General features: G+C 49.4%; 2 protein-coding genes and 2 pseudogenes across 3 annotated transcripts; 3 read left to right on the top strand and 1 right to left on the bottom strand.

Annotated features, from left to right (window-relative positions):
• Window positions 1–24,907: 24,907 nt before the first annotated feature.
• Window positions 24,908–32,164, top strand: LOC136404311 (uncharacterized; annotated as a pseudogene).
• On the top strand, window positions 32,097–32,616 carry LOC136404310 (probable N-acetyltransferase 16; annotated as a pseudogene).
• Window positions 32,617–34,576: 1,960 nt separating this feature from the next.
• Window positions 34,577–42,152, top strand: VGF (VGF nerve growth factor inducible). The gene is made up of 3 exons (XM_066382315.1): window positions 34,577–34,591; window positions 39,056–39,357; window positions 39,858–42,152. Exons 2-3 carry the CDS (start codon window positions 39,345–39,347, stop codon window positions 41,726–41,728), a joined length of 1,884 nt encoding a protein of 627 aa, XP_066238412.1. The 5' UTR covers window positions 34,577–34,591; window positions 39,056–39,344; the 3' UTR covers window positions 41,729–42,152.
• Window positions 42,153–43,280: 1,128 nt separating this feature from the next.
• Window positions 43,281–49,634, bottom strand: AP1S1 (adaptor related protein complex 1 subunit sigma 1). 2 transcript variants are annotated; one of them, XM_066382312.1, is made up of 5 exons: window positions 49,543–49,634; window positions 47,543–47,721; window positions 46,629–46,737; window positions 45,469–45,606; window positions 43,281–44,182 (listed from the first exon to the last, which is right to left on the bottom strand). In XM_066382312.1, the coding sequence occupies exons 1-5, from the start codon at window positions 49,543–49,545 to the stop codon at window positions 44,135–44,137; spliced, it is 477 nt and encodes a 158-aa protein (XP_066238409.1). In that variant the 5' UTR covers window positions 49,546–49,634; the 3' UTR covers window positions 43,281–44,134. The 2 variants fall into 2 exon arrangements, with proteins under 2 accessions (XP_066238409.1, XP_066238410.1); XM_066382313.1 differs by lacking the exon at window positions 49,543–49,634 and adding an exon at window positions 48,626–48,763.
• Between the last annotated feature and the right edge of the window lie 4,901 nt (window positions 49,635–54,535).

The following is a 54,535-nucleotide window of genomic DNA, read 5'->3' as shown; positions in this document are numbered from 1 at the left end:
ATTTCCAGTGGCACATTCCCCAAAACCCTGGGACATACCAAGTTCTTTGTGTCTTTTTTTTATTTTTTTTTTGAGAGAGAGAAAGAGAGGAGGTGGCAGACAAGAAGGGAGAGAGATAAACATTTTTTGTTGTGACACCTTAATTGTTCATCAATTGCTTTCTCATATGTGCCTTGACGTGGGCGGGGGGGGGCTCCAGCCAAGCCAGTGACCCCTTGCTAAAGCCAATGACCTTGGGCTCAAGCCAGCAACCATGGGGTCAAGTCTGTGATCCCATGCTCAAGCCAGAGACCCCACGCTCAATCTGGTGAGTCTGCGTTCAAGCCAGTAACCTTGAGGTTTTGAACCTGGGTCCTCTCCATACCAGGCCCACGCTCTATCCACTGTGCCACCACCTGGTCAGGCAATCTCTTTGTGTCTTGAAGCTTTTTGTCACTGATTCTGTTGAAGTAAACCTTGCCCTCTGGGGGCAGGGTTTGCAGCAATCTAAAAGTCCTCCCCAATACCCTTCTCCATTTCCCAACTGATTTTTTGTCATGGGTGCGGGGCTCAAGAGTCACTTCTCAACTATTTGCTTGAAAAATGTGGTATACGGTCTGGTCTGGCCCCTTTGGAATGGAGATCCTATTTATTATATCTTCATGCTTCAGCCCAAACTTCAGTGTTAGTTAGCATCATGTATGTTTTTCTCTGGGTTCTTCCCCTGAGGGGCAAAGGTATCAACTGGCCACCAAGAGCTGGGAGAGTGGGGATTAGCTCACTCTGAGCCTTCGCCAAGAATCCCCCTGCGCGTCTGCTTTCCTGTGAGCAGTGGGAGCCTCTCTCTAGGGTGGTGGGCTTGGGCTGAGCGGTAGATGAAGAATGGGACCTTTGTGTGAGACTTAGGGGCAGAATAGAAGAGACTTTTTTTTTCCCACAAGACCCCTGTCTGAAATCCAAGACCAGTGAAATCTTGGGGGGAACAGATTGGCCTGAGGCTGGAGAGGAAAAGGAGCAGCCAAGAGGCCCAGTTAAGAAATGGGGTTCGCGCAAGAGCCAGAGATACGATCAAAAGGGCAAAGTGCTCCCAGTACCTGTGAATCCAGTAGGGCAAGGTTCTCAGAAAAAGTGCCAGATCTGATCCTGGAGCGAAGAAGCATTGGGAGGAGACATTATTCTCCACGTGGAAACATCTGTGTTCAGGGAGAGACCATAATATGAACCAGGAAGGTACAGGAAGATCAAGATCGCATTTCTGTCGCTGGGAGTGAAACTGAGCAATCAGATGTGAGTGTTGGGATGGACTGTGGCAAGTAGAATGTGCTGTTACTGCTGAGGAAAGATAGAGCAGAAGGGGGTGGAAATGACACCCTGGACAATGACAAGTGTGCCCCTCCATTAATATCCCTCCAAGGTCCATTGGGTGAGATAAGTGCATCTCCCTGGTCATCGTGCCAGCTTTGCATCCTTCCTGTTCACTCTGACAGGCCACAGGAGCCTTCTTCCACCACCATCTTCCTTCTTCTGAGTGTGCAGCCCAGACTGGAGGGAGCCTTGGCCTCAGAAGTCCCTGCCGTGACTCTCACCCTTCCTTGAGCCTCCCCAGGTGACCTCTGCTGTCATGCTCTCACCCTAGCCTATTGAGGCAAAGGCCCTCTGATTCCCATTTTGTCCCTGTCTTCTGGATTTCTAGCCTACCCTCATCAAGCACCCTCTTGTGTAGGACTTGGTCTAAGAGGCTAGAGTCTCATATGGAGAAGAGTAGAGAGTCCTAGTGTCGGGTTCATGTCCCACAACTCAGACCCCAGATCACAATGTCCAGGCAATCGGTGCAGCCTGCTAGACCGGGATACCAGGTGAGACACCCAGAATGACCCTTTTTACATCAACTATTCCCCAGCAGCTGCTGTCATATGGGTTCCAACTAAATCGCGTATTGGAACTAAGTCCCCCAAACTTAACTGCCATCTTGCCCTTGGGCTGAGCTTGGCTGATGGAGGTCAGGCCCAAACCCTGACCAACCCTGGAGTCCCTAGTAGGAATCAAGACTCAAAACATCATGAGCTCGAGCCCAGGCTCCAAGAGCAGGGGGGCCTGTCCTTTCAGTTGCTGCCTCCAGGTAATAGGTCCTGACTGAGAAATGTGCCACAGGGTTGCCCTAGTGCTGTGATAATAACCATTTATTGGGAATAGAAATAGGACAAGGTTGGAAGGCACATATATATATATATCAAGGGGAAACTTGATACAAAACCTGGGTTTGAGGAGCCAAAGTGGCCCATGGCCATCCTGGCACCTCAGAGGAGCGGCATGGAGAAGGGTCCACTGAGCTGTCAGAAAAGGAAGGGCACCCACCCATCTCTGAGACCCACAGTCCTGGCTTTGAATCTCAGCTACTGACCTTGACCTTGGCCAAGTCATTTAACCTTTTCAAACTTCACTTTCCCCTGGTAACGGGGCTACGTACTTCAGAGTTGTGGGTTTTCTCTTCTAACTTTTAAAAAAGATTTTATTTATTGACTTTTAGAGAGAAGAGAGAGAGAGAGAATGGGGTTGGGAACAGGAAGTATCAACTTGTAGTAGTTGCTTCTCATATGTGCCTTGACTGGGCAAGCCTGGGGTTTTGAACCAGCAACCTCAGTATTCCAGGTTGACTCTTTTATCTAGTGTGTCACCACAGGTCAGGCTTTTAAAAATTTTTACTGAAATACAACACAGACATGTGCACCAATCCTAAAACACAGCCCAAATTTTCACCAACTGAACAAACAGGGTTATTCTGAAAAGTGAGTAAGATATACACAAGTTCATTGGACAGCTGCACAGATGTCTTTGTGTTTAAGTCAGCGGTTCTCAACCTGTGGGTCGCGACCCCAGCGGGGTCGCCTAAAGCCATCGGAAAATACATAATGCATATCAGGTATTTACATTCCAAATCATAACTGTAGCAAAATTACAGTTATGAAGTAGCCACCAAAATTATTTTTTGGTTTGGGGTCACCGCAACATGAGGAACTGTATTGCGGGGTCATGGCACTAGAAAGGTTGAGAACCACTGGCTTAAGTTGAGGAAAACTGTCATCCACTGGCTTCCCACCATCTCTACACTGAATTTCTCTGTGGCTGCTTCTGCTGGGCTTATGTGCTCACAGAAGGACCAAACTGCATGCCAAGGCCATCTTTTACCCGCACTGGGCCAGCGGCAGATCAGCAAAAGACCCAAGGCACCGTGAAATCCACCTCCATCTGCTTCCATCTACAGGCTGCTTGTTAAGCTTGGCCAATGAAAAAGCCTCTGATAAAGTCAAGGGTTTGGGGCTAGCGGATCTCCCTTGTGGGGGAAGTGCCTGTCAGGCTTCAGGAAAGGTAGTGGGTATGGCCCCTACCCCAGTGCCACTGGTTGCCGTCTGTCCTGGATTTCCCCTCTGACATTAGGGTAGACCCACTAGGAATTGGGTGGGCTAGGCATCCAAGCCCAGAGACCTGCCAACAGCCAGTACAGTGGTTCCACTGATCTCCTGTGAAAGGGAGCACTAGTTTGATTCTCAGGAAAGTGGGAGGAACAGCTCCTGCCTCAAAGCCAGACAACTGCCTGACCAGGCGGTGGCGTAGTGGATAGAGCGTCGGACTGGGATGCAGAAGACCCAGGTTCGAGACCCCGAGGTCACCAGCTTGAGCGCGGGCTCATCTGGTTTGAGCAAAAGCCCACCAGCTTGAACCCAGGGTCACTGGCTCCAGCAAGGGGCTACTCGGTCTGCTGAAGGCTCGCGGTCAAGGCACATATGAGAAAGCAGTCAATGAACAACTAAGGTGTTGCAACGCGCAATGAAAAACTAATGATTGATGCTTCTCATCTATCTCTGTTCCTGTCTGTCTGTCCTCGTCTATCCCTCTCTCTGACTCACTCTCTGTCTCTGTAAAAAATTAAAAAAAAAAGCCAGACAACTGAGTCACTGTCACCCCCCTGAGTCTGTCCAGCCAAGGCTGCTGACTCCTCAGCAGGGCCTAATCTCCACGGGGTGGGACAAGAGAGATTCCTGAGGGTGGATTAGTTGTTATTCCCCAGGCTGATGCCACCTGGAGGGGAGTGCTCCTCCCAAGAAAGATAGCAACTGTGGTGTTGGAGACTAGCTTAGCACAAGGGTCCTGGTGGCTGTTCCCCACTGTGTTTCTCCCCAGAACCACTGACCTCAGATTCTCCTCATGCACCTCTAGTCTGCTTGCCCCCTCTCCACCAGAGCCCAGGGTAAGTGGCTGTGAACAACATTTGTGCTTTCCCTGACTATGGTGGCGCAGTGGATAGAGCATTGACCAGGGATGCTGAGGTCTCAGGTTTGAAATCCCGAGGTTGCCTGCTTGAGTGTAGGCTCATTCACCTTGAGCACAGGGGTCACTGGCTTGAGTGTGGGATCATTGAAATAACCCTATGGTCACTGGCTTGAGCCCAAGGTCGCTGGCTTGAGCAAGAAGTCACTGGCTCGGCTTGTGCCCCCCTCCCCCAGTCAAGGCACATAGGAGAAAGCAATCAATGAACAACTAAAGTGATGCAACTACGAGTTGATGCTTCTCATCTCTCCCTTCCTGTCTCTCTCTCTCTCTCTCTCTCTCTCTCATGCACTAAAAACAAACAAACATGATAATAGCGATAATAAAAAAAAGATTTTGTGCATTGCCCTTTACGAGGGTACCCGTGTCTCTGCAGACTCCTGTCTCTTTCCGGCAGATATAAACCTTTTCACTTTTCACAGCCAAATGCTATGTGGATGTCTCTTCTCAGCTCTGGTGCTCTAGGCCAGGGATCCCAGTTCAGGTTTAGGTCTCACACTTCTTGGGGTTACTCCTCACACACACACCCTCACAAGCCACCCAGATATATCCCTCCAGAACCTCAGATGCCACCGGTAGGAGCAGGGACAGCCATTTTTGTGTTTCTGTCTTTCCTACCAGTCTCGATGTGGCTTCTTCTGTGAATCTTTGGTTATGAGATTCCTCTTCTTTTAGTCTTGAGTTGGCTTTTCAGGATGATTGTTCTTAAATTTAGTTATAACTCCAGTTTGGTCTTGGGAAGAGGTGAGTATAACATGCCCCTGGTCCATTGCCATCTTGGATTGCCTCAAATAGGTTTTCAATCCTTGCTCTTTCTTCTCTCTTTCAGGGGCCCCTGTAATGCAAAGTTGTTATGCTTGATGTTACTCAGAGGTTCCTTAAACTATCCGCATTTTTTTTTTTACAGAGACAGAGAGAGGGATAGATAGGGACAGACAGACAGGAATGGAGAGAGATGAGAAGCATCAATCATCAGTTTTTCATTGCGATACCTTAGTTGTTCATTGATTGCCTTTTCATATGTACCTTGACCGCGGGCCTTCAGCAGACCGAGGAACCCCTTGCTCAAGCCAGCGACCTTGGGTCCAAGCTGGTGAGCTTTGCTCAGACCAGATGAGCCCATGCTCAAGCTGGTGACCTCGGAGTCTCGAACCTGGGTCCTCCGCATCCCAGTCCGACGATCTATCCACTGCACCACTGCCTGGTCAGGCAAACTATCTGCATTTTTTAATTGATTTTTTTTTTTTTTTTTTTTTTTTTTTTAGAGATAGAAAGGAAGGGAGAGAGAGAAACATTGATTTGTTGTTCCACTTATTTATGTATTCATTGTTTGATTCTTGTATGTGCCTGGATGGGGGATTGAACCTGCAACCTTGGTATATTGGGATAATGCTCTGACCAACTGAGCTACCCAGCCAGAGTATCGTTTTAATTTTTTATTCTCAGGTTAGGTGTTTTCTGCTACTTGTCTTCTAAATTGCTGATTCAGTCCTCTGCTTCATCTAATCTGCTATTGATTCCTTCTAGTGTTCCCCCATTTTCAGTTTTTGTATTCTTCATTTCTGATTGGTTCTTTTTCATGGTTCCTATGTCCTTTTTCTTGCTTATTATTTCTTTGTTGAAGCATAAGTTCTTTGAGCATCTTTATAACCAGCATTTTGAGCTGTGTACTTGATAAGTATCTTGCCTCCATTTTGTTGTTCTTTTTAAAAATTATTTTATTTTATTTATTTATTTATTTTCAGAGACAGAGAGAAAGTCAGAGAGAGGGACAGATAGGGACAGACAGGCAGGAATGGAGAGAGATGAGAAGCATCAATCATCAGTTTTTCATTGCGACACCTTAGTTGTTCAGTGATTGCTTTCTCATATGTGCCTTGACCGTGGGCCTTCAGCAGACCGAGTAACCCCTTGCTCAAGCCAGCGACCTTAGGTCCAAGCTGGTAAGCTTTGCTCAAACCAGATGAGCCTGCACTCAAACTGGCAACCTCGGGGTCTCAAACCTGGGTCCTCCGCATCCCAGTCTGACGCTCTATCCACTGTGCCACCGCCTGGTCAGGCTCGTTCTTTTTGTGTAGATTCCTCCTGTTCTTTCATTTGGGACATGTTTCCTTGTCTCCCCATTTTTGCTGCCTCTCTGTATTTGTTTCTATATATTGTGTATAACTGCTTTGTCTAGGTAGGGTGGCCTTATGTAGTAAGTGTGTCCTGTGGGGCCTAGTGGTACAGTCTCCTTGGTCACCTGAGCAGGGTGCTCCAGGAATGACCTTCGTGTGAGTTTTGTGTGCCTCCTGTTGTAGTTGAGCCTTGTTTGCTGTTGGCACATCAACAGGTAGGATTGACCTTCAGGCTGATTGGTTGTGAGATCTGGCCATGACCACAACATATGAGCTGCTGTATGGGCTGACCCAGCAGAGTGAGATTTAGCTCAGCAGGGGCTGGTGCCTGCCAAGACTACTCTTTGGGTGTGCCACTTCTGGAGCTAATCTAGTGGTGCTTCTGTTGTGGTCTGCAGCTGGCCACTAGGTATATTTGTTCTTCAGCCTTTTGGGAGGGGTTCCAGGGCAGACCAATGTCAGACCCTCCCTGTCACTGGCCCCAGGGCTACCTGTGAGGGGCTTCAAAGTGATCTGAGGTTGGTGACTGCTTGTGCTGGGCCTGGATGTGCTTGGTTCCACACTGTGAACCAAAGCTTGCTACCACCAGTACCAAGCCAGAAGCAGGTTAGTAAAAGGCACAAGGCACCTCAAGATCTGCCACCACTTGCCAGCTGCCTGTAAGGCTCAGCACTGAAAGAGCCTCAGGCAATACATGAGTTTGGTAAGGCAAGATCTCAGGGAGTCACCGAGGTGGGACAAGTGGTGTTCACCAGGTTAATGCAGATTCAGATTTGGTGCCAGTAATAAGCTTGAGGCCGCTCAGCAATAGTCTCAGAGTATACCAAGGCCTGCCACCACCCACCTGGGGCCTGCAGACTTTTGTGGTGGGGTGGGGTCTCAGGGGGTGATCAGATGGAGCATGTGGAGTTCACCAAGCTAATGCAGATTCAGATAGAGTCTTGAGGTAGGAGGGCTCAACATAAGAAAGACGGCATGTGTCAGCTGTGGGGGGGGGGGGTGGCTCCACACAGAGACCATGGTGGCTGTCCCTCCAGCCCTCATTCCGAGGCCACACAACTCAGTTTTTCCTTGAAGGTCTCTGGCACCACCCACACCTACCCCATCCTGATACTGGTTGCAAATAAGAGTTTTTGTGCAGGCTCGATTGGGGACACCTGAGTTTCCAGCAGCTTTTGTCTCACCTGGAAGACAATTCCCCACTAATGTTCACAGCCAGGTGTTATGTGGGCTCTTCTGCCTGGCACTGGTGTTCGGGCTGGGAGGCTGGTGTGGAGCTGAGACTCCTTGCTCATCAGCAGGAACCTCTGCAGCTGAAATATCCCTCTGAATTCTCAACCACCATGCGTGGGCGTGAGGCCATTCTGTTTTGCATTTCCACCACTCTTACCAGTCTCGATGTGGCTTCTTCTTTGTATCCTTAGTTATAGGTCTTCTGTTTTATTCGTCTTCAGATAGTTATCCAGGTTGATTGTTCTATAGTTTAGTTGTAATATTTGAAGTGGTCGTGGGAGAAGGTGCGTACAGTGTCCTACTCCACCATCTTGACCAGAACCCCGCTAGCCCCAATTGAGTGACCTTTTTCTTTCCAAGTGAAAAGAGGATAGAAATAGAGAGACTCCTACATGCACCCCAACCTGTATCTACCCAGCAACCCCTGCCTGGGGCTGATGCTCTGACCATCTGGGGCCATGCTCGCAACTGAGCTATTTTTAGCACCTGAAGCAGAGGCTCCGCAGAGCCATCCTCAGTACCCCAGGCCAATGTGCTCAAACCAATCGAGCAAGTGGTGGGATTCAGCCAGTTTGCACGGGTTCAGGAGAACCGATACCTAATTTTTTGTTGAGTTTGGCGAACCGGTTGTTAAAATGACACTTGTAATCAAGGTTTTTTCTAAGGTAGGCGCCTGGGCAGCTGTTCAATGTGGAAATCACAAATTTACATTCCTTACTCTTTTAACATTCATCTGCGCAACAGCGTATTCTAAGCACCTATGGATGGAGTAATGTTCACTCCATCCATAGGTGAAAAAAATTGCAAGTGAGGATGCTAACCAGGAAGCAATATGGAAATATCTTAAATAACAGTTTTATTGGGGTTTTTTTGTCAGATATTATTTAATATTTTTTCATTAATATTTTAAAACTCTTTCTTATAACATCATCTAGTTTTGCGTATCTCTTTTATTGTTCTTATTTAAGTATTAAATGCATGAAATAATAAACTACCTTTCGGTATATCTTTTTTTATACTTAAAACAGTCATTAGGGCAGAGAACGGGTTGTTAAATTGTTTGAATCCCACCACTGCCTGTAAGTCATGGTATTCTTTTCAGAATATTGATAGATTTATTTTTAAATTTTTAATCTATTGATTCTAGCAAGAGAGGAAGGGAGAGAGACGGAGAGAAGAACATTGATCTGATGCTGTATGTGCCCTGACCAGGGATCAAATTGGCAACCTCTGCACTTTGGAACAATGCCCTAACCAACAGAACTATCCTGCCAGGAATGATAGAGTTTTAATATTGTGTGAACTGAGAAGTTTTTCATAAAGACAAAAGGACTATATATCTACAATATAAAATCACTACCATGATGAGTACACACATCCTCAAAGCTGAAATAATCATTAGTTTCCAAATATTCTGAACGTAATACTATTTACTACTTGTTCATATGTATTTTTCATCTGCTAGTCCAAATAACTGTAAAATTAGAAAAAGATTTAAGAATTGTGAATAAAGAATCTTAAATTGAGAAAAAATATATCCAGTAATTTCCTTTCTGAGAATTGGGGAAAGCCAGGCCATTATCCCACTTGAGTCCAAAAACTACAGTCACAGGAAAAGGGCCCATTTTCCATAGGATCTGAGTTTGAAAACCATCAGACCAAACCCCTTAATATACAAATAAGAAAACTGGCCTAGAGACATTGTAATGTGCCAAAGGTCATTTAAATAATTGGTGATGAATTTGGGACTAGAATTCTTATCTCAACTCCTAAACCTGTGCTTTTTCCCAATTAGCCAGAATCTAATTTAACCACCCACAGGGATCAGGTAGTTTCTTTAAAGCAGGTGCTGGAAGAGAACTAAGAAGAAGGGTATATGGAATACCTGGGCAGGCTCTGCTAGTAGTGCACCCACCCTCAAACTTAAAACACTCTTCAGATTGCAGAGAAATCTGGTATATTGAGCATAGATGTTAAATTGCACTCAACCAGCCTGACCAGGCGGTGGCACAGTGGATGGAGCTTCGGACTGGGATGTGGAGGACCCGGGTTCGAGACCCCGAGGTCACCAGCTTGAGTGAGGGCTCATCTGGTTTGAGCAAAAGCCCACCAGCTTGGGCCCAAGGTCGCTGGCTCCAGCAAGGGGTTACTCGATCTGCTGAAGGCCCATGGTCAGGGCTATTTATTTTTTACAGAGACAGAGAGTGAGTCAGAGAGAGGGTTAGACAGGGACAGACAGACAGGAACGGAGAGAGATGAGAAGCATCAATCACCAGTTTTTCATTGCACGTTGCAACACCTTAGTTGTTCATTGATTGCTTTCTCATATGTGCCCTGACCATGGGCCTTCAGCAGATCGAGTAACCCCTTGCTGGAGCCAGCGACCTTGGGCCCAAGCTGGTGGGCTTTTGCTCAAACCAGATGAGCCCTCACTCAAGCTGGTGACCTCGGGGTCTCGAACCCGGGTCCTCCGCATCCCAGTCCGATGCTCCATCCACTGCGCCACTGCCTGGTCAGGCTAAAAAGTTGCTTTTAAATTGCATTCAACCCTTTCCACACCTTCAGAGTTACATTGAAGTCACTGAAGGAATATGAAAATGTGAAACTATCCAGAGGAAGTATGCTGTCTACATGATAGAAACACGGTTAGTGTCTGTAAGAAACAGGATATATCAGCTTGAGGGAAGAGTCGATTCATAATACACGAAGAAGTAGAGACACCTAAATACAACCCTATTAGCACCCACGATCTTGCCCCTCACAGAAAACGTTTGCCAACTCCTGTCAAATAAATTGAAGTGTTATTTCCAGCAGAAAAGCAAGTGAGTTTTATCACATGCTTTTTTTGTGTATGTGACAGAGACTGAGAGAGGGACAGATAGGGACAGACAGACAGGAAGGGTGAGAGATGAGAAGCATCAATTCTTCGTTGAGGCACTTTAGTTGTTCATCGATTGCTTTCTCATATGTGCCTTGAGCGATGGACTGCAGCCAGACCAGTGACCCCTTGCTCAAGCCAGTGACCTTGGGCTCAAGCCAGTGACCTAGGGCTTAAAGCCAGCGACCATGGGATCATGTCTATGATCCCACATTCAAGCCGGCAACCCTGCACTCAGCTGGTGAGGCCACTTTCAAGCCAGATCAGCCTGTGCTCAAGCTGGCAACCTCGGGGTTTCAAACCTGGGTCCTCAGCATCCCAGACCGACACTCTATCCACTGTGCCACTGCCTGGTCAAGCGCAGATCACATTTTCTTAAGTCTACTGCCTACACACTTCCTAAAAATTTTTGTAGCTATTGTCACCAGATGACTATCATGTATATATTTCCATACTTGTGACCTGTTCATGTATCTTGGTTGCACATGATTATTAATGCAAGTAATTATGCTCCAACTTTATTTACTAATGATTCTAATGGTTATACAACTTTGCTTAAGTTATTGAACTTTCTAAGCCTAAATCCTTATCTGTGAAATGGGCACAATTATAAAGTCTGCTTCATAGGATTTTTTGAAGTATTAAATAAGTTAATCCAAATAAAGCAGTGGTTGTAGAACTGGCCATAATAAGTGTACTATAATTGTTAACCATTAATATTATTAATAAATAATTTACTGAAGATCACCTTCTTGTAAGTGATAGAACTGGAATTTGAATCAAGCATTTAATTTTTTTTTTTTATTCATTTTAGAGAAGAGAGAGGGAGAGAGAGAAAGAGAGAGAGAGAAGGGGGGAGGAGCAGGAAGCGTCAACTCCCATATGTGTCTTGACCAGGCAAGCCCAGGTTTTTGAACTGCGACCTCAGCGTTCCAGGTCAACGCTTGATCCACTGCGCCAACACAGGCCAGGCGAATCAAGCATTTAACAGAGTGATCACTGGGTAGTGAAAGTGAAGCTAGTTTCTAAATTTTTCTTCTTTGTGCTGTATAGTAGACATGTAGTAGTTCTGTAATCAGAAAATAATAAATTTTACAAAAGCAATGTAAAAAATTAAAGAATTAAAAAATTTAAATGTTGAAATTGTCACATGTGAGTGCCTTCCTGCCCTTCTGACGCCCTTTAGATTCTGTGTATCTTCTGACTTCTCTCTGACATCTCAAAAGTTTACTTATCACCTCATTATCCTTCTGCCTAATAATAACTAACCTTTCTATACTTATTTAAAATGGCCTGACCTGTGGTGGTGCAGTGGATAAAGCGTCGACCTGGAATGCTGAGGTCGCCGGTTCAAAACCCTGGGCTTGCCCGGTCAAGGCACATATGGGAGTTGATGCTTCCTGCTCTTCTCCCCCTTTATCTCTCTCTCTCTCCTCTAAAATGAATAAATAAATAAAAATAAAAATTTAAAATGTACGGAGTACTGCCAAAAATATTATCTGATTCAATCCTCAAAGCAATACTTGGAGCTTATATCATTATTGCCATTATGCCCATTTTAGAGATAAGACAAATTAAGCTTACAGAAGTCCAAGGTCACTTTGCTCCTCCACCACCACCCTCCAAGTATATTCTAATTTCTGCTTAACCAACGATTATGTATCCCTGCATCACCTGTATGTGCTAATGGTCTGTCTGATCCACCACTTTCTAGTATATCCTCACCATGTAGCCATTTAGGCAAGGGAAGTAGTTATATAGGCAGGCACTTCGTGTGCTGGTGCAACTTTTATAGAAGAAAAATTCTTAATATATATTCAATGCTATGAAAAAGCATTAATATTCTGACCCAGCAGTTCCACTCTTAGGAATTATATTATACCCTTAATATAAATCAGATAAAGATTTATGGGAAAGGATATTTGTCACTGTTATTTATAACAGCTAAAAATTACAAGCAACTTATATGCAAAACAAAATGTTATTAAGAAAAATATGGCACATTCATATGATGGAATACTGTGCAGCCATTAAAGTCACATTACAGGAGACATTTAATAATATGGAAATTTTTCATCATTTATTATTCAATGAAAAACCTTACAAAACAATATTGGAAATGTGTTCTCAATTTTATTTTGTTTCTATGGGTATAGAAAATAAAATGAAGCCTGACCTGTGGCGGCACAGTGGATAAAGTGTTGACCTGGAACACTGAGGTCGCTGATTCGAAATCCTGGGCTTGCCCAGTCAAGGTACATATGGGAATTGATGCTTCCTGCTCCTCCCCCTTCTCTCTTCTTTCTAAAATGAGTAAATAAAAATCTTAAAAAATAAGAAAGAAAGAAAATAGAATGAAAGAATAAAGACTAAAAGGATAACTCTGGTGGCCCTAAATGGTGATATTATGAGTAATTTAAATTACTTATTTGTGCCTTTTTTATTTTATCATTTTTACAATAAATATTACTTTGTAATCAGAAAAAGATATGCATGAAAAAAAAAATAAAGATGAAAAAAAGGCTATCCATTTCATTTATAGTCTAAGACTTTTCAAATAAAACAACTTTCCTTAAAGCATGTCTAGAAATAATTCCTCTTGTACATGTTCAGAGAGAAAATTTATTTTCACAATAGCCCATAACTTTAGAAAAGTTTCATTGGTTGTGTACAGTTAGTTATCTAAAATGTGAGAAGAAAAGTAAGAATCATACTTCTCAATATTTTATTTTATTTTTCAATTTAGAGTGCAGAGTTATGATATAAAATGATGCCTTTTACAAGACTTTTTCAAGTCATTAAAATAATTAATCAGCCTGGCTGTGCCAGGTTATTTTTGTCCCCTGTTACTCTATATACCTCACTAATTGTTACTAATGTTCCGCAATACATAGATTGTAAGACTCCCATGGACTGTGTGGAAGAAAACTATTGTTACACTGTTTTGGAAAAATAACCTTTTTGTAATGTATTAACCTTAGTTATCTCTCTTTTTATTTATTTATTTATTTATTTATTTATTTATTTATTTATTTATTTATTTATTTATTTATTTTAGAGAGAAAGAGACAGAGAGATGAGAAGCATCAATTGGTAGTTGCAGCACTTTAGTTGTTCACTTTTGCTTTTCTCATACATGCCTTGACTGGAGGGGCTTGAGCAAAGGTTCACTAAGCCAATGACCCCTTGTTCAAGCCAGCAACCTTGGGCTCAAGCCTGCGACCATAGGATCATGTCTATGATCCCACACTCAAGCTGGCAACCCCACACTCAAACTGATGAGTCTGCACTCAAACTGGCAACCTTGGGATTTGAACCTGGGACCTCAGCATGCCAGGTTGACACTCTATCCACTGTACCACCACTGGTCAGGCTAACTTTAGTTTTCTTGTGTCTTTGTGTAAAATAAGTTTAATATAATGCCTATCCACATCCTATACCTCTTTTATCCTTGCAGCATTTCAGATGTTTCTCTCTAGCCATTGAATATTGGTGTTTTTTATTAACTAGCCATGAACATAATAATCTTTCAAATATAACTTAAATTTATCCTCATCCATCCATTTGTATTATTCTTCTAATCTTTCTTATGTATCATCTGCTAAATTCCTCTTCTAGCTCATTAATATTTTGTAAAACAAGACTGGCTTTTTTTTTAAGACTAGCTTTTATACCAACCAAATATTTAGACAATTTCCTATATTTAATACATTTTCATTTATCATTGCTGACATTTATATTCCTGGAGCCAATTTTTAATACCTGTGACAGTAGTTTTATTCCAGACAACTTGGATTAGTTTCATAAGTAATTCTATCAGACAGCATATAAAAGTTTATAGTAGTACAATTTTATACAATTCCAACTGTATTGCATTTTGCATTGACTTTGTCATTTTTCCCAGCATGGTTCACTTTACTATATTTCCCCATATATAAGATGCACCCATGTATAAGACACACCTTAATTTTGGGGACCAAAATTTGAAAATAAATGTCTTACATAAAGTTATTGAACTCAAGTTTTTTTGTTTGTTTGTTTGTTTTTTGTATTTTTCCAAAGCTGGAAACGGGGAGGCAGTCAGACAGACTCCCGCATGTGCCCGACCAGGATCCACCCGGCATGCCCATCAGGGGGCGATGCTCTGCCCATTTTGGAGTGTTGCTCTGCCACAATCAGAGCCATTCTAGTGCCTGAGGCAGAGGCCACAGAGCCATCCTCAGTGCCCAGGCCAACTTTGCTCCAGTGGAGCCTTGGCTGTGGGAGGGAAAGAGAGAGACAGAGAGGAAGTAGAGGGGGAGGGGTGGAGAAGCAGATGGCAGTTCTCCTGTGTGCCCTGGCCGGGAATCGAACCCAGGACTCCTGCACGCCAGGCCGACGCTCTACCCCTGAGCCAACCAGCCAGGGCCTCAAGTTTTATGCATCATAAAATTTATACAACTTCTGGCCCTGGCCGGTTGGCTCAGCGGTAGAGCATTGGCCTGGCGTGCAGGGGACCCGGGTTCAATTCCCGGCCAGGGCACATAGGAGAAGTGCCCATTTGCTTCTCCACCCCCTGCCTCCTTCCTCTCTGTCTCTCTCTTCCCCTCCCGCAGCCGAGGCTCCATTGGAGCAAAGATGGCCCCAGGCGCTGGGGATGGCTCTGTGGCCTCTGCCTCAGGCGCTAGAGTGGCTCTCGTGGCAACATAGTGACGCCCCGGATGGGCAGAGCATCATCCCCTGGTGGGCAGAGCGTCGCCCCCTGGTGGGCAGAGCGTCGCCCCCTGGTGGGCGTGCCGGGTGGATCCCAGTTGGGCGCATGCGGGAGTCTGTCTGACTGTCTCTCCCTGTTTCCAGCTTCAGAAAAATACAAAAAAAGAAAAAAAAGAAAGAAAAAAAAATTTATACAACTTCTCATTACTGTCAAAACTTCCATTCATTAGTTTGTCCTCATCTGTGTCTGATGACAAATCACTGTCTTCATATATTGCCTCATTCTCAATTCTATCTATAGCATTTGAAATGCCACAACTACTGTATAAGACCAGGAGTAGTCAACCTTTTTATACCTACCGCCCACTTTTGTATCGCTGTTAGTAGTAAAATTTTCTAACCGCCCACTGGTTCCACAGTAATGGTGATTTATAAAGTAGGGAAGTAAATTTACTTTATAAAATTTATAATGCAGAGTTACAGCAAGTTAAAGCATATAATAATAATTACTTACCTGCCGGGGTCCAGCCCCGGGGGGGATCCAGGGGTCCCACAGGAAGAGACGGCGTCGGCGAAATCGAGTGAGAGAGCCGAATTCTTTTCTTTCTCTTTATTCTCTAGTTAGCATTTACTGCCAGGCATCTCTGCTCAATGCTAGTATAGCTCCCTTTTTATACACACACACTGAGTTACAATTACATGGTGTTAATCATTGCTTCTGTTTCACTATGTTTACATGTTTCTGGATAACAGTTAATTTATATCTATAAATTACAAACCAGGTAGCAAATCATTCAAAGTACAAAATAACTTGAATAGTGATAACAACATTGGTAAAAGCTTTTAAAGTATTAGTACTAATAGTTAACTAACTTTACTGCTGTTGTGAGTTAAGGGGCAGAGAGAGAGTAGCAGATGAAATCATTAAGGACTAACAATGGACCACCGCTTGCTTAGGTAAATGGCTTTGAGTTTAAGCAGTGTCCTACTTTTTTTTTTTTTTCACAAGATTCTAAAAGGCTTGCCTATAAAGAAATTGACAGAACATTAAGAATAGCTTTCACCCAAAGATATACAGAGTGTACTTGCAAGATAGCCTAGTAGCAACATAAGACATTAATTGTTATTACTTCTATGGATTTCCCTACATTTCTCTCATTATTAAAGAATTTTGGAAAGTATGTAAATCTTATGAGAACATCTCATTGAGAAAGCCTAGCAATTGCCTTTAGTCAAAAGACAATTCTCTTAGTAAAACATTCTTTTCTTGCCGACTGCGCTCTCATCCTAGGCCACACAATGGGCCATTCTACTATACCTTACCTAAGATACTATTGTCTAGTCAAATATTACTTATTTATTATATTTAAACACTAGTTAAGTTCTACCTCTATTCTTCTCAGAGTGTATCACTATCTGCAGATCAAATAAGCAAGAAGAAAGGAATGTTTCTTTACTCTATTACATGAAAAGGCTAGGAGGAAAAATGTTGAATTAAGTGAAGGCCGAGAGGTGCTCTGTGCACAGCCACTGCCTCCTATCTAGTCACAAGTCACAATCTATTCTTTCTAACATGATTAAGAAGGAGTTCTCCTACAAACTTAACCCTTTATGAGGGATATCATAGCCAGCCTCTTATGTCTATGAGCCCAGTTCAAGGGGCTTACAGGCTTTTCTGTGGAACTTACACCTTCTGTCTCATTTCCAAAGAAATTACTACAAATCTACAGGGAAAGTACGGTACTATTATCCCTGTGCCACAAATAATAGCACACACCCAGAAAAAGGGGGGATATAAGGCCAGATTAATTTAAAAAGTTAAAGGGGGAAGTATCGTGCCTTTCCTTGCGGTGACTTTGTCAACCCGCAGCTGTTGGTCTTTACTGCGGTGACTCTATCTTCTTTTGCTGTGACTTTGTCAACCAGCAGTTGTGGATCTTCTTCTGCTGTGACCTAGTTAGCCAGCATTAGTGGATCGGCTCCCGACACTTACCAAGTACTTTATGTTGGATTTTTGCTAAGTTTGGCAGAATAAATCTTTATAAAACAACTACTATAGTTAAATCTATCTTTTTATTTATACTTTGGTTGCTCCGCTACCGCCCACCATGAAAGCTGGAACGCCCACTAGTGGGCAGTAGGGACCAGGTTGACTACCACTGGTATAAGACATACCCAGTTTTAAGACCACAAATTTTGCCCTGGCCGGTTGGCTCAGCGGTAGAGCGTCGGCCTGGCATGCAGAAGTCTCGGGTTCGATTCCCGGCCAGGGCACACAGGAGAAGCGCCCATCTGCTTCTCCACCCCTCCCCCTCTCCTTCCTCTCTGTCTCTCTCTTCCCCTCCCGCAGCAGAGGCTCCACTGGAGCAAAGATGGCCCGGGCGCTGGGGATGGCTCCTCGGCCTCTGCCCCAGGCGCTAGAGTGGCTCTGGTCGCAACAGAGCGACCCCCCGGAGGGACAGAGCATCGCCCCCTGGTGGGCAGAGCGTCCCCCACCCGGGGGCGTGCCGGGTGTATCCGGATCGGGCACATGCGGAGTCTGTCTGACTGTCTCTCCCCGTTTCCGGCTTCAGAAAAATACAGGAAAAGCCTGACCTGTGGTGGCACAGTGGATAAAGCATCGACCTGGAAATGCTGAGGTCGCTGGTTCAAAACCCTGGGCTTGCCTGGTCAAGGTACATATGGGAGTTGATGCTTCCAGCTCCTCCCCCCTTCTCTCTGTCTCTTCTCTCTCTGTCTCTCCCTCTCCTCTCTAAAAATAAATAAATAAATAAATAAATATTAAAAAAAATACAGGAAAAAAAAAAGACCACAAATTTTTTTGAAAAATGGTGCATCTTATACATGGGGAAATATGATAAATGAACCCTGACATTGGCATGTCTAAAGCCAAATGCATTATCTTTCTTCCTAAACTTCTGAGCCCAGGCCTGACCTGTGGTGGCGCAGTGGATAAAGCATCCACCTGAAACGCTGAGGTTTCAGGATTGAAACCCTGGGCTTGCCTGGTCAAGGCACATATGGGAGTTTATGGTTCCTGCTCCTCCCCCCTTCTCTCTCTCTCTAAGATGAATAAAGTCTTTAAACAAAGTAATTTTAAAAATTAAAAAATAAACCTCTGAACCCATTTATTCTGAGTTCCTTTTTTGTCATCACCAGTCACTTGATTCTGTAAGAACTTAGCTTTGTTGTTCTCTATTTTCACTCCCATCTTATCAACCACCAAGCCTGTCACTAACCCATACTGTGAATTTGTTAATGTCTGCTTCTCCACAATGCCCTTCCTCCCTTCCCTCACCAGCAACATCCAAATTATTTTTCAAAGTTCCTTACTTATTTACTCTGTGAAAACTTCCATAATCACCCACATTGTTGTTCTGCTGTTCCACACCTATCCCCAACCCCTGCAGAATTAATCACTTCTTCTGTGTGATTAATACAGAAGCTCCAGATATTAAGCCATGGCTGCAGAAGGGGAAGAGAAAGAAAGAGAGGAGAGAGAGAGGAGAGAGAGAGAGAGAGAGAGAGAGAGAGAGAGAGAGAAGGGAGAGGGAGAGAAGAGAGGAGAGGAGAGGAGAGGAGAGGAGAAGCAGATGGTCGCCTGTCTTGTGTGCCCTGACCAGGAATTGAACCCGGGACTTCAACATGCCGGTCAACTCTCTATGGCTGAAACAACCAGCCCGAGCAAGTTGAGTGACCTTTTGATAAATAACCAGTCTAGTCTCATTCTCCCCAACTGAAGAAATAGATTGAAATCATTCATTCATTATTTGTAACATACTTATTAGGTATCTACTATGTGCCGAGACCTGAACTAAGTACCAGACACATAAAGATATCGGTGATGTCAACCCTATTCTAAAAGAGTTTATGGTCAAGCTCAATGGTTTTCTTTCTTTTGTTCCCTGATTTATGAAGTTCCTAGAGTTTGACTGTCTTGGAAGAATAATAAACAAAAGAGGCTCCAGTTATGTCTGAATTACAAACTATAATATGCCTCATTTGAGAATTGCTTCTCCAGTTGACTAGGTCGTAATACCTACCATTAATTGAATTTCTATGTTATGCCAGTCATTTTAGTAAGGTTTTTTTTTAAAATTTTATTTATTCATTTTAGAGAGGAGAGAGGAAGGGAGAGAGAGAGACTGAGAAGGTGGGGAGGAGCTGGAAGCATCAACTCCCATATGTGCCTTGACCAGGCAAACCTAGGTTTCGAACCGGCGACCTCAGCATTTCCAGGTCGACGCCCTATCCACTGCGCCACCACAGGTCAGGCTATGCCAGTCATTTTACAAACATTATCTAATTCAATCCTTCCTGGAAGTTAGGTACTATGTATGCTCTCTTTACAGATGAGGAAACCCTGAGTCACCAGTGATCGTGTGAGATCTGTGATACCAGACGATTTTTCAGTGCTATGATTCTGAGTAAAACTTTCAGGCATTCATTGGCTCTGTAACTGTGGATCAATTACTTAACCCTTTAATCTTTGCTCTCCTTCCTATCTGCAAAATGAGTTTGTCATGGAGGTTGTATGACATAAAGTATCTGAGGTATCCAGCTTAGTTCCTGTAAAGCAGTGGTCCCCAACCTTTTTCGGGCCACGGACCGGTTTAATGTCAGAAAATATTTTCACGGACCGGCCTTTAGGGTGGGACTGATAAATGTATCACATGACCGAGACAAGCATCAAGAGTGAGTCTTTGACGAATATAACAGAGGGAATCTGGTCATTTTTAAAAAATAAAACATCGCCTGACCTGCGGTGGTGCAGTGGATAAAGCCTTGACCTGGAATGCTGAGGTCGCCGGTTTGAAACCTTGGGCTTGCCTGGTCAAGGCACATATGGGAGTTGATGCTTCCTGCTCTTCCCCACCTTCTCTCTCTCTCTCTCTCTCTCTCTCTCTCTCCTCTAAAATAAATAAATAAAAAATAAAATAAAAATAAATAAATAAAACATTGTTCAGACTTAAATATAAATAAAACGGAAATAATGTAAGTTATTTATTCTTTCTCTGAGGACCGGTACCAAATGGCCCATGGACTGGTACTGGTCCGTGGCCCTGGGGTTGGGGACCACTGCTGTAAAGCACTTTCGTGTCTTTTATTACATGGCTCCCATACAAGTGCAGATGTTCCATAGATAGCTGGAGACACCCTGGAAAGTTAAGCCTTGACTTGGAGGTTGGGGAATTGCTCACACTGAGGAGGGGTCACTTATGAGGGGGAGAGCAAGGGTCTCAGCCTTGGAAGGAAAGGGGTCAGAGAGAACACTCAAAACTCACAAATCTGGAGGAGTAAGCCCTAGTCTCCAGAATCCTGTGAGGCAGCAGTGTTCAGAAGACCTGGGAAGAAGAACCAAGGTCTGTTGTGTGGGAAAAGGTGGCAGAAAAAGAGGAGGGTGGGGAGGGCCCACCATAGAGAATAAGCCCAACTGAAATGACACAGAGTAAGGTAGCACTTCATTGACAGTATGACACACCTGGGCCAGAAGGAAGACAAATAATAAGCTCTCCCAAATAAAAGGCCCAAATAAACAAGCACAGCATGAGTGTCAAAGCCAATACTCAGGACCCCAAGGTACACAATACAGTGTTTACAAAATTCAGAGTGACTAATGGAAATCCCCAGCATTAATGGTACTGACATTTGTTTTGTGCTTTATAGTTTGCAAAGTGCTTTCATGCTTTCACAAAGGTACATTTGACTTCTGAGGGATGAGTGGTCAATAGGGTCTGAGTTTGCAGTCAGAGGACCGGGTGAGTGTGTCCCTTGCCAGCTATGAAACCTAGGCCAAGTCATGGAACTCCTCATGACCCACTTTCTTCATTTGTAAAGTGAGTAAACAATCCCAACCATTTCACACTGTTGTGAGGATTAAGCCACAATGCTTTGCAGATGTGCTAAGTGGTTTCTGTGGCTCACATATATCACTACCAGTGGTGGGTACAGGGCAGCCCTGAACCTGGGCCTGAGAAGCCTTTCATCTAGCAGATCACTCTTCTATCCCGCACTGGCCTTGATCTTGGCTGATTTCAAAACATGTAGCACAGGGTGGTGGCCCTCCTCCCTGTATCCTCAGAGCACTTAAGGATGCTGAGTGCTTCTGGTTCCCTCTTGCTGAGAGGGGAAGCCAGGGCTTTAGTCATTTTTCAACTTCTTACCACCACTGCTCCCTTTCCTCCAGGTCAGTCAGGAGGGAGAAGTCTGAACACAGTGCGTTTAGAACCAAATGGCTTTTGTCTGACCCAGTAAGCATGACATCTTGCTCTGAATAACCCGGATAAGAGGCCACTGGGAACTTTTAAGTCTGAGGGAACTGGAAGTAAATGAATGTTGGGCCAATTCAAGAGTTTCTGATGGCAGAGGTAAAGCTTCTGATGAAAGGGAAGGGATTAGAATGTGATTGCCTATCCCTTCTGCTACTGGTGACTACTTCTTTCAATAGCTTTAAGTTTTTGAGGTGCCTTCCCACAATTGAGCATATTCCACCTTAAGTGCAGCTTTGTGAGATGTGCACAATGTTAACAACTTCAAAAATTGAAATGGGTTGGGGAGCAGTGTTCTATTTAAAAAAAAAAAAAAGTTGAGTGATTTGCCAGTTACTTTATTGACTGACCTGGAGCTAGAATTCAAGAGATGACACTCACCCCTTTACCCACTTGGTGGGTGGGAGTCAAGGAAAATGACCTTCCATCTTATCACATTCAACCAATGAGATCAGTTCATTAGGTTATGGAGTCATCACCTTGGAAAGTTTAAAAATGAAATGAGATAGGTAAGGGATCAACTTGTATGGAAGCAGGAGTGTGGGACCTGGGCAGGCCCTGGAAGGAGGTCAAGGGAGGGGGTCTGTTGGGCAGATAAAATGTATTATGCTCACTTTGTTAAAGAGGCCGTTGCCCAGGTGATATTAATGTGTGTTGGGGTGGGCTAAAGGCAGGCAGAATCCTTGTAGCCTGGGGCTTGGTTTTGGGATTAAGCCTTTCCTACCCTTTTTGGTGTAAGGTGGTACAATCCTATCATGCCTCAGAGAAGTGACTTTGTATTAAGAGACTTCCCTATTATGTATATTGGATTAAGGGTTTGGATTTCTATACTATAAAATGGGAACGGAGCGGGAGTTTGGCTCTTGGTTCCTGAGGTTAGCATGAGAGAGCGGAGAGAGTAGAGCCAGCAGCTAAAGGAGGCCACGTGGAGGAGGCCAGGAGAAGCAGCCAAGATGGCGGAGTGCTGAGTGAGATGCCAGTTTGTGTAGAGTTTGTATCTGGGATAAGGAAGGAGATGGGGAACTGAGGAGAAGAAGGCTGGTGAGCTAGAAACCTTTGATTCTAGGAAACTCGGATAAGTCAGTGGCTTTGTGAGCACTGAGTGTGACTGGGTTTTGGAGCCCAGTGTATGTTTTTACTTGCCCGCCGGGTGCAAGGTAGGATTAAAGGCTATGGCCCATCAGTTTTTGGCTCCGCTGTTTCTTTACCGACTGTCCGAATCCAATGCGAACCTGCATGGGCCGGGCTGCTGTGATAGTGGCCCCGGCCCTGCCTGCTGGCTTTACATTTGGCGTAGTCTGTGGCAGGATTCGATACAGATCGGCAAGGAGCCTTTGAATGGTGGAGTAGAGGACTGGCTAGTGTTAGGGTTCCCCATGGCTGTCCTTTTGGGGATTGTAGGCTGGCTGACTTTTACAGCCATGTGTGAGGAAACCGAGAGCTCTGTGGAAGAGGCTGCCTGGGACCTGAAAACCGAGCAGCAGAAGGAGCCGGAGCAAACGCAGGAGAAACCGATGCTGACCCTGGAGCTGAAGGAAGTGCTGGAGGAGGAGGCCGACCAGGTGTTTGAGATTCGCCTGGAAATGGAGCAAACACTGGAGGAGGATTCAGAGGTTCGTGAGTTGCAGCTTGCCCTGGATGTTGCGGAGAGTCAGCAGTGGCAGGAGGCCGGGGCTGAGGCTGAGACCGGGGCTGAGGCTGAAGCGGAGGCTGGGTCCGGAGCTGCAAGGTCTGCGGAGCAGAAGGCGGCAGCGGACGGAGGTTCAAGCCCGGCAGCAGGAGCTGATGTTTCCAGTTCCTCTTTGGAGGATGAGGAGAATCGGGCTGGAGTTGCAATCCGCAGTCTCCATAAGATGAGAGCCCAGCTGGAAGGAGCACCTACTATGGCCCCGGTAGGTCTGCGATTTGGGGACATAGGGCTGGACATGCTTTCCAGAGCAGAGATGGAAATGCTAACTGCCATTGCCACGTGCCCCTCTTTGGGACAGTGTAAGACCTGCGAGGATGGCAGGGATGAGGGGGGTGGCTGACACCCCATGTACACGGACTGATTTCCTGGACTACGACCGGAGTGGGCATTGGCTCCTTTGTTGGATGGATTTACGGATTACGGATTTTGGACAATGTGTAATACCCTGATGGGGGTGGGGGGTGGCTTCGCTGGAAGCACTCCCCTACCCCGGGAAGCTTTTCCCGTGGCTAGAAAGAAGACCGAGGACATTTTGCGCTTTGGGCTAAGTGCTCAGAGACTGGTGAAATGTACCTTTGAAATTGTTGAAACTGTATGATTTTTGCTGTTGTAATCTGTGTAATGTTCTAATTTCCTTGCACAGGAATGCTGGTGATGTAAATTGTGGGTAGTAAAGTGAGCATAGGGGTGGATTGTTGGGCAGATAAAATGTATTATGCTCACTTTGTTAAAGAGGCCGTTGCCCAGGTGATATTAATGTGTGTTGGGGTGGGCTAAAGGCAGGCAGAATCCTTGTAGCCTGGGGCTTGGTTTTGGGATTAAGCCTTTCCTACCCTTTTTGGTGTAAGGTGGTACAATCCTATCATGCCTCAGAGAAGTGACTTTGTATTAAGAGACTTCCCTATTATGTATATTGGATTAAGGGTTTGGATTTCTATACTATAAAATGGGAACGGAGCGGGAGTTTGGCTCTTGGTTCCTGAGGTTAGCATGAGAGAGCGGAGAGAGTAGAGCCAGCAGCTAAAGGAGGCCACGTGGAGGAGGCCAGGAGAAGCAGCCAAGATGGCGGAGTGCTGAGTGAGATGCCAGTTTGTGTAGAGTTTGTATCTGGGATAAGGAAGGAGATGGGGAACTGAGGAGAAGAAGGCTGGTGAGCTAGAAACCTTTGATTCTAGGAAACTCGGATAAGTCAGTGGCTTTGTGAGCACTGAGTGTGACTGGGTTTTGGAGCCCAGTGTATGTTTTTACTTGCCCGCCGGGTGCAAGGTAGGATTAAAGGCTATGGCCCATCAGTTTTTGGCTCCGCTGTTTCTTTACCGACTGTCCGAATCCAATGCGAACCTGCATGGGCCGGGCTGCTGTGATAGTGGCCCCGGCCCTGCCTGCTGGCTTTACAGGGTCCCATCCTCAATAGACCTTAATACTCCTTGCAGCGCTTTTGGGTTACTAAAGGGCTTTCACATCCATCACTTTCCTGGCTCTTTACAGGATAGAACTGGAAGTGTATTTATCATACTTTATAGGGGTTGGGGGGAGCCTTCAGGAGTTAAGAGGCTGGGCCATCAGCTTATTAGAGTCAAGGATAGTGATGTACCCTTTCGGATTCTAGGTCCACACGTTGCTATTCCTCCCATCCTTCCTCTACCTATCCGGGTTCGCACCGGGTGCCGAGCTCGGTCTATTCAGATCCCCAGCGTGTGCGTGTACGCAGAGGTTTGTGTGTATGTGCTTGGGGAACACAGGTGTACCTGGAAGTGCCTCCTTCTGCGTGCTGGCCCGCGGGTGAGTGTGAGCTAAACCAACTTGGGCACCTGCGGAATGAGGCTGATCTGAGACCCCAGGGAATGGAGGCTCGTTTGACCCCTCTCGGCCTCGCTCCTTCTCTTTTAGCCTCTCTGCTTCTTCCGTCTCTTAGTGACTCTTCGCTTCCAGATCTTCACGGGTTTCCAATGACCGGTTTTCCTGGCCCGGTCCCTAGGACCGTCAACTCCGCGTCCTTTCCCAGCTTCTCTTACCTGTCGCCAGAAGTGGGAGAAAGGGGATTAAGTTCAGGGGGGTGCCCTGAAGGAGGGGCCTGCGAGGCAGTAGGGACTCCTGCACCGAGCAACCAGGTGCTGTGGGCAAGGAGCGATAACTAAGCCAGCATTACCCGCTCCACCAAAACCCAAGACACCACCCCCCATCCTCAGGGCTGCTCCCCCACCGGGACAAGGGGCGGAGTCTCGTCAGCGGGACTAGGCCACCACACTACGCCCGGCTCCTGGACCGCACCGCCGGAGGCAGCTCCTCCCCACCCTAGCCCGCCCGGCTCCTGGACCGCACCGCGGGAGGTAGCCCCTCCCCACCCTAGCCCGCCCGGCTCCTGGACCGCACCGCGGGAGGTAGCTCCTCCCCACTCTAGCCCGCCCGCCTCCTGGACCGCACCGCCGGCGGTAGCTCCTCCCCACCCTAGCCCGCCGGGCTCCTGGACCGCACCGCCGGAGGCAGCTCCTCCCCACCCTAGCCCGCCCGCCCGCCTCCTGGACCGCACCGCCGGCGGTAGCTCCTCCCCACCCTAGCCCGCCCGGCTCCTGGACCGCACCGCCGGAGGCAGCTCCTCCCCACCCTAGCCCGCCCGGCTCCTGGACCGCACCGCCGGAGGTAGCTCCTCCCCACCCTAGCCCGCCGGGCTCCTGGACCGCACCGCCGGCGGTAGCTCCTCCCCACCCTAGCCCGCCCGGCTCCTGGACCGCACCGCGGGAGGTAGCTCCTCCCCACCCTAGCCCGCCCGGCTCCTGGACCGCACCGCCGGCGGTAGCTCCTCCCCACCCTAGCCCGCCCGGCTCCTGGACCGCACCGCCGGAGGCAGCTCCTCCCCACCCTAGCCCGCCCGCCAGCCTCCTGGACCGCACCGCCGGCGGTAGCTCCTCCCCACCCTAGCCCGCCCGGCTCCTGGACCGCACCGCGGGCGGTAGCTCCTCCCCACCCTAGCCCGCCGGGCTCCTGCCAGCCCCCAGCCGACCGGAGTCCGCTCCGGATCCGTGCCGGGTTTCCTCCTTGTCTCTGGGGTCTCCGCCCCTACGAGTCTCACACCCGGACCGAGCCCAGCGAACCCCAAATCGCCAGGTGCCGGAGCCCGCGGGCTGCACGGAGCTGCGCGCAGACCCCACCACCGTATTCGGACTCCGAGTCTGGACCGGTGCGGTCCCCCTCGCGTCACCGGAATTTGACCCTTGGGGCTTCGAAGTGATCCCTTCTCGGCACCGTTCGCTGTCTGAGCGGCCGCCCGGCTCCGCTTCTCAGCATCCCGGCCCGGGCTCCGACTCCGGCGAGGTAGGGGGCCGTGGTACTTGATGGAGCTGGCTTGCTCCTCCGCCTCGGAATGGGAACAACAGAGGCCGCCGTTCCCCGGAGGAAGAAAGCCGCTGCGCCCCACTCGGCCAAAACCCTCTCAGCCCCATGACCTAGATAACTGAGACCGCGACTTCACGCCAGGTGCTCAGAATCACTCCCCCGTCATCCCTCCTCCACCCCGTCGCCATTTCGCTCCCACCTCCCCAGGATCTGGTGCCTAGGGGGGCCCCTGCTAAGTTAGACAGCCTCCTTGTAATATCTCTTCCGCTGAGGGTCGAGGGGAAGAGAGTACAGTGTCGCCCCCAGTACAGCCCCTGTCTTCCATGGCTGCGGCCCCGTGAGGTACCCCTTCCCTCCTTCATTGGTCCGTCCTCCTCATCCCGTGCCTCTGCCCCACTTCATCTTGTCTCCCCTGCCTCTTCTCTCCAGGTTTCTGCTCTCTTCCAGCTTCTTTTCTGGCTTTCTCCTTTCCTTGACCCTTTCTCCCACCACACACTCGGGAGAAGGGGGTGTGTCAACGCAGCTTTCTATTTATGGCCTCCCTGGGGAGGGGGTGCAGTACAAGGACTTTTTTGGCATCAGCTGAGCCCTGAGTCACGAGGTGTCATGACTGTGATTAAGTATACAGTACATGCCTCTTCCCACTCCCCTCTCCCATCCTCTCTCCCATCCCATCTCCCTGTCCGCCTTTGTCTCCTTTCTGCCTCCGTTCTTGTTCTTTTTGATCTTTGTGTAGCTGCCATCTCTTTGTCTCCGCTTTTCTGCTCTTTGCTCCATTTTCCAGTTCCCAAAAGCTGAGACTTCAAGAGCATCAGTATTTCAGGTGTGTGGGGTGCAGTGGAGGCAAGGTGGGGGGGATGGGCCCCCAACATGCCCAGGGATGATTTTCATCATGCCCCTCTCTGCAGAGTGATCATTCATATTTATAAAGTGGAAAGAACAGATACAAGGGTTTGGGGATATGGATGGCAAAGGAAATTCTGCCCCTCTTCCTGGAGCTTGGTCCAGGAGATGACTAAACTACATTTCCCACAGTGCTCTGGGGGCACAGGGCTGTCTCTGCCTACACACTTTTATGGGAGAGATAGTTCAGGAAGCCAGGTTGGAAGATATCATAATGGAAGGTGGGAAGTGATCAGGGTGTGGAGCAAGGGTTGTGGAGCTGCCTGGTAGCTTTGGCTTGGCCTAGAACACCTGACCTATTTTTTCCCTGGCACTCCCCTCCCCCAGAGTTTAAGGACCTTGCAACCTATGTGTCCCCCCAAAAGGGAATAAGAGTAAAGAAATGTCTTGTAAGAGAGGATGAGTGAAGGATTGGCAAGCCTTTCCTTTTTTCCTGTGACCCTGGGGATTTCTCCCTCCCCTTACAAACAACTTTATCTGACAATGTTGAAAATAGTCTCCCTATCTTGAAAGCAAGGGAGGGAAACAAAAGCCTAATGTCTTAGATCTGTTGAATGTGTTCCAGCTTACAAGGTACTCACATTCTTCCCCCTTTGGGAGCAGTGGGGAATTGATGAAGTTACCCCTGAGGTATCAGCTTGTATTTTCCAGGGACCATGAACAGCTATTGAGGTTGTCTGGAGATGCAAATGGGACCCACAAGTTAACTGCTCACCTCTAGGACCTATCATCACCAGAGCCTGGTGCAAGGAGTCTGATGCTTGAGCTTGTTGTTGGCCTAGAAATGACTGACGGTGGGGGGAAAGCAGTGGGTGTTCCTCCCACAACCCCATCTTTGGTGGTGGAGTCAGCTCAGCCCTTAGCACTTATTCCCCGACTCTTGCCAAGGACCCAGTAATTTCTATCTTTTCTCTTCAGGATGGGTTTGGAGGTACACAAAAAGTTATGTTTTCCTGGCTCACCTACTGGCCTGAAAGCCAGGAAAACTTACGGTCTTGGGCCTTGATTTCCTCATGGTGAAAGGAATGAGCTGAACTTGGTTGTCTCTAATGGCCTTAGCAAGGGCTCTAAGATCCTCTGAGCCTGTGCCTCTGATGATACTGGCCTGAGCTGTCTTACCTGAAACAACCTTAGGCATTGCCATCAGATTTAAAAAGAGAGGGAGATAATGCTCATGTTTTTAAGCTTGTTTGTGTAGCAAGCACTCTGTGTTTATATCAGCTCTGTTTATGATATGGAAGCTAAAATCATTCCTAAACCACTCCTTGGTTCCACTCCCAAGCCTAAGTCATGTTCTTGTTAAAAAAAAAAAAATCCAACTGAGCCAGTATCACCTTCCACAAAGTAGCTGGTATGTATGTCTTCTGAGATGTTGGTTAATGAGGCTTAAAGCAGGTTGTGTGTGGTGGGGAGAATAATAATTGGCTGAAAGAGAGAGGAGGGGGATTTGATTGGTTGATTTGGTTGGTCTGGAGGCAGGAGTTCTGGAAATATAGAGTCATCAGGACTTGGGGAGGAGGCTTTTTCTTTGACCCTGTCTCTGGGCAGGGAGGAGGCCAAATGGATGACAGACAGATCCACAATCGGTTGACCAAAATAAGGAGACTTTGAGGAATGGGAAGGGCAGGTAAAGTCCCATGTGGGAAATGGGGGACAGAGATTAAAGGAGCAAATTTTAAAAGGAAAAAGGAGGAATGGAGAGAGAAGAGAGACTCCATTTTTGGAGGGAAGAAAAATGAGGCGGGTACATAGGTGATCTTGGTGGACACTGTGTTTGCTGAAGCTCCAACAGAATGCTTTTCAAAATGACCACCTTGCCCTGGAGCGGAGCCAGGTCTCCCTAAGGAAGGAACAGACTCAAAAAGGAATGAAAGGTTGGTTTTGATTAGCTTGGGAGGAATGGCTTGAAATTTTCTAATGGAGTTGTTCATCTGTCAACTCCTTTGGTTTATGTTTGAATATATGTGTCAGGGGTGGAGGGCACTGGGGCAACAATATGAAGGAAATCTTGGGTCTACAGTCCCCTTCCTTTGCCCAGGAATGATGAGTGACAATGGCAGGAAAGGGAGGTGGGAGTTGAATCCTTCACTCTCCCCACAAATCCTCCTGGAGGGAGAGTAGAGATGATGGGAATTTATTTCCTGTTGCTCTCACAGAGAGATGGTAAGGTCCGTGAGGGGGTGTCCCTCCATTATTACACCTCCTCTGCCTTCCTACCTTTGAGGGTTTTTTTAAAATTTTTTTATTTATTTACTTTTTTTTAGATTTTATTTATTCATTTTTATTAGAGAGAGAGGGGAGAGAGAGAGAGGGAGAGATAAAGAGAGAACAGGGGGAGGAGCAGGAAGCATCAACTCCCATATGTGCCTTGACCAGGCAAGCCCAGGGTTTTTGAACCGGCGACCTCAGTATTCCAGGTCGACGCTTTATCCACTGCGCCACCACAGGTCAGGCCACCTCCCTTTGAGTTTTTGGGCTGACTGGGGATAAAGGGGGTCAGGGGCTCTGAGGAACTCACAGAGTCCTGAGTTTGTGAGTATTGAGGAGCAGAGTGGGATTAGGATTTCTTGGAGCTGGTGTGAGAGGAGAGCCCGAGGCCCTTTATTGCCAGTGTCTGTGTGGAGGGAAGAGAAGCAGTGTTTGTGTAGGAAGGTGTTGTGTGGACTGTTTGAGTGTAGAGGGCCAGATGTAGGAACAGCAGGCTCTGATCCTGATGCTGGGTTCTCTTTTTTCTGCAGGGTAACAAAGCTGGAAGCTGGCTGTGGCATAGCCACCTCAGAGGTCCCTAAGCTGGAAAAAGAGGCTGAGCCAGATGTGGAGCAATGCTCAGAAAGTCCACCCCAGGAGATTAGGGCCAAGTCCAAGTCTGGATCAGGGCTTGAGGCTGACACTGAGCCTCTGGGGGCTGAATCAGGGACTGAGGCCAAGGCCAAGTTCTTGGGGGCCAAGCCCAGGTCTGGATCTGGGTCTGAGACCAAGGCTGAGGAGTTGGACTTTGTGGTGGCTACAGAACGACAGAACAGGAGTTTGAGGAGGTGCTGGCCATCTCAGGGGCATCAACGGTGGCCTTGACTATCTTCCCAGCTGCTACCACATCTGGCTCTGGGATCCCAACCACACCTGTCGCTGGCCAAGCACAAAGGAGGAATGGTGAGAATTGGGGCAGGACCCAGGTGCGAAGGGGTGAAGCCACATTTGGGACCTGGGACTTAGGAAAGAGAGAAAGTGAGCCTCTCCCTCTGCCCTTGTCAGATTGCAGAGGATGTTGAGTAGGGCGTTCAGATCCAGGGGCCCAGCCAGAGGGGGTCAGGGTGGGGCGCGTGTAGGATTCAGAATAGAGGAACTGGACGGACTGGTGAAAGCTTCAGTATTTGAGGATTTGTTTCAGGATTTTCTGGAGGAAGGAGTTACACAAAGCGGGAGCAGGGAGGGTGAAGCCAGAATCCCTGAGTAAACTGATCTCTTGTACAAAGAAGGCTTAGTTTCAGGACCAGTTCAGAGATGAGCTCCTAGGCGGAACCAAGAGGCAGGGACTGTGGTAGGTAACTGGGGATGTGGCAAGCTCCTGGGGTGCAGCCAAGGAAAAGGGGGCGAGAGGTCAGGAACCTGTTGCCCTGGGAGCTACAGCATCTCCTCAAGAGGTGCAAGGGACACCGGCTAACGACCGTTCTGCCAGCGCTGGAATCCGAGATCCCAGTGCTGAGGAGAGCTCCCTGGACTGGCCCCAGATCTGGCCTGGTTCCCAGGGTGGTGACGAAGAAGAACTCAGCGTGCGGGAAGAGGCAAGCCCCGTGAACTGAAAGGGGCGGAGGCGGGGAAGGGAACCCTTAACTGCCTGGGTCCACAGATCGCGCTGGAGTCGGGGCACGTGACCGACGTCGGGAAGACTGTGCTGGTGGAGGGGCTGCTGGTGGCGCCTTGGGAGTGCGGCCAGGGCGTGGCCGGGCTGCTGCAGCGCCTCAGCACCCGGGGGGCAAGGTGGTACAGTTTACCCGGGACTACCAGCTGGGTCCCGGGGAGTTGAAGAAATACCGCCTAATCACCAAGCAGGTGAGAAAGACAAGAGGGCTCCGCAACCTCCCCCAGACCCAGCCAGTCACCAGCTTTCTTTCTCTGTCGGCCCTGCCAGTGGGAGCGCCCACGAGCCTTGTCCTGGGATTCCCAGTCGTTACCCAGGGCCTTTGCCAAGGGGAAGTCAAGTAGCTCCCGATTCCCAGCAGTCAAACCCTCAGTCCTTACTTCAGAAGGCTGAAGAGCCCAGGAGTCTAGACTTCCGTGACCCTGCCTCCCTTATATCGATCCTTTCTCCCTTCAGGGACCCAAACATCTGAGCCTTTATCCTTCTCTCTACACATCCCTCATCCTACCAACTTATCTGCTGTCTCACTTCCACTTCTCTAGGAGACTCGGGGTCCCACACCCCCAGGTCCCTGCGTACTGCACACTGACCCCGCCTCTCCTATTCCGAGGCTTTTCCGCTGGTTCGTCCATGCTGCTGTCGGGAGCCCAGGTTTTCACATATCCCACTTCATCCCGCACCACACGACCTATGCCCCTGTGGGGCCCCAGTGGGAGTCCGTGGGCGTGAAGATGCCAAGAGTCTCCGTGCTCACCAACCCTCCCGCTGCCTGCCCCTTGCTCACTCGTGCCCCCTGCATGGCATCCTTTTGATCTAATTCAACGCGTAGGCGCTGCTGGCAGGGCTGGGCACACGGCTGGCGGTGCTGCGAGCCTCTTGGCACCTCGCCGCTGCCCACCGAGGTCCTGTCAGAGACTGGCGGCGACGTGGCAAGCCTTCTACTGTCGTCCTCCGTGCATCGCGACGTGCTTCCGGGCGAGATCATCATCCAGGACCGGCAGCTCTACCAGCCGAGGGAGAGCAACCTGCCTGCTGGCGGCCAAAGGCCTGGAGGGGCGCGTGCGGCTGTCCACGCCTCTTCCCCTTCTCACAGGGCGGCGACAGCACGTGGTGCTACCTCAATATCGATGCTTTCGGCTGCGACTGTGCTCAGGTGCAGAGTCAGCTTCTGCGCACATACAGCGCCAGGCCCAGCGCCTCGCCGGCCTCAACATCATGGGCCAACTCTTCCTGGCGCCCCAGCTGTGGTCACAGCTGGCTTATTTCTGCCAGGCAGGACTGGGCTCGAGCTGGTCAAGGGTTACACTGAGCAGTACATGCTAGAGGCAGATATCTGAGGCCTCTACTATCTAAGAAGCACTTAGACACACCTCCTTCCCTAGAAGCCTCGCCCTCATTTGCTAGCTCCAACCTTTCTACCTTTCCCCCTTACTTCTGTCTACCATCTTGCCTTTAACACCCCCAAACGCTGTTGTCCACGACTTGACCTGAATCGCCCGGCTTGGGGGAACCCCTTGTACTACTATTGTCCACCCCTTCCCCTTCCTGGCCAAAGAACTGGTTCTTTCACGGGCTTCAGAATTTTTCCCTTTCCAACACCCTAGCCTAGGAGTGAACCCTGTCCCTCCTGGCTTCTCCCTCTGCCTCCCATGTGGGAGTGGGCAGAAGTATGTGCAACGCTCATCACCCCTCCGGAGCACAGCTGCCCAATATGTAGTTTCTTCCTCCTGCTCTTTCTCAAGTCCTTGGAGGCTGCCCCATGCTCCCCTCATCGCCCTACTAGCCTCCTGCATCTGTAGATTAGTGTCCTCACCCTCCTTCTCTCTGTATCCCTATCTTCCTCCTCCCTGGACCTCCCAGACACTTAGCTCCTCATTGCCGCTTTGCTCCCTTTCCCTATGGCCTCTTTATCACCCACCCTGAATACAATACGGAAAGAGACCGTGTAAATGAAGTAGATTTATAATGGTCCCCTACTTTGGCCCTCTGTTTATGCTCTGGTGATGCACCTTTCTGAACCTGCCCCCTCTGACTGGGATTTCCTCTAATTTTGCACAATGTTGCTACTTCACAGGCCCTCCCCAGATGCCCCCAACTAGTGGCAGAACCAGAGGTTGAGGCTGGAGAGTTTGGTGTAGTGGGCAGCAGGTCCCTCAGCCAGTGTAGGGCTGTCTCCTGATTCTTACCGGGCTGCCATCTGGTGAGACTGGAACCCCCACTTCAGGTATCTCTGGGTACTCTTCCCTTCCTCTAGTTCCTCTGTGCTTTTTAGACTTTGATGATCTTCTATTTAAATGCAAGTAGTAACAGCTGTATTTGCACAGCGCTGTCTTCTACACTGGATACTCACATTTACTGCAGAGGGAGTAAATAGAGGCCCAGAAAGATCAAAGGACTTCCCTATCTCTCACAATAACAGAGCTTTGCAGGGACCAGAACCAAGGTGTCCCAAGCCCAAAGCATATCTCAGAACCTCACTCTTTGACTGTTAGCCTGAACTTCTTGTTGGACAATAGACGGCTGTTAAGGATATGTTGACAGAGAGCACAGTATTGGCTGGGATGGAATCCAAGATGTGGGCAGAAGAGGGTGCCTGGAAGTGAAACGTGACCGAAGAGGACTGCTGCTGCTTCACCACTTTCTCAGCCTGGCTTTGCTGCTGTGCTCCTCTGCCTACTGTGCCTGACCCTGCTGCCAGCCTCCCTGTCACTTCAGCCAAGACTGTGTTGCAATAAAACGAACTCTTAGCCCACCCTCTGTGTTTGTTTTACTTCTTCTCAGTGGGGAGGCATGAGACAGTTTACCCTCCCCCTTCCTAGTAGCCTGTATTAGAGAGGATCTCTAAGCCCTGTGGCAATGGGGCTAATGACTTCCTGGAGGGGAGCTTGGAAAGGCTGCTTGCCCTTGCGCGCCCCCACCCCTACGCCAGCCAAGGGGCAGACAGAAGCGATTGCTCGGAACCTAGGCGGACAACAGCGCGGCGCCCTAACTAGACCCCGGCCTCGCTTTTCCCTGGGAGTAAGCTGCTGTCCAGATTCTGTGGGCTCTTCCTTCAAGTTTCCCTTGGCATCCAGGACCAGCCGCCCTCAGCCCTGCGATCCAGGCGTCTAACTCCCAGCTCTGGACTCACTCGTGGCGGGTGCCCTCGCCTTCATTATTCTTGGGTAGGCACGGACCAGGAGCAGGAGGATGTGGAGGTAGCCTGAGCGCCGCTTTCCCCCAGAGTCAAGCTCAAGTGGTGAAGACTGCGATCCCGAAAAGTAACACGCGGGGGCGCCAGGACGTGTGTGGACGCGGGCGAGGCAGCGCAAGGTGGTTTCCGTCCGTGTGAGTGTGTCCACGGGCGTCTTTGTGTGTCTGCATTTCTGTACATGTGTGTACGAGTAAGGGGGTGTCTATGTGAAATGGGTTCGGGACAACGTGGCTGGTGTACCCGAGAATCAGGTACTCAAAGTGTCTTTTTGATGAGGACGAGGCTTGATATGTTTTGTGTGGATGGGGAGGCAGGGAACTGTGTGTGTCGTCGTGTGTGCAAGGCGCAGCCTGAGTCCCCGATCCGCGTCTTGAATTTTTGAAGTCACATATATTCAGGGTCTTTATCCCCTTATCCTCCCGTGTAAGAAGAACGAAGGCTCCTTTATACCCTCCCGTGTAAGAAGAATGAAGGCTCTCACTGCAAATCTGCATTCTCCTGGTCACACCTTCCGCATGGATCTACGTGACCCTGCTAGGCTAGATGTGACATTGTGTTTGTGTAACTGGGTGTGTCCTAGAATATCAGTGTAACTTTGAGTGATAGTGGTGTGTGTGTGTGTGTGTGTGTGTGTGTGTGACAGGTGGGTGTTGGAGGAGGCTGATTCAGGATTATGGAAGTAAAAATTTTTCTTTTTCTTGTTAGTTTGTGTATATCACCTTTATGGCGTGTGTGTTTTCCTTCTAGGTCTCTCCAGTAGTTGTCTCTCTTTGTGTCTCTCTTCATCTCTGTCTCTTTCTCTCTCTCCCTTTCTTGGTGACTCATCTCTGCGGCTTTGCCCTCCCCCGGCTTCCTGGGTCTCCCCTCCCCCACTCAGGAGTGGGTGGGAGTATGAGGAAGGGTACTCGGTGATTGAAAATTAGGGTGAGCACCCCTTCTTATTATTTATAGTTCCTAGACATGTCAGTGGTCCCCAGCCCTCTCCCAGTCCCCTTCCCAGGACCCCTCACTATACTGAACTGGGCTGTTAGAAGATAGGGCAATAATGCATCCTAACGGGGCCATTTTCAGGGGAGGGTACCTCAGCACCTTCTTTCTGTTCGAAGTGGAGACCCCTGCCCTTATAAAGTGCCCCCGCCCTTCCTGTCCCTCACCCCCCATCGCTGACGCAATGAAAGGCTGCAGAGGTGAGTCACCGGTTAGGGGGGAAGGGAAGGAAGGGGAGACCGTGAGCTGCGCGGGGGTGGGAGGATGGGAGGGAGGGGACAAGCCCCTGCTCTCTTTCTCTCCAAACTTTCTTAGTGAAAAGACCCAGTGCTCTACCTCTTCCCCTGGTTTTCCAAATCTTTAGCCTGGATTACTACTCTGCTAGACCCTGTCATCTCCCACCCTACTGGAGAGTGGGAGATCCAGAAACAAAGACAAAGAGAGATGGATTTATACAAACAACTCAGAACAAACACCAGGCATCCTCTCCAGATCCTCATCTCAGCTTTGCCTTTTCCAGCTCTTTCCATTTTTTTTCTTCCTGCCATCTCCCTCTCTCCCTGATCCCAGGAACCTCTCCCTAATTCAGCTCCCCCCCCCCCCGAGACCCTAGAGATAGTAGGGTGTGAAGCACACAGTACATCTTCTAGAGGTAGAATGTGTGTTAATAAACTGACCCAGGTAGAGAACTGGAAAGGAGAGAGACAAAAACAGACCCAGAAATTCAGAGACCATGCAGATAAGAGGGATCAAGATCCAGATTGTGGAATCACCAAGCCTATTGCCATTGGTGCCTGGGGCTTCCATCTTGCTGGCCCCCCACCCCATGATAACTGAGACTCTTGGGATGTTAATCACTAAGAGAGGCGATTCATCTCTCTCTGATTCATCCTCCTCAGAAAGGTAACATGACCCCCTCCTCATTCCAATACTCTCTGTAACATTCCTCTGGGCTTCTGGGTTAGAGTGGGGAATTGGGGAAGAATGGAGAAATGAGGGAACACTCTGAAAGCAAGGGTCAAGGGCTCAAACTTGAGGTCTGCAGATAAATGGCTTGGATACTGAGGCTTTATGGCATAGAAATCTGAGAAAAAGGTAAATATGGGGGAGAGGCAGGAAAGGGCAAAGTCATATAGAAGTCCACATAACCTTTAACATATACAAACAGGCATGAAAGGACCCAGAAAATGCACACACAAAGACACACATGTGTACACAAACACACATATTAATGAAACACCAACCCAGGAACAGTTTTCAGACATCAGCAGATGCCCAGACAGGATGCACTCAAAGACTCCTAACTATACAGGTATACTGGCACTCAGAAGAGATCAGAATCCACACACACTTTCACAGACAGACACTTGGAAACAGAAAAACACAGCCACACAGATTGGAAAAGGCTACATATTTAAATTGGAACACTACCATGCCACCCATCCATTTAGTCCTCACAATTCCTTTTCTTTTTCTTCCCTCCCATGTTTCACTAATCTCTGTACACATATACACACACATGCACATATAGGTGCATGCTCACATACATGAGCCTACAGTAACAATTTCTGTAGGTGCCTGTCTCCCATCATATCACACTTGATCTCTTAGCCCCAACAGCCTCTCAGTCTCCCTTCTGGCTCCCTGCCTTTTTCTTCACTCTTGAATGGCTTCCCCTCCCCCTCTACAGATGTCTGAACCATCTCTCTGATTCATCCTCCTCAGAAAGGTAACATGACCCCCTCCTCATTCCAATACTCTCTGTAACCAGGTTGGGAAATAAATGGGGGGAGATGGGGAGGACAAGAAATAAAGGGAGCCCACAGGGGAAGGGGCAGGTCCTAGACTGTTGCGTGTGGGTGGGGGTGAGGTACTGCCCTGTGGTCTGCGCCTCCTCCTCTTCCCCCTTCCCCCTTTCCTTGGCATCTCCGCAGTCACCTTGGCTTTCAGTTTTCTTCCTCCTTTAGCTTGTTCCTTCTACCTATTCCACATTCCCTCCTTCCTTCCTCCCTCTCCTGCCGCCTTCTCTTCTTTCCTCTCTCTCTACTCCTCCCCACCTCTTTCCTCGCAGAGCTGATGGGCTTTCTTCTGGGAAAATCGGGCCACTGATGAAACCGAGAAGCTACTGTTGGCTATAGAAGGAAAACACGTGAGTGTGTGTGTGTGTGTGTGTGTGTGTGTGTGAGAGAGAGAGAGAGAGAGAGAGAGAGAGAGAGAGAGAGAAATAAGGATTAGTGCTAGGAAGAGATGAGGAGGGGGTTGAGGACTGGCTCTGACAATCTGAGCCCTGCGTGTGCCCATGGGCACCTCTGTCCGCAGTTCTTGTGTGTTTGGTGTGTCATTTTAACTCCCCCCTTTCTCTGCCCACGCCCCCGCACAGCTTCGCCTGCACCGCAGCCCCCCTTCATTCCTGCAGTGGCTGCTCCCCTCGGGTTCCTCCCCTCTTCCCTGCCCCCTCCCCATTTCCGTCCCCCTCCAACCCCGCCCACGGCTGGTCGTCTCCCTTCACTGGACCCGGCTCGCTGATGGGTTCTCTTTGCGCAATCTGTGCGTCATCGCCCCCCACCCTCCGGAACCTCTAGCTGTCCAAGCCCCCAGCCCCAACCCCTCAGGCCGGAGATACAGATGAGGGATATTGGTGTAAGGGGCGATCTCTTACATTGCACGCCTACCCCTCAGGCCCCCCCCCTCCCGTATCGCGTTCAAACCTTCCCTTTAAGCAGTGGAGAGGACTGGAGTTGAGTCACCCCCCTACCTGCACAACCCCCTCCCCACCTGGTCTGTTCTTGCCCTCCAAAAGTCCTTTGGGCTGGGGGGAAGCGGCAGGAGGAAGAGCAGCTGGACGATGGTAGGGAGTGGTGGGCTGAAAAGGGGCGCAGCGGAGGCGCCAACACACGCTTCAAAGTCAGCTGGACAGAAGGACAGACACACCTTTTTCTTCAGACACACACACAGACCGTGTACAGACATGACACAGAGGCACACATATTCTCAATCATTCCCCATTCTCTTCCAACTTGGACCCTTTTCAGTTGGGATTAGCAAAACCGCAAGATCCTTCCATCTGCCCCGGCCTAGGGCTGGCACCCCGCACCGCGGATCCGTGGACAGCGCCTGCAGGCGCACAGATCCGTCCCTCCTTTCCCAGGTTCACGCCGTCCTTGGGTGTGTTCCCCATGGACCGTGAGGTCGGGGGATGAGGAACCTGTCCCCACTCCCGGCTTTGGATTTCTTATCCTCCTCCTCCTCCCCAATATGGATTGCCTACTGTTGCCCAGTCAGACCTGGGAGTGCCCCCATCTTATTCCGTTTCGCGTCGCGGGCTCCCGCCGTTGCAAGTTGCTGGTTAACCCACCCTCCTTCCTTCTAGAGCCTCTGCATCCACCTTTCCATTCAGTCATTCATCCTTTTCTCCTCGCCTTTCCTTCATTCATTCATAGCCCCCAACCCCGCCCGCCTCTGCATTTCATTCATTCATTCATTCATTCCCTCTATGCTCCACTAGCGCACGCCCCTCCAGCCGAAGGTCCCAGCGCGCAGGCGCAGGCCGGGAGAGCACCGCATCTTCCAATCGCTGGGTATCCTCCCGCCTCTAGGCGCCCGCCCGCTTCCCCATGAATGAAAATTGACGTCAATGGGGCGGGACGATCCCACGTGACACTGCGCGCTCCCCTTTATAAGGCGGCAACGGCGCGGGCGCTGTCCAGCGTGCTGAAGCCGGAGCGAGCGAGACGCCCGGAGCCGCGCGGACCCAGCTGAGAGCTCAGCCTAGACGCCAGAACTCGACCGTCGCTCGTATCCCAGCCACTTCTCGGAGCCGAGGCGGACGCGTCCCGATCTTCCTGTCCCCACCTCGCCTCGACCCTCCTCTTCACCTCCCGCGTCATGACACCAGCTGGTAAATACTCTGCTGTCTGTCCCTCAAACCCTGGCAGCAGTGGGCATGAGGGAGGGTTCTCTCTCTCTCCTCCAGGCTGCGGGTGTTGAAAACACATCGGGAAGCCCCCCGTAAGGGTCTTTGGTAAATGGGAAAGTCACCGCTTTTCTCTTGCTGCTTAAGTCGCCCACGCACCATCCAGAGAGTCCTATGGGGAGCGAGCAGAGATTTCCCCCTTATCCTCGCTGGTTAGTACGTGGGCGCTGGCAATGAGATGGCTCAGAGAAGGGGGCGAGGAAGCACCTTGGGTGTGAGGATTCTGGGCATTTTCCCATTTACACGACTTCAGAGATCGGCACATCTTCCTCTTTTGCGCCTAAGCGTCCCCCTTCTGGGTAAGGTTAGGGGGACCAGGGAAGCCCTGATTTCCTGATTAAAGGTGGGCGGAGGGAATATAAAATCAGAAAGCGGAAATTTTTACAGAAATTCTTTTTTTTCTTTTGACTCCTTCTATTTTTCAGTCTCCGATAGTCCCTTGGTCATGAAATCGCTCAGGTTGCCGGCTTCCGCCCTCTTCTGCTTCTTTCTACTGATTAAGGGGCTGGGAGGAGCACCCCCCGGGCGCCCTGAGGCGCAGTCACCTTCCTTCAGCTCTGAGCATAAAGAGCCGGTAGCTGGGGACACAGTGCCCGGACTGAAGGATGGTCGCGTCCCAGAGGTCCGAGCCGCTCGAAATTCAGAGCCGCAGGACGAGGGAGAGCTCTTCCAGGGTGTGGATCCCCGGGCGCTGGCCGCGGTGCTGCTGCAGGCACTCGACCGTCCGGCCTCGCCCCCGGCGCCAGGCGGCTCTCAGAGGGGGGCAGCGGAAGAAGCGGCAGAAGCTCTGTTAACCGAGACCGTGCGAAGCCAGACCCACAGCCTCCCTGCGCCACAGACCCAAGCGCCGGCGGCCCCACCTCTCCCTCAGACTCAGGAGAGTGGTCCCGAGACGGGCGACCCCTCCGAGGAGCTCGAGGCACTAGCTTCCCTGCTCCAGGAACTGAGAGATTTCAGTCCGAGCAGCGCCAAGCGCCAGCAGGAGACCGCGGCAGCAGAGACGGAAACTCGTACGCACACGCTGACCCGAGTCAACCTGGAGAGCCCCGGGCCAGAGCGCGTGTGGCGCGCTTCCTGGGGAGAGTTCCAGGCGCGTGTCCCGGAGCGCGCGCCTTTGCCACCCCCGGCTGCCCAGCAATTCCAGGCTCACATGCCCGAGAGCCGTCCCCTTCCCGAAGCCCACCAGTTCGGGGAAAAAGTGCCCTCCCCCAAAACACACCTAGGCGAGGCCCTGGCACCCCTGTCCAAGGCGTACCAAAGCCTGGGCGCCCCCTTCTCCAAGGCGCGCCGACCGGAGAGCTCACTCCTGAGCGGCTCCGAGGCCGGGGAGCGCCTTCTACAGCAAGGGTTGGCTCAGGTAGAGGCGGGGCGGAGACAAGCGGAGGCCACCCGGCAGGCCGCGGCGCAAGAAGAGCGGCTGGCGGACCTGGCCTCGGACCTGCTGCTCCAGTATTTGCTGCAGGGAGGGGCCCGGCAGCGCAGCCCGGGGGGTCGGGGGCTGCAGCAGGAGTTGAAGGAGCGAGAGAGCGAGAGGGAGGAGGAGGAGGCGGAGCAGGAGAGACGAGGCGGCGAGGAGAGGGTGGGGGAAGAGGACGAGGAAGCTGCGGAGGCGGAGGCGGAGGCGGAGGAGGCGGAGAGGGCTCGGCAGAACGCGTTACTGTTCGCTGAGGAGGAGGACGGGGAAGCCGGAGCCGAGGACAAGCGCTCCCAGGAGGAGACGCCTGGCCATCATCGAAAAGACGCTGAGGGGGCAGAGGAGGGCGGGGAGGAAGAGGAGGACGACGACGAAGAGATGGACCCTCAAACGATCGATAGCCTCATTGAGCTGTCTACCAAACTCCACCTGCCAGCGGACGACGTGGTCAGCATCATCGAAGAGGTTGAGGAGAAGCGGAAGCGGAAGAAGAACGCCCCTCCAGAGCCTGTGCCGCCCCCACGGGTTGCCCCCGCCCCTACCCACGTCCGCTCCCCGCAGCCCCCGCCCCCTGCCCCAGCTCGAAACGAGCTGCCCGATTGGAACGAGGTGCTCCCGCCCTGGGATCGGGAGGAGGACGAGGTATTTCCCCCGGGGCCCTACCACCCTTTTCCCAACTACATCCGGCCGCGAACGCTGCAGCCTCCGGCTGCCTCGCGCCGCCGCCACTACCACCACGCCCTGCCGCCTTCTCGCCACTATCCTAGTGGAGAGGCCCAGGCACGGCGCGCACAGGAGGCGGCGGAGGCTGAGGAGCGCCGGCTGCAGGAGCAGGAGGAGCTGGAGAATTACATCGAGCACGTGCTGCTCCGACGCCCGTGACCGGCTCCGCCCCCGAGCGCCACCGCAGCGCGCGCTGTCACCCCCCTCCGTGTCGCTCTTGTCCCTTCTGGGTGTTTGCATGCATTCCGGCCCCGCCCTCTGCCCCCGCCCCTTTGCGTCCGCGGGCTGTCCCGCCCCGAGGCTGTACGGTGGGACCTGTCAGACTTCTTCCTGGGTCCAAAGCCCGAACTCCCCAAACTCATTCATGGGTGTCCCTTGACCAGCCCAACCAAGCGAGTGGTTTGTGCGTTGTTGCCACCTAGTCTCCCAGTTCCAGTTGTGTCTGTCTCCCGTCCTTTGGGCCTCCCACAAGCCTTTCCACCCTCTCCAGATCGCTGTGAATTTACCCCTTCTTTCCTTTCTCTCTTGTAAATACCCCTCACGGAGGAAATAGTTTTGCTAAGAAATAAAAGTGACTATTTTATTAGGACTTTGTTCTCGGTTATTCACCCGTCCCCTTGGGCTAGTGCGGTCCTTCCCAAGGGGCGGTGAGGGAAACGTCAGCCACAACACCCATCTCCTGCTCAAGGCAAGGGTTGAGTGGTGGCAACCACTTTACACCATATTTGGGGTAGAGTAGGCTCATACCCATTTGGAAACCCTAAATTCCCCTTTCAGTTTGTGGTGGTGGTGGTTTAAGTCAAGGGTTCCCAGGGCCTGGCAGAGAAATGCATAGATAAGGAGCCACACAGCACTGGGCTACATAGGAGGCTCTTATTTTGTGACCCTGAGACCACATAGGCCAGGGGTCCCCAAACTTTTTACACAGGGGGCCAGTTCACTGTCCCTCAGATGGTTGGAGGGCCGGACGATAAAAAAAACAACTATGAACAAATCGCTATACACACTGCACATATCTTATTTTAAAGTAAAAAAACAAAACGGGAACAAATACAATATTTAAAATAAAGAACAAGTAAATTTAAATCAACAAACTGACCAGTATTTCAATGGGAACTATGCTCCTCTAACTGACCACCAATGAAAGAGGTGCCCCTTCCGGAAGTGCAGCAGGGGCTGGATAAATGGCCTCAGGGGGCCGCATGTGGCCCGTGGGCTGGCCGTTTGGGGACCCCTGACATAGGCAGTGCTGATGGCTCCCCACAGCCCCTGTTCCAACTCACCGACCTGCCTCCCTAAACTGCTCCCTAAATTCCCTGGTCCTAAATACTTCACAAGAAATATGGGGAAGGGGGACAGTTGGCGGCAATAGAAACATCCTGGTTTTAGCCACTTCTGAATTCTTTTCCAAGCATAGTGAGTGGGATATATTCCTGAGTCTCCTTCCCAAATAAAACCAAACCAGGCAAATGATATCTTCCACAAAGAAACATTAGAGGATTAAATCAGGTCCTCAGTTTTTCCTTTCTGGCTGAAGACAGCTCAGGTGGCTGGCTGGCGAGACATCTGTTTGGGATGGGGGGAGTCACATAAACTACAGGATATTCGGTTAAATTTGCATTTTAGATGAACAATGAATATGTTTGTATAGCATACACTTGACCTTAAAAATTATTTATTATCATACAAATTGAACTGGGTATCTTCCCCCCCCCCCTAAATCTGGCAACCCCAGTTTTGGGAAAGAGTAAAATATGCAGTATTCCCTTCCCCTCCTGACTGATTCCAGCAGCCCTGCCTTCCTTCACAGAGCCTCAGGCAGGCAAAGTCCAGAAATGTTTTCCTTTTATTTCAGAGGAAATGAAATAAGAGTCAGACACTTCCCCACCTCACCCCTTTAGCTCCTGCCTCACCCAGAACATGGAGTGAAGGAGGAACAGAGGGCCCAGTCTCCCATGAAGTCTGCCCTTCCCCCAACCCTCCCTCTTCAACGTGACAAGGTTAGAAAAAAATTAACTACGTTGTTCCTCCCCCAGCACTGGACAGAGGCCCTACTGCAGCCAAGGAGGAAGGAGAGGGGGCAGATGAGGGGAAAGGATGACCCTATCACTACAAAGATGCCCCCTTCCCAGGCAGAGGCTGCCCTGGCTGGCTGCAGGGGCCAAGGTGCGGGGGTGGAGGTAGGTTATGGGGCAGGGAGAAGAGAAGAGCCCTGAAAACCTTTTCCCTTTAACCTGACATATTTATATATTTACAGTTATAAGGGAGGGAAGGAAGTTTGGAGTAATAGTTCTTCAATGGCAGGGAATGAAAGCCAAATAGCACCCCCATCTTGGGTCTTGGTCATATTTTCCTGCCTCCTAGCTCCAAAGACCTTCAGTAGGAAATGGGGAAACAGGAGGTAGGGGGTGAAAGGAGGAACTGTTTGAGGGTCCCGAGCCTACAGCTCACTCCAAAAGAAAGTGAGGCAGCAGAGGAGGGGCAGTTGAGTTCCACCCAGAAAAGGGCCACTTGTGCCCTGCCTCTCCACCAGCTCCCCGAATCTCCATGCAGCCAGGGCGGGGGCTATGCCAGACCCATCTCCTCCAACACACTGCGTGGCGACTCATCCTCCTAAGGCAGAGACAAACAGAGGGTGACACAGAGACACCAGGAGAGGCAGATGGGGAACAAGGGAGGTGGGTGGACAAGACAACAGCATCACAGGATAAAGGCAGAGTGGGGGAAGCACACAGAGAGACGGGGGGTGGGGGTGGGAGAGAGAAGTCAGTGTGAGCCCAAGGTAGAACAGCTGGGGACCCTTCAGAGGGGTTCCTCAGCCTCTAGGACTACTTCCCAGAGTCAACAGAGGCAGCGGGGGAGGGGGGGCCCACGTTGAGTCCATTACCACCCAGAAAACCAAAAGCCAGGCTGGTGAGCAGGGGGCTCAGCCTTAATATCTGAGGGGAAAGGATGTGAAGCTGGAACTTGGGGATGGGAAATGCTGAGGGCTGGGGGTGGCAGATAATTGGGTCCTATTTTTTAGGGGTGGGGGGAATAAGGGGTTGGCATCAGGTTCCTGAGGTAAGGTGAATCGGACTACAGAGAGGAGTCACTAGGGCCTAAGCAAAGCACGAGAAATAGATGTGTGTGTATGTGTGCGTGTGCGTGCACCAGGGCACGTGTGCTTGCATGCATGTGTCCATGTGTGCGTGCATGTGTGCGTGTGAAAGGGAACCTGTACCAATGAGGTGGCAAGTTCAATTCTACTCTTTCTCCTACAGCAGAGATGAGCCCCCTATCTCACCCCCTCCTCAGAGCCAGCTCAGTCCAGCTTGTCACTGCAGATTCCGGTGACTCATCTTCCTGCACCAAATCTCAGCAGTGGCACAGCAGAGAGGGGGCAAGCAGTAATGGGCTAAGAGCAGGGGCGCCAGATAGCAGGGTGACCAACAGCTAGGTGCCCTCTACCCCAACCCCCAAATCTGTACAGATTTTTGCTTCTGAGAAGTAGAGGCTCATTTTGAGTATGTGTGTATAAAAAACGGGAAGGGCAGATGACACCAGGGAAGAAAAGAATTATCTACCATGTGCTCCTTCTCTAATTCACTGAGCAACCCTCAAACGCCAAGAGAAGCATGGGACAAAGGATGTTTGGCTGGCAAGAAACCTTGGGTCTTGTAAGACGTAGGGGTGAAATGGCACAGGTGGGCTGTCTGCCACCCCCACCTCCACCCCAAGTAATCAGGACTGGAGGGCAAGCTGGCCAACTGGGTATGGGGGCCAGACCCCACAGGGTGGGAGCCCTTGGTGGCCATGGCAGGAAGGTGGCAGCTGTGGCAGGCAGGCAGGGTGCCCAGGGAAGGATGGCACCCTCTACCACAATACTCTTCCACCTTCTCTCTGTCCCCGGCCCATACCTCCTGCAGCAGGTCAGCCTGCTCAATAGCCTTTAGCACACTCTTCTTGGAGGTGTCTTGGACATCACCTCCCATCAAAAACTCATCCAAGATGAAGTAGGCCTTCTCAAAATTAAAGATGATGTCCAGCTCGCATACCTAAGAGGAGGGGGGAAAAGGCCACACTGAGTAATGAAGTGCATTCCTACCCCACCTGCTCCACTACTTTTCTATTTTTTTTTTTTTTTTCTGAAGCTGGAAACGGGGAGAGACAGTCAGACAGACTCCCGCATGCGCCTGACTGGGATCCACCCAGCACGCCCACCAGGGGCGACACTCTGCCCACCAGGGGGCGATGCTCTGCCCCTCCGGGGCGTAGCTCTGTCGCGACCAGAGCCACTCCAATGCCTGGGGCAGAGGCCAAGGAGCCATCCCCAGCGCCCGGGCCATCTTTGCTCCAATGGAACCTTGGCTGCGGGAGGGGAAGAGAGACAGAGAGGAAGGAGGGGGTGGGGGTGGAGAAGCAAATGGGTGCTTCTATGTGCCCTGGCCGGGAATCGAACCCGGGTCCCCCACACGCCAGGCCAACGCTCTACCGCTGAGCCAACCGGCCAGGGCCTCCACTACTTTTCTCAAGATGGCTCCCCGTCTCCTTCATGACTACTCTTCCCACTCTGAGTTCTTGCCCAGGTCTATGTCCTTCCAACCCCTAGGCCTTAGTACTTGGTTCAGGTTTTCCTTCTACCTTCTTTGTGATCATAAAATATTAGTTGCCCCAGACTGTGGCTCTTGCTGCCTTCCCCTCCAAAATCTGTGACATTGTTCCTACCAACAGTTGGGCTAGCTTCCTTCCCTAGATATTGTGGGGCAGGGAAGGAGGGGTCAAGATCAGGAACTACTGATAAAATCTGAATAAGGCCTCAGTCCTTTTGTGAGAAGTCTGAGGTGAGCTCTAGACGGATTGATTAAGTAGCAGATTCTGGTCCCCACCCACCTCCCCTAGACTGATTAAGGGGCATGGCCAATAGGCTTAAGGCTTAAAGAGGGAGATTAATTACCATTCTCACTGCTCCAACTTCACCTCTCCCAAGTACCCCCAGGCAGAGAACAGAAAAGCCCCAGAGTTTGGAGGAAAGAAGGGATTGCTGAGTATGGAAACAGGGAAGGGTGGGGAGGCTTACACTGCCGAAGTATTTGTCCAGGAGCTCCACATATCGGTGGATCAGTTCCAGTGTGATGAGCTCATTGTCTTGGCCCTCAATAGCGCAGCAGAAGTAGAGGCTGGCATATCTGAGGACAGGGAGAAATGAGAGATAGCTGGGAGGACTACTAGGCTGCTTCAAGACCCAGGCATGCTGGCCCAAACCTCTCATTTCTCCTCATTCCCAAATAAGGGTCTGTGTGGCTATGAGACAAAGGGGGGTGGTAGCCCCAGGATATATAAATATTAACTTGCTCAGCCTCTTACTGCCTCTTACAAACAGGCAAAAACCAAACTCTTTCCTCTTGCTCTCTGACCTGCTCAGTTTAACTCAGCAAAAAACTGAGCCAACTAATTCATCTGCTCAGAGAAGGAACTGGAAAGGATATATGGGTATTTGTGTGTGTGTGTGTGTGTATTGGGAAAAGTGACACAGGAGTTATGACTATTGAATGAGACAGCAAGGGACACGTAAAATGGACAAGACAGAGCCTTTGCGTGAAGTAGGTGTGAGACTAGAGCAAAATTAAGTAGGGAACAAGAATTTCTTAGGTCCTGGCCAGGTAGCTCAGTTGGTTGGAGTGTCATCCAGACACACCAAGGTTGCAGGTTTGATCCCGGGTCAAGGCATATACAAGAGTCAACCAATGACAACATGAATGAGTGGAGCAACAAATTGATGTTTCTCTCTAAAAATTAATAAATAAATTAAAAAAATTTATTCAAGGTAAGTTTGGAAAGGAAAGAAAGCTAGAGTTCATCGCCACCCTTCAGATGTCCTTAGCTCCCAGTTCTCCCTGACCTAAGAACTGCTTCTTAGCCAGCCATTTAAACCCATTGCCAGGCTTCAATAAAGCAGGATCCAGACATGTCTGAAAGTAGGTGGGGAGTCACCTCTTATAGACAACTTTGAGGTCCCTCCACTCCAGGAAGCTGCACATCTTGGGCTTGCGTGCCAGAACAACCTGCATAAGCTCTCGAACCATCTTCTTTCTCTCCTTGTCTGACGTGGCCAGGTACCATTTTTGCAGTCTCAGCTTACCCTGCCGGCTGAACAGCAGCATGAATCGCATCTGGGGGTAGGAAGTGGGAGGGGGGGGAGAAGCAGAGCTGAAGGTCAGAGATTTGGTTCTCTGAGTTTTTTTCCTCTATACACACATAGCCCCAAACTCATCACATCTAACTCTTCTCCACTCACAGCTTCTACCTTCAAGTAGTCAGCCCTTGCTCTCAACTCTGAGAACTCCCACCAGCTGGTGCCTTTCCTTCCGGGGGGTGTTTGAGCTTCTGAGTCTGTCTGTCATTTGGGTTCAAACCCTAGCTTTAGTAGTTAAGTAATTTGCTTTGGACAATTACTATACTTTATGTCTCTGGGTCTCAGTTTCCTGGTGTATAAAACAGAGATATTAAAAGTACCTACTTTACAGAGTTATTAGGAGGGATCAAATGAATTGATATATGCAACAGTGCCTACCTAGCATATATCTATCTAACATATTAGGTATAACTATTATTTTTCCCTGACCTCCTGTTTCCTGTTTGCTAAAGGCTGATGTCAGAGATGTCTGCTTTCTCCCATGTTCCTTCTATCTACCACCACACTGAAATTAGTAATTATGTCCCTGGAGAAGCTACCTCAATTCTCCACCCCATTCTAGCCATTCACCTTTGAAGATGTCCCTGACACACTGCCCCCCTTCCCATGGCAGTCCTATGTCCAGTATCCTTCATGTTAGCACATGGTATTGGGACCCCTCCACAAGTCCACCCTCCTCTCTCCTCAGCCATTTAGGCATTTCGCCATTGATATTCTTCTCTTCTTTCTTTCACGTCCACTCCTTCCCAGATACCAGGTGACCAATTTCCCTTTCAGTTCTTCAGATAGGACACAGTGATCGAGGGAGGCTCTCCTAGGGAATGTCTGTGGAACAAGGCTCAAGCTGGGTCGAGTGGGTAGTAGTGCAGAGCCCTCCCTACCAGGTGCGCTTCCAGCTCTCAGTTCCAGGGGATCTAGGCCACATCCTAGAGCTATCGCCTTCTCCCTGCAGCTCTCCACTTCACGGGCATTACCAGGACTGGAATCCCTGGGTGTGTGGAACAGTACTAGCTTAATACTGTTTAACAGGCTAAAGATAACAATTAAAGGGTATTTTTTCGGGTGGTGAAGAAGGGGAAACGCTGTTAGCGTGGTGGGAAGGCAACAGAGGGGAGCAAGGAAGCGGTGCACGTCTAAGGTGGGGGTGGAGGGGTGAGCAGGAAGACGGAAGGCCTGGGTTCCGGAAAGAGAATGGGGTGGGGGACGGAGAGCGAAGAGCACCGGAGCCGGGGTTCTAAAGCCTGGGTCTCCAAGAGCAGAACTTCGGGCCCGTTTGCCTTCCCCACCTCACCCAACCTCTAGAAGAGCCGGGCCATAAACCCAGGCCGGACGTCTACTCCTCGGACCCGGAAACTGTCTCCTCCCACACTGCCCTAACCCCGCGGGCCGCCGATCCTCTCCGGGTTGTACGGTGACCGAGTATGATCCGCGACCCCCGCTGCCTCCCTCCGCCCACAGGCCCTCATGCCCCTATTCTTCCGGCGACTTCCCCGAGGTGGTGGTCGGAACTCCGTGGATCGCGACCCGCGCGCTCCCCCTGGCTCGGGACGGTCCCGCCGCCTCCTAAATCAGCCCTCTTTCACCCCACTAACGCGCCGTCTCCCCGCCCCTTCTCCCTAAAGCCATTTCCAGCTGCTCTTCCTCCCGAAGCCGACTCTCCCACCCGCCAAGGAAAGTGAGGTCCTCCGAGGACCGGAGGAAGAAAGAGCGGCTCCCGCAGAGGGCGGCCCCCAAGGACCCCCGCAGGTACAGCCCACGTCCCTCGGTTCCCCCTCCCCTCCCTCTTCATTCAGCCTACCATCCTGCAGCCTCCGTCTTGGCGCGTCCCTCTCCGGCCACCGTAGGTGCCAGCTCCACTCCTTTTCTTATCCTTTTTCCTCCTCCGCCCCCTCCGGCTTGAGGCCCCGCCCTGTCCGGCCCCTTTACGTTGAGTACTTGCGCAGGCGCCAACGCTGCGGGTGGCGCGGGCGGGGATGGAAGCGGAAAAGCGGCAGCCATGGCAACCAGGTCCTTGACTTCAGCTCTGAGCAGCTCTGTCGTCATGGTAACAAGGTTGTCCGGTGGGCTGGTTGAAGGATGGGGGAGAAAGACAACGAGATCCTCGCGTTTTGGAACCTTGGGGGAGGGGGAAAGGCGGGAAAAGGGGTGTGAGGTGGATGGGAGGATCATTGGAGTTTGTGAAGAAGTAGGAGGAACTAATAATGGAGAGGTGTGGACAATTGAGATGGAGCAGGGTAGGAATTGGATGTAGGGAAGGAGGAATGATGAGGAAGGCTGTAAGACAAAGGGTAGTGGGGCAGAAATGAGAAAAGTGTAGAGCTCAAAATAGCTATCTACCAAAACCCATTTAGACACAGCACCCTCTTTTTTTTTTTTAAACATTTTTATTGAATATATTGAGGTGGTTAGTAAAGTTATTTAGGTTTCAGGTGTGCAGTTTTATAATACATCATCTGTATATTGTATTATGTTAACCACTCCAAGTCCAGTTCCCGTCCATCACCATTTATCCCCCCATACCCTCCTTCACCTCCCCACACCCTCCTTTCCCTCTGGTAATTAACCATATTGTTGTCTCTGTCTGAGTTTTTGTTTTGTTTTGTTTGTTTAATTTCTTTACCTTTTTAACTCAGCCCCCAAATCCCCCTCCCCTCTGACAGCTGTCAGCCTGTTCTTTGTATTTATGAGTATGTTTCTATTTTATTTGTTAATTTATTTTGTTCATGAGGTTCTACATATGAATGAAATCATATAAAACTTGAATTTCTCTGACTGGCTTATTTAACTTACCATAATACTCTCCAGGTCTATCCATGTTGCCGAGGGTAAGATTTCCTTCTTTTTATGGTTGAATAGTTTCCACTGTGTAAATATACCACAGCTTTTTCATCTACTCATCTACTTGGGCTGCTTCCAGATCTTAGCTATTGTAAATAACACTGCAGTGAACATAGGGGTGCATATATTCTTTTGAATTAGTATTTAGGATTTCTTCAGATATATCCCCAGAATTGGAATTGCTGGATCATAAAGCAGTTACTTTTTTTTTTTGTATTTTTCCGAAGTTAGAAGCGGGGAGGCAGTCAGAGTCCCACATGCGCCCAACCAGGATCCACCTGGCATGCCCACCAGGGGGCGATGCTCTGCCCATCTGGGGTGTTGCTCCTTTGCCATGGGAGCCATTCTAGCGCCTGAGGCAGAGGCCATGGAGCCATCCTCAGCGCCTGGGCCAACTTTGCTCCCATGGAGCCTTTGGCTGCAGGAGAGGAAGAGAGAGACAAAGAGAAAGGAGAGGGGGAAGGGTGGAGAAGCAGATGGGCGCTTCTCCTGTGTGCCCTGGCTGGGAATCGAACCTGGAACTTCCACACACCGGGCCGACGCTCTACCGCTGAGCCAACCGGCCAGGGCAAGCAGTTAAATTTTTAATTTTTTGACAACTACTGTAACTTTATACTGCTTTCCACATTGGCTGCACCAATCTGCATTTCCACCAACAGTGCATGAGGGTTCCCTTTTCTCACATTCTCGCCATCACTTGTTTGTTGATATATTGATGATAGATATTCTTATAAGTATGAGGTAATATGTCATTGTGGTTTTAATTTACATTTCTCTAGTGAATAGTGATGAGCATCTTTTCATATGTCTGTTAGCCATCTGTTTGAACTCTTTGGAGATGTGTCTATTCAGGTCCTTACCCAATTTTTAAATTGGATTTTTTTTTTTTGGTGTTGAGTTATAAGTTCTTTATAAATGTTGGATATTAATCCCTTATCAAATATATTATTGGTGAATATATTCTCCCATTCATTGGCTTACCTTTTCATTTTGTTGATGTTTTCCATTGCTGTGCAAAAACTTTGTAGTTTGATGTAGTTCCATTTGTTTATTTTTTTCTTTTGTCTCCCTTGCCCTAGGCAATACTGTATTTCCCCATGTATAGAATCCTCCCATGTATAAGATGCATCTTAGGTTTGGTGCCCGAAATTTGAAAAAACAATGTATTACATAAAGTTATTGAACTCAAGTTTTATTCATCATAAAATTCATACAACTCCTCATCACTGTCAAAACTCCAGTCCATTAGCTTGTCCTCATATGTGTCTGATGATGAATCACTGTCGTCATATATTGCCTCATCCTCAGTTTCATCTATGGCATTTGAAATGCTACACTTCTTAAATGACTTGACAACTACTGTATTAGACACACCCAGTATTTAGACCCCAAGTTTTTCAAAAAGGTGCATTTTTTTTTTTTTTTTTTTCATTTTTCTGAAGCTGGAAACAGGGAGAGACAGTCAGACAGACTCCCGCATGCGCCCGACCGGGATCCACCCGGCACGCCCACCAGGGGCGACGCTCTGTCCACCAGGGGGTGATGCTCTGCCCATCCTGGGCGTCGCCATGTTGCGACCAGAGCCACTCTAGCGCCTGAGGCAGAGGCCACAGAGCCATCCCCAGTGCCCGGGCCATCTTTGCTCCAATGGAGCCTTGGCTGCGGGAGGGGAAGAGAGAGACAGAGAGGAAGGCACGGTGGAAGGGTGGAGAAGCAAATGTGCGCTTCTCCTGTGTGCCCTGGCCGGGAATCGAACCCGGGTCCTCCGCACGCTAGGCCGACACTCTACCGCTGAGCCAACCGGCCAGGGCAAAGGTGCATCTTATACATGAGGAAATATGGTATATCAGAAAAAATACTGCTACGAGAAATGTTTGAGATTTTACTGCCTATGTTTTCTTTTATTATTTTTATGGTTTTAAGTCTACATTTAAGATTTTAAACCTGGGACCTCAGTGTCCCAGGTCGATGCTGTATTATTCACTGTGCCACCACCAGTTAGGCTCCTTTGTCAAATATTGATCATAAAGGCTGGGTTTATTTGTGAGCTCTCTAATTTGTTCCATTGATCTAGATGTCTGTTTTTATACCAGTACCATGCTGTTTTGATTTCTATGGCCCTGTAGTATAGTTTGATATCAGGTAACGTAATTCCTCCAACTCTGTTCTTCTTTCTTAAGATTGTTGTGGTATTTAGTGTCTTTTGCGACTCCATATACATTTTTGGAATATTATTTCTAGTTCTGTGAAATACACATTGATATCTTGAAAGAATCACTTTGGGTAGTGTGAAGATTTTAATTATGTTAATTATTCTTATCCATGAACATGGTATATGCTTCCACTTATTTGTATCTCCTTCAGTTTCTTTCTTCAGTGTGTAATTTCTGAGTACAAGTCTTTCACATCTTTGGTTAAAGTTATTCCTAAATTGTTTTTGTTTCTGTTTTTGGATGCAGTTGTAAATGGGATTTTCTTAAGTTTCCCTTTCTGATAGTTCATTATTGATGTATAAAAATGCAACTGATGCCCTGGCCAGTTGGCTTAGTGGTAGAGCATCAGCTCAGCGTGTTGATGTCCCAGGTATGACTTGATTTGTTTGAGTGAGTTGGCCTGGGGTGCTGAGGATGGATCCATGGCCTTTGCCTCAGTAGCTAAAAAAAATAACTCCATTGGAGCAGCTGCCCCAGATGGGTAGAGCATTGCCCCCTAGTGGGCTGGCCGAGTGGATCCCAGTCAGGGTGCATGCGGGAGTCTGTCTCTCTGCCTCCCCTCCTCTCACTAAAAAACAAAAAGACGCAACTGATTTCTGGATATTTATTTTGTATTCTGCTACTTCATTTATCAGTTCTAGTAGTTTCTTGGTGGAATCTTTAGGGTTCTCTATATATAGTATTATGCCATCTGCAAATAATGACAGTTTTACCTCTTCCTTTCCAATTTGGATGCCTTTTATTTCTTTTTCCTGTCTGATTGCCGTGGTTAGGACTTCCAGTGCTGGCAACACCCTCTTAAAGTAACAAATGTGTAGGTAATGAGGGAGGTGAGAATAAAAGAGAAAAGGAGGTACTGATATAAAAATGATGTAAGGAAAAGGTAGAGAAACATGAAATAGGCAAAAGGGGAGAAATAAAAAGAATCTTGAAAGGTTAGAATGGGTCAAAACTAAAAAGGAACAGATATATCCCAGACACAAGTGTAAAGATCAGGAGGATGTAAGTTGAAATACATATACAAGCTTTTTAGCTGAGGATGTGCATGTGTGAGTGTGTATGTCCATGAGTAAAGTAAAGTGGTTTGCTTATAAGAGAAAACCTTAAATTTTGTCATGCTGAAAACTTAATGGCTATCTCTAGATAATTGTTGGTAACTAATGGTGCTATTATTTTTTAGTAGCACTTGAAGCAATTGTTGGTCAAGTCTTACCTGTCTGACTTCATGCGCCCGACCGGGATCTACCCGGCACGCCCACCAGGGGCGATGCTCTGCCCACCAGGGGGCGATGCTCTGCCCCTCTGGGGCATCACTCTGTTGCGACCAGAGCCACTCTAGCGCCTGGGGCAGAGGCCAAGGAGCCATCCCCAGCGCCCGAGCCATCTTTGCTCCAATGGAACCTTGGCTGCGGGAGGGGAAGAGAGACAGAGAGGAAGGGGGGGGGGTGTGGAGAAGCAAATGGGCGCTTCTCTTATGTGCCCTGGCTAGGAATCGAACCCTGGTCCCCCCACACTCCAGGCCGACTCTCTACCGCTGAGCCAACCGGCCAGGGCCTTTGTGTTTTTTTTTACTCTTTGTTATGGAGATAATGTTCTCTAGTTGCAGGAGGATGGGCTTAATTCCTCTGGAATGCAATCTGGTCTCTGACCCTTACTAGCCTTAGATGAGTTATTTAACTCTCCATTTTCTCATTTTAAACATGAGGATAAGAGATTGCAAGGTTGTTCTGAGGATGTATG

This window comes from Saccopteryx leptura, chromosome 4 (genome assembly GCF_036850995.1).
Source record: "Saccopteryx leptura isolate mSacLep1 chromosome 4, mSacLep1_pri_phased_curated, whole genome shotgun sequence".
Classification (NCBI taxonomy): domain Eukaryota; kingdom Metazoa; phylum Chordata; class Mammalia; order Chiroptera; family Emballonuridae; genus Saccopteryx; species Saccopteryx leptura.
The sequence above is the reverse complement of the archived record's forward strand: the minus strand, read 5'-3'. Positions and strand labels throughout refer to the sequence as shown.

Coding starts and splice junctions, on each gene's coding strand:
- AP1S1 (XM_066382312.1), bottom strand. Junction 45,607..46,628: donor TGGACAAATACTTCGGCAGT/GTAAGCCTCCCC, acceptor CCCTCCTCTTAG/GTATGCGAGCTGGACATCAT. Junction 44,183..45,468: donor AGGCTGACCTGCTGCAGGAG/GTATGGGCCGGG, acceptor TCTCTGCCTTAG/GAGGATGAGTCGCCACGCAG.